The sequence below is a fragment of the Salvelinus alpinus genome, chromosome 1 (assembly GCF_045679555.1).
Source record: "Salvelinus alpinus chromosome 1, SLU_Salpinus.1, whole genome shotgun sequence".
NCBI classification, from domain to species: Eukaryota; Metazoa; Chordata; class Actinopteri; order Salmoniformes; family Salmonidae; genus Salvelinus; species Salvelinus alpinus.
In genome coordinates this window covers 53,626,125-53,687,072 of record NC_092086.1, presented here as the reverse complement: position 1 = coordinate 53,687,072, position 60,948 = coordinate 53,626,125, and the positions used below count along the sequence as shown (strand labels likewise).

The following is a 60,948-nucleotide window of genomic DNA, read 5'->3' as shown; positions in this document are numbered from 1 at the left end:
CACAGAAGTTGAGAGAAAAATTAATTTATGGAACATTTATGGGAACTTTTATTTCAGCTTCTGAAACATGGGACCAACACTTTACATGATGTTTATATTTTCATTCAGTATATATTCATTTGGGGACAGGTGGAAACACACATGAAACATTCTTGGCCATTTCGCTAGCATGCTGTTGCTAGCTAATTTGTCCTGAGAGATAGAGCCGCAGAGAGGAGGTGTCATAATAGCCATAAAACCTAGCGGTCAAACAGGGAAATGGCTCCAATCGTTTTTCTACCATTCATTTTTCCTGGAATTCAGGAATTCAGACTATTGTAAAGGAGTTAATTGTTTTTCATTGAAAACGATATGTCAGGAGGAATAACATATTTTTTTACATTATTTAGGATAACATTTCAAATAAAAAGTCGTTGGTTGCATCACACATTTTTTCAAAATTGCTGGCACAATTTAACCCAATATACAGCGTGTTTGTCTTTTTATTTAAATAGTATAAGCTACATGGCAATTATCTGCAACACGGATTGTCACGATCGTCGTAATGAGCGGACCAAGGCACAGCGTGATTGAGGTTCCACATCTTTATTACCGTGACTCTTTAAACAAAAACAATAAACCAATAACGAAACGTAAAAGTAGTGGTGCACAAACACAAAACAATATCCCACAAACACAGGTGGAAAAAATGGCTACCTAAATATAATCCCCAATTAGAGGCAACGATTACCAGCTGCCTCTAATTGGGATCCATACAAAACACCAACATGGAAATATTGAACTAGAACACCCCCTAGTCACGCCCTGACCTACTACACCATAGAGAACCAAGGGCTCTCTATGGTCAGGGCGTGACACGGATAAATAACATAAATATATAAAGGTTACAGTGCCATACTTAATAAATTAAACGAAATTACATTTTAATGCAGAATTGAACTAAAAGTAATGCTACTCTCACACGTGTTTCTTGGCGTTTTTGATTACTTGTGAAATGATGCTCCCCATTTCAGCTCTCACGACCTCCCATGAGCACGCGCTGAAACGCTGAAATGAAAAAAGTGAAAAAAACATATTTTAGGTGAAAATAATACATAATACACCATAGGTATAGGCTAAGCCCACTCCACCCCGCTCAATAGTTTAGATTTGAAACACAGCTGACAAAAACAATGCCACCTATGATATGTTTTACCTCATGTAAAAGAAAGTCATCCAGCTCTTTGAAGTAGTTCTTAATTGGAAGGTTTAGATGCACACTCATGTATCTCACCTGAAATAGTGAACAACAAACAACATTAGTATAAATATCCATGCAATTACATGAAAAATAATAATAATAATAATAATAATTGTGTAAAAAGCATCAGTAAACAAATAATAAACATAACCAAGAACGTACACATTCCGAATAGGTCCTATTTTGTCGAGCAAGAAGGTCTTGGAGGTCCCTGAGTTTGATGGAATTCCATTTCACAAGAGTTAGGTTTTGTTGGAAGAGCTCGCTGGCTAGTTGAAACGCAAGTCTCAGTGTCCAAAGCTTTTCCCCCTCCTGTAATCAGAATAACACCCCGTGTAACCATGCAATTGAACTTGACTAACACTAAAACTGTAGCCACTCATGATCTCCTGAGCATCACCTCTATTGAAAGGGTTGGACGTTGGACCCTTAACCTTTCCGCCTCTGGGATACAGCCTCCTGGTAACCTCTCCTATACCACACACAAAATACATAATATCTCAATAAAACAACTGAATATATGAATGAATCAAGCTCCAATAATCTATTTTTAAACTAGAATAAATAACTTGTGATCTCACAGTATATATGCTGCAGTCTGTGTTCAGAGTCATATTTCTAAATATGTCTGTGTCTATATAGTCAATTTGTAACAGGATAAAGAAATGATCCTACCTCGGCAAGATCATTGAGGGTCTGGCGCGTTTGAGAAAGATAATATATTTGCACTTTTCGGTCACTGCATTTAGCATACACAACCGGGTAAAAAACAATTATACACAGAAGATGTATCACAAAGGACATGTTAAGAGTTGCCATGTGTCCAGTCAAGTTGATAAATCCCTGAACACTACTTCTTAACGTTGGGCTACGTGCCCTAACTATATAGTCTCTCTCATTGAAATATCATGGATGAGGTCATATGTCATTTCCTAAGGCTATAAAAAAGGAAATTCCAAACAGGGAAACTGAAAGAGCATTGAAAATTCCATCTCTTCACCTTGCAAAGCTGCTGACGAAATGTTTCGTTCTTGTCTTCTGTATGCAGGTGTGCGCAAGAATGTTGCTCAAAGCATTTGTACCAATACATCATCAAAACAGAGAATAATATAATGGCAGGTACACAGTGCTCTTCACGCAATGCATTTTAAATACAGTAGCCTATACATTATTTGTAGTTCAATTTTACCTTTATTAAGTACGCATGATAACCTACAGTATAATAATTTATATCCATACTGTTTATATCCCCTCTCTCAAGGGATGGAACGTGTAACTAATTGCACAGCTACTCTGTTACAGAAAGAAGAACACGATGATAATAGTTGGACTCCACACAGCTGCTCCACTGCAGTTATCTTAATTTACTACATGTAGCCTACATGGCATTTCATTATTTCGGTGTAAAACAAATTGACATTGGAATATAAAAAAGGTAGTTCAAACGATTTCTTGTGGACCTTATTTTTTTATTTACAGCTAGATACAAAGCAATTAGTAACGAAGCAAGTTGGGAGAAGTAGGTTCAGTTTAGGAAGAGGGTTTAGGGTGGCAAAAAATGCTAATAAATAAATAATAGCAACCTTTGTCGCGGGGGATGATGCCATCGGTGAATACAAACCATAAATCACTTTCACTTTCGATAACAGCAGGTTTTACATACCCCTGCATTTCGTCATCTATCCCAGTAGGTAGAACGTTACACGTCACCTTTTAAGATGGTTAGCTCAATTGTCCTGCATTCTATTTGTAGCCATCTTCTCATGTGGTGTTGACCATAACCTTTATATATTTTTATGAATATATCACATGATTTCACATGATTGATTTGTGAATGTAATTATTTGTTTATTTATTTAAATGAACTGTACAATGCAATTCAGCGCTTAGCTGCCAAGCATGTACACCATGACAATAAACTAAACCTTACTATAAATACGATTCATACCTACTGGATATTTGATTGGCTATAGGCCCCAAAATTAAAAACAGTCTAAAACTGCTTTATAATCTACAATACTCACTATCTCCTAAGAAATTCGCCTGTCATATTTAAGTAAGAGTGTAATCTGATTGAGACAACCCCATATAAAACACGGTTGACATTTTCTGATCTGCTTGAAGTGATGTCAACAGGCCAGCAGGGGACATTCTTCCCCCTTAGGTGCTGTTGTGAGGACAACATTTTTTAGAGAGGATGGATGCTTAAAATTCATGTATGGGGACATATACTGTAGCAGTTAGTGCTAGACAAGACAAGATATGGATGCTTAGAATTCTTAATTTACTGAATGAATCACTTGAATGCCATTCTCAACTGTGTGCTTTAAAATATAAGTTGAATACATTTGGAGATGAAATCAAAGCAAATAAAATTGAATTAAATTGAATTTGTCACATACACAGTTTACAGGATGTATAAAAAGTGGAGTGAATCCTTACCACCGCTACACCTGGCTGTCAAAGGAGCGTTGTCCGGCAGCGAATCAGTGCTTTCAACTGACAATTGAGATGTACACATATGACATAAGGGTATAAGAAGCAGATAAGAGGCAATCTGTACTTTCGATTAAGACATTAATGAGCAAGCTAGGACAGACATAGTCAATATAACTATTTGTTTAGCACTTTTGAAATGTACAGCGACAGAATTCAGAACATGGGCCATTCTTACAGTGTTCTCCCTGTACACCAAGTCAGAAACGTAGGATAAATATTTCAATATTCAATGTTTGCATTTCTCCGAAAAAGGTTATAGGCTTCAAGTGCACCGCCAAGTCAGAACAGTAGAGGAAATTAAGAAGGGTAAATAGACCAGATTATTAGGGTGAGGCACATGGGCTACTAACAGCTTACTACACAACATGCACTTAGTATTACTTTCTTAGCTACAATATACATATCTCCCTGGCATATTACATGATTTATGCAGCAGCATACAATACATTTTTGGGCTCACCTTGTTGTGCTGTGCTCACTTGAACAGGAAGGTGGCACAGCGGTCTTTCGTGGGTAAATTTTGTCATCAAACTTTGTCATCAAAGTTTCCCATTTCTCCTTCACCCAAATCTACATAGTTGATGTTCTGAAAGAGCTGCAAAATCTGGACAACTACAAATAAGCAGGGCTAGAATATCTGGACCCTCTCTTTCTAAAAATATCAGCCCGAATTTGGTGCAACCTCTATTACTAGCCTGTTCAACCTCTCTTTCGTATCGTCTGAGATCCCCAAAGATTGGAAAGCTGCCGCAGTCATCCCCTCTTCAAAGGGGGAGACACTCTAGACCCAAACTGCTACAGACCTATATCTATCCTACCCTGCCTTTCTAAGGTCTTCGAAAGCCAAGTTAACAAACAGATTACCGACCATTTCGAATCCCACCGTACCTTCTCCGCTATGCAATCTGGTTTCCGAGCTGGTCATGGGTGCACCTCAGCCACGCTCAAGGTCCTAAACGATATCATAACCGCCATCGATAAGAGACAATACTGTGCAGCTGTATTCCTCGACCTGGCCAAGGCTTTCGACTCTGTCAATCACCACATTCTTATCGGCAGACTCAACAGCCTTGGTTTCTCAAACGACTGCCTCGCCTGGTTCACCAACTACACCATCTTCTCAGATAGAGTTCAGTGTGTCAAATCGGAGGGCCTGTTGTCTGGACTTCTGGCAGTCTCAATGGGGGTGCCACAGGGTTCAATTCTCGGGCCGACTATTTTCTCTGTATACATCAATGATGTCGCTCTTGCTGCTGGTGATTCTCTGATCCACCTCTACGCAGATGACACCATTCTGTATACTTCTGGCCCTTCTTTGGACACTGTGTTAACTAACCTCCAGACGAGCTTCAATGCCATACAACTCTCCTTCCATGGCCTCCAACTGCTCTTAAATGCAAGTAAAACTAAATGCATGCTCTTCAACCGATCGCTGCCCGCACTTGCCCGCTAGGACAACCTCAGTGCCTCTTTCCTTGACATCATGGGAAAATTAAAAGAAATCAGCCAAGACCTCAGAAAAAAAATTGTAGACCTCCACAAGTCTGGTTCATCCTTGGGAGTAATTTCCAAACGCCTGAAGGTACCACGTTCATCTGTAACAACAATAGTACGCAAGTATAAACACCATGGGACCACGCAGCCGTCATACCGCTCAGGAAGGAGACGCGTTCTGTCTCCTAGAGATGAACGTACTTTGGTGCGAAAAGTGCAAATCAATCCCAGAACATCAGCAAAGGACCTTGTGGAGATTCTGGAGGAAACAGGTAGAAAAGTATCTATATCCACAGTAAAACGAGTCCTATATATCGACATAACCTGAAAGGCCGCTCAGCAAGGAAGAAGCAAGCCACTGCTCAAAAACCACCATAAAAAAAGTATTATTGTCCTGTTAAAAAACAAATGATTGTGCCTTGAATTCTAAATAAATCAGGGACAGTGTCCCCGGCAAAGGGGTATTATTTGGTATTATCTTTGGGTTACCAGGTGCATTTTTCCAAAACGGTTTCAAATAATGTTCTACTTGTTCAAGCTATAGGGGCATTAAAGTAAAGAGTGCAAACTTATATTTCACTAATGCTTCTACTAGTGCTCTGAAAAAACCCAGTTATATTGACAGGGGCAGACTGGGACTTCAAATCAGCCCTGGCATTTCTAACACACCGGCCCCCATTAGCCAGATAATGATCATTATGCTAAAAAATCCCATATTAAAACAGGCCCATTGGGCAAAAAATTGACCAGACCATAAGGGCTGGTCCATTTTTTGCCCAGTGGGCCTGTTTTAATATGGGATTTTTTAGCAGTCAACCCCTAGATATTGGTAACACCTACTTTTAAAATCCCGTTTTACCTTAAACTTACCAGGCCTATTACAACCATCGGTGGCAATCAGATTATTGACGTCTGATCTTTCATTAAACCATCAATGATGATAGAAAGCATGTGCATGCTTGCACACGGAAAGTATTCCTCGAGTCCAACAAAATGGAATAGAAATATTGCGTCAAAAGTTTGGAATGACCCAATTTCATGTATACAACATCTAAAGACCTGCGTTACTATACTGAGAGCTTGGCCATGCTTTATCCATGCCCCCACACTGAAGAACGAGCCTGAAGAAGTATATCGCTGGTGGGGTAAGTTTCTCAAAACCAAGTGAAATCCTTCTATAGCATCCCATTTACATAAAAATAGAGATATGGTTAAAAAAAGTGAATTTGTCCTTTAACATGCAGGTGACTATAATCTCCTGTTAGTAGCCTTTTAAGAAATCCATTGCTAACGCCCAGCTACATGGTAGCCCTTTCCTGAAGTCAAATATCAAAAGCGCCCTGTTTGGCCTCATGGGTAGAATGCTATTAATATGTTTCATAATTTCATAATTCATGTTTATTTTTATTTTTTTCATGACAGATATCCTCTGTGTCTATGTCAAACAGTTTTGTTATTTTTCAGTCTTCTGTGATGTATATAAAGTGTAATATTGCGATACAAACTTAAAATGTAATACATTTCAAATCTATATCTGACATGGTACAGGTTTTACATTTTTTTAAGCCCATAACAACAAGTGTATACTTTTGCTTCAAAGTAGATTTGTTTAAGACTACCAAGAATCAATTTGTGACCCTGATTCAGCCGACTGCAGTAAAAGGTTAAGTTCTGCCCTTTGGTTGCAATTGACCCACATGCTTTCCATGGTAAACAAGTCATTATGTGGTTATGATGGACTGTGACTGCTACTTACTTAGTAAACCTGGGTCAAATACAAATGTCATACAGTACTTTGACATTTGAGCTGTGCTTCGTTTGCGTAACGGTATAGACATATTACGAATAATTGGTGACTATCTGGTAGCAAAAGTCACAGAAAGTGGTGTTTATTAAAATAATTCCGAAAGACACCAAAATATAATCATTACTCCATGTCATTTTTGTTAATGTCCATCTTACCATGTTGTTACAGTAACTTTTTACTTGAAGGGGGTATACATAAGACATCTATAACACCTGAAGGAATCAGTTATAACACTTTTATGAATATTGCAGTGTTATTGCAGTATGGGGAAGAGAGAGTAGATGAGGGTAACTCTACCGTAAAACATTTATATTGTTTATTTGTCACATTATAATAGGCAAGTTGATATACTTAACGTGTAATGTCAATTTCTTTATTTGAAACAAAAAAAGTCAGTTGATTTTTGCAGTGATGAGGAAAACAGAGTGACAATTTTTCATGATGTTTTGCATTCACCCTGTGGTCTCTACTGCTGAGTTACAAACCATCTCTTCTATCTTATGGCACAGGCCATGCTGGCCTGCAGGGTGATTAAATAGATCAACCAGGTAGTTTGGGACACTTCTACACCACATACTGAGTGGTATTGAATAAAGAGAATAGCTCTCCGAAGCCTCATGCTGATTCAAAAATTAAAACCAGTACACTGCATTTCTGTTATATTAGCACATTTTTTTTACTGCACACAATGTAAAAATGTCTGCACATTTGTGAATCCTTGCATTGGGTAACACTATTTAGATAGTCCGTAGAGCATATACAGATGGGCTATCTTGCATTATTCAAGTGTGCAACATTATGTGCGATATGGTTTGGTTGAAAAGCTCCTGTATACTTTGAATATCTTGCTTACTTTTATATACTACTATATACACTATTGTATTAATGGTATGTTGTTATCTGCACACACATGCAGAGGGAATGTGGCTTTGGCCACATTGACACCTTAGGCAATACAAAAAGATATGCAAACATATTCAGTCCGTAACTTTTTTTACTTGACACAAATACGCAGGAATGCCATTTTTCGAAGCTAATTGTGTCCTTGCATTTGTCACAAAGCCACTCTTGCGTTGCCTTGGCTGTGTGCTTAGGACCGTTGTCCCGTTGGAAGGTGAACCTTTGCCCCCAGTCTGAAGTCTTGAGCGCTCTGGAGCAGGTTTTCATCAAAGATCTCTCTGTACTTTGCTCCGTATATCTTTCCCTCGATCCTGACTAGTCTCCTAGTCCCTTCTGCTGAAAAACATCCCAACAGCATGATGCTGCCACCACCATGCTTCACCGTAAGGGCTTGGTTTTTGCTCTAATATGCACCGTCTGTCACAGTTTCTGTGTTATTTGATTGTTGTTCCCTTAGGTTACCACTGGAGGGCACCCTTATCCTGTTTTCTAGTTTCCAGGTTACCCTGATTATTACTTTTTGGATTCACCGGTGTTAAATTAAATTACCTTCTCTGTTCACCTGGTTGCCTTGTTATTTAGGTTCCTCAGTTGGCCTGTATCTTTGCTTAGGTTTCATGTTTTATTGGTGTGCTCTTGTGTGGTTGCCTTGTTTCTGTTAAGACTAAGTAAAAGTTCTGGATTTACCCATACCTCTGCTTGCTGTGTTTCTCTGTGCCTGGGTTCGAGTTCGTACTAACAGTATTGTTACACTGTCAACTGTGTGACCTTAGGGTTAGGTGCCTTTCCAAATCATGTCCAATCAATTGCATTTAATACATGTTGATGATGCTCTTGTCACTCTTTTCAAAGAACTCACGCAATCAAAGATTACGGAAAAACTTGAATAGATCTATCTGGACATCAAAGTCATTACTGTATGTAGTAGGTACAAATGATAACCCCTTATTGAGAACACCAAGGTGGGCTAGTGTCAGGCTCTTACTTGATAAGTTTAAGACATTTGGCTCCTGTTGGACTTGGGGTCCGTCCTGGATCTCAATTGGTAGGTATCGTGGGGTGGCAGTGGATTTCTTCTTCCCCCGACGTGTGTGTCAAACCATCTTACGTACTGGGGTGTTGTCCCTGACATTGTTCCCGGTGTCCCTGCCCTCTGTTGTAGAAACAACGCTCACCATTGGTAGAGGAACCATAGGTTGCGCTGTCTGTCGATCGATGGTCTGACAGAGGGACTCTGCGTATGTCAACGACTTGTCTCTTCCTGTTTTGTGGTTTATTGTGCTCAGGATCTCTGCCAGAGGTATATGAGTCTGTTGTTATTTTCTTCCAAATCGCGTTTATGCTTGTTAATTTTCTTCTCCTTCAAGTTCGGTCGTAATCTTGGTCAGCGTTACTCTTAATGAGATCATCCAGTTTGATAGGATCATTAAGCTCGTCTCGTAGAGCTTGCTGTGAATTGTCAATGGAGGTTTCGATCAGAATGAGAGTATGCCAACAGTGTGCAAAGCTGTCATCAAAGCAAAGGGTGGCTACATTGAAGAATCTCAAAGGTAAAATATATTTAGATTTGTTTAACACTTTTTTCGCCACGGTAAGCACGGAAGTTGGCTCAGGTCTATAACCTGACTCCGCCAATCTCCCCGTGTGCCCCCCAAATTTTTTTTTTGGGGGGGGCTGCCTCTCGGGCTTCCTTGCCAGCCGTGTTCCCTCGTAACGATGGGCCCCTTTACCAGCTGCCTCCGCCTTCCTGGCTGCTCCCACCTGTTCCCATGGAAGGCGATACCTTCCGGCCAGGATCTCCTCCCATGTCCAGGATCCTTTGCCGTCCAGGATGTCATCCCATGTCCAGTCCTCCTTTTTACCACGCTGCTTGGTCCTTTTTAGTTGGGAAGTTCTGTCACGGACGATGCTGGAAGAAGACCAAGGTGCAGCGTAGTGAGCGTAGCTCTTTTTATTTCAAATGTCGCCAACAAAACAACAAACGAAAAACAACCGTGAAGCTTAAGGGCTATAGTGCCACAAACAAAGACAACTTCCCACACTGAAAGGAGGGAAAAGGGCTACCTAAGTATGGTTCCCAATCAGAGACAACGATAGACAGCTGTCCCTGATTGAGAACCATACCCAGCCAAAACATAGAAATAAAGAAACATAGAAAACAAAACATAGAATGCCCACCCCAAATCACACCCTGACCAAACCAAATAGAGACATAAAAAGGCTCTCTAAGGTCAGGGCATGACAAAGAGATCGTTATTGAATATGTTTAATTGATTGATAAGACTGAACTAGATCAATGATAATTCAATAATCAATATTGTGTTACAGCTTTAACCAACAGCGTAACAAATGAACAACTCTTACAAATAAAGTAAAAAGACTTAACTTTTGATTGTCGTGATTAAGACATCTTCTATATCAAATTTCAGCCAGACCGCCAAGCTAGCCCGAGCCGCCTGCACCACTAACAGTCTAGTCAATAACTCAACTCTCTCCCCAACACAACTTCCTTCCCACGTCCCAAAGGTTTGGAAATCAAAAGTTTAATAAAAACACACATAAACCTCCTACACATTAACACACAGAAACAGTGCATCCTCCATATACTGCAGAGCTCTTTTTACTTGCACACACTGTGGCTGGGTCACCCCATCCTGTCTCTAGGGGTGCACGGCCCTGCAGCGCCCCATCACAACACACCCCACTCAGCTTTAGGAAACGTTCATTATCGGTTTCAGGTCTATTAGGCCAAGGCCAGAGTGACAACCAACAGTACGGCAGACCCACAGGGCCAGGACTGAGCAGTCCAGCAGCTAAGGATTGCCTAAATAGGTATCTCCCCTGACCTGGGCATGTTTTCAATTCAGACTCCTTTTGTCATACAGTATTCCATATAAGGAATCCAGACCTTATGAAAGTTGCACAGTGTACCCTTAATCTTGTAATACATGTAATTTAGTGATACATAACTTGACATTTCTGCCATCCATTGTGACATTGTGGGAGGAGAACCAACCTGCAAATGAATAGAAATGCATTTATTAGCCACTATAAATGCTAGGTTACACAGTTTCTTCTGATAACAGTCTCCAGTATCAACATTTCCAAGAAAACAAAAACAGGGAGAATCTGTAGACATAGTCTTTGCCAGAATTCAGCCAACCTTCACAAGACCATAACACATACAATTATGTCCCCTTTTGTGTGTTTTACAACTCCAGAAGAATACTGAAGTGCAAGATATTCAGTTTAACTAGCTTATAGTACCTTGTATGGATGGTCTTAAACTGCAGTAATTTGTCTGAGATTATATGAACAGAAGCAACACAGACAGCAGTTGCCTCTGTTCATCTCTCCCGTGCTGGCCTTCACACGCCTGTCTGCGCACTCTGTGTTGTCCGTGTGTTCCTAAATCCAGCCTCCTGCTTACCACACCCTGCTTCTGCATATGACAAAGAGGCGTGCATGAACGTGTAAATGAAGGGGTGAGGGGAAGGGAGTTATTTGGGAATCACCCAAAGAGAAGGAAAAAAGGAAAGAGCCAAAAGGAGGAAGCACAGACACAACATCAACCGCTCCCTCATTATAGGCTACACAAAATGCATACACACACACATTTTGCCTGTCCCACCAGTTTAAACTGATATCAAACATATTTTACTGGGTCCTAAATCCAGACAAGGACTGATTTACATTACTGGTGATCGATTTATCTACTGTCGTACTTGTGACCAGTATTAATAGGATCAACTAAATCCTTTTGTGACAATATTGGAGGACAAATGCGCTTTATTAAGCCATGTGTTCTGCTTGTCATTGCTGGAATATTCTTCCTTCTGGGGTATGTAAACCATTTTGACATTACTTCCAGTTTATTCCTTTTTCTGGTATTAAATGAGGGGCTTTTGTGATAGATTTTCATATTAGTTTCTAAGAGCTCTGAGATGTCATTTTTTAGATATATTTCTTGAATGTGAGTATGTTCTAATCTGTTAAGGGTTGGATGGATTTAAGAAATTAGATTTAATCAAGATTTAAGATATAACATACCTCTTAAACTACAATTACATGAATTATTTATCAATATCTGGTGTTGAAATATACTATCAGCATTGCCTAAAATGTAGTTCCCTTTTCTTTATTTTTTATTTGTGAATGTATTATAATAGTAGCAGTAACTGTAGCCAATGTATTAGGCCATTTCTTCACCCTATACAACAATAATATGATATAATTTTATTGATTTTGTGTTGTATGCACATATTATCTAATCTTGAAGGAGGTTTACATAAAACATTTCATGTCATTTTCTAATTTGATCACTCTGTTGTCACAGATCATTTTTCTGTGCTGCAGGAAATTCAAATGAGACTCGTCATTTACATCAATTCAATGAAAACAAGCAATTCTCATTCTCGCTCAAGACAACGTAGTTCAACTTAATGAAACCAGTTATAACACCTTTGTAAGTACTGTAGTATACCTTCAGAACACATGTATTCATTATCATTCATAAGTATTTTTCTAAATAAAAGCCCATCATTACAGAACTACAATAGGAGGGGACAATGTTATGTCTGTTGTTATGAGTAACTTATTCATAAGACATATTCACCATAGTGCTCCTGACAAAACCCAGTGATGTTGTTAGAGATGTGATATCTAAATTTGAAAAACAATCCAGCGGCAGGAGGATTTGATTCTAAAAATAAAAAAGTGATATATTCTAAAAGGAAATTAGTTTTGATAGGCTATAGTTTATCTTGTGTTATTAATAAGCTATATAAAACAACGACTGTTGATGTGTATGGCTGCATTTCAAATAAATGTTGGTATATTTGAATGTCGCAGTTGTTGGACCTGCAGTAATAGGACATGTATTCTGTCTGGTGCTTTAGCGCTTGAGCGAGCGAGTGTGAATGAGAACTGTGGGTTTTCATTGAATTATGTAAATTACAAGTGTAGTATAGTCATATGAACTTGTGGCACACACTTTTAGGTCCTCACTTGGTACAGGTCAGTAACTTTAAGGGTACATGTGCGCAAAATCTAGTATAATGGTACATTTTTCTTCCCAACATAGTCAATGTTTAAAACGTAGGTGGAGCAATGTTCTGGCGGGGACTCAATAGCATAATTTGGGGGCATAGTTTAAAACAAGGCTCTTCAACATGGTTCCTGGAAAGCTAATGTTTTGTAGATTTTCACTCCAAAGCTAGTATACTGTCGCACACCGGATTCTAAGAATTAGCTGGTTGATAAACTGAATCAAGTTACAACTGGGGTTAGAGTGAAAACCTACAGGACGGTAGCTCTCCAGGAACAGGGTTGGAGAGCCCTGGTCTAAAATACAGTGCCTTGCAAAAGTGTTCCTACCCTTTGGATTTCTTCAAATTTTATTGTGTTACAAAGTGGGATTAAAATCATTTTAATTCATTTGTTTTGTCAATCTACAATAAATACTCTGTAATGTCAAACTTAAAGAACACACTGAGTCAATACATGTTAGAAACACCTTTGGCTGTGATTACTTCTGTGAGTCACCTCTGTAAGAATGTCCTCTGTGTTGTCTTAGGAATTCAGCATTCTCTGTTTTGATCTTGCCAACCTCCATTGTCTCACCTCTGAGAGGCAGAGGTGACGTCATGTACTGTAAGTGATATCTGATTGGAGGTTAACTTTATAGTCACTATTGGTCACCAACTCAGATTGTGAATCCAAACAACTCAGATGCTTAGAAAAGGGTCTAAGATTCATCATTCTTTCTCATTTTTGTCCCTGCTGTGGACTTTTGGGGCTTTTGATCATGCTTAGAATAATGCTTTGTTAATGTTAGTTATGTTAGTTATGCCTTGTATGTGAATCCATTTAATAAATGTCACTTGAAAGCAGCTTTAACAAATGCAAATGCAGCTACTTTGTTGTTATTCTGCCTGCACTTTTTGACGTTAATGAAAGTTAGCGGTAGTTGACTAGCTAGCAAGCAAGGGAAAAGAACATTGCCAGCCACTATAGTAATGAAACATTTAGAACGAACGACCATAGATACAGAACAAAAAGACTGACATTTCTGGGTCGCGTCTCTCGCAACCGAACCGATAGAATGAATGACCAGCCGGCTTGGGTAGCAATCCTAGATTTGTGTCGGGACTATATCTTGTGGAAGGATGAAATAGTATAAATAAATTAATCAAAAAACGTTTTTAATAAATGTCAATCATTATTTGAATACTGTATGTTGAAAACAAACTGTAACACCGTGCCAATATATCCTCCAAACACTTTTCAGTTGAGCATACTAGCGCTACACCTGTCTACTGGAAGTTGATGCTGTTGCTATGCAATTTCTTGCTATTTAGCTAGACATCTTAAGACTTTGGGTGTGTTCGTAAATTCAATCTAGAGTACCAGAGTGCGCTCGCAGTGTGTTCGTAAATTCAGAGCGTTGTCAGATTGTCCGTTTGTTCATTCGGAGTGTTCAACGCCCACACTGGACGCTCTGTCCGAGGAGTAGGGTTGATCCGAGTGTTCTGACCTCACAACAGCAGTCAAGCACCCAAGCTAATTGGCTAACTTTGGATAGCTTGCTAGCTACTTCCAGTCACAAATGAGAGAACACCTCACTCTGACCATTTTACTCGCCCTAGTAGAGCTGGTTAGGCTGTTTTCATGTTATCCAGAGCGTTGGTGACTATAACTGTGGTGCTAGCAACAATTTAATTATGCTTTTCTGCCAATGTTTACTGACATATTCAACGGGTGTTGAGCATTCGTAAATTAATCAAGTTATTCTGCGCTCTGGCACACTCAGATGAGAGTGCTCTGAAATCAGAGTAGATAGTCAGAGCGTATTTACGAACGTACCCTAATTAACAATGTTCATTTAGAACGCACAACAACTATACCACTTAGCTAAGCTAAGAATGACGTGAATAATCAAGTCAATAAACATTGGCTAGTTAGTTAGATAGCATGTAGTTAATATACTGGCACATTCGCTGTATTAGTAGCCAACTAACGATAGGTAGCTAACATATCGGTACATACTGCTGTAAGGATATGTTATGCAGTTCGTAAGGATAGATTAGCTAACAAATTGTCAGCCAAAGTAACTTAACTTATTTGAAAAGTGAATTTGTATCTGTTCTCCTCTGACTTCGACTGCAAATCTGAAAACGTTGTAAAGTCACGCCCATTTTCTGAAGAATTTCATTATGGGTGTTAAAATAACCAAAATCGTGTCCAATGCTTGTATACTTTGTATTTTGGCTAACAGAGGTAGTAGAGTTTGTCATAGCACTCACACGTACATGCATAAATATATACAGTATTTATGCATATATTTACACTATAAACAGAAATGCAAGGAGGAAAAAGTATGTATTTCTTTCTCAAAACATTGTATTTTCATCCAGATTTCAGGATGAACAGTAACAGACAAAACAAATATAGTAGAAGATAAACAAATAGGCTTGTCCTTGTCCTCGTCCTCTTCCTCCAACATGGTCCTCGTCCGATTCCCCCTCTTACTCTCACTCCTCTTCCTCTAACTCTCTCCCTCCAAAATTGGCCTCCTGTAACGACTCCTACCGAAGGTGGCTCCCCTTCCTGTTCGGGTGGCGCTCGGTGGTCGTCGTCACCGGCCTACTAGCTGCTACTGACTTTTCCTCCACCTCCTTTTTTGTTTAGTGGTTACACCTGTTTGTGGTTAGGGTGATTAGTGGGGCTTTATTACCCAGCAGCCCGGCCTGCTGGGTGTGCGGGATTGTTTTGTGTACAGGTTGTACATGCTTGTGTGTCACGGTTCGTGTACGTTGTCTCTTGCTATTTCGTGTTCTCGTTTATGTGGTGGAGCATACACTTAGAGTGGCGTCGTGTTCACCTGTTTGTGGAATTAAATTAGAACGCTACTCTGAACTCTCTGTCTCCTGCGTCTGACTCCTTCCTCCACCCCGGGCATTACACCTCCATTGTTGTCCAAATCAAGAATGCCAACCTGAAGCCTATTTATAGTGCTCAAGCTTTGAATTCTAAGTGTAGAAAATAGCTATGTGTTTTCACACGTGAGCACTGGGTGTAGGTAAATGAGTGTGGCATTTGGAATGGCAGTGTTTTCCAAATGAAACACAAGACCTGTTAGTTTTGAATGATGTGTCTAATGTAGAGAACTGTGTTTAGTGTTTTGCAAAAAGTGTGTTTTACAAATGCAAACTGAGTGTAAAGCAGACAATGTGCTTGCTGTTTTACAGACTTGGTCTAAAGATTAGGTACATGAGATAATGGTTTCACTGAGTGTGCCTCAAGTATCACTATTAGTGTGTAAGCGAATGTAAAAAAACGAAGTAAGTTACTAGCAGTTACTGGCCATTAGGTTACTGTGCATTTTACAATAACTTACTGACAGATGGTTGTCAGTTGGGTAATGTCAAATTCACTGCAGCTTCTGTTGCTGGAGTTTAAAACCATCTAAACTATCTCATTGTAAAACAGGCCATGCAAGCCATACAGATCCTATCTGATATCACAGTAAGGAAAAACGTGGCTAGGGACTGGGCGGTGGGAGATTCAATAAATCAACTAAGTAGCTTGTGACAGTTGATTTATATCATCTCCCACGCTTGTGACACTTAGGCTTATAGGCCACATCAAAACAAATCAAGGTTTATATGCACTGGATACAGCATAAACAAACTTAACACGATTGAAGCAACTGTTTATATCAGTTTGAGTATTTCCAACATGAGGTATTTTTTATGTATAATATACTTTGCTTTTAGGGTTTCATTAACAATATATTAAGTGCAAACTACTTACAGCATCTCAAATTGGTTAGATTTAACTTAATTTGATAATTTACAGAACTGTTATTGTAAATTGGATCTCAATTTACTCTGGATAATTTACTCAAAATTAGTTGTTTGATGCAACAACACCTACATGGGAATATGCATAAAAGTAACAAACATCAGAGGACCTTTGAAACTTCACTTTCATTGCAGATTTTTTATTTTAATTGCAATGTGTTTCTGTAAGAGAAAACAACTGGCAAAATAATTACGTTTCAGTGGCAAAGTCAACATAAGGGAAATTATCACTTTTCAACCTCATTTGTCCTCTAGCAGCTTCCCAAAAATCAACATATGTGAAAACGTCATGTGTTATAGAAAAAGATACATGGTTTTAATGAAACTGAAATCTGATGTTGTAATAATGTTCATCATGTGATTTTAAGCAAATATGAGCAGGCAAATTTAGGCCCGATACCAACGCATCAACAAAAAAAAACATCCAAGATGGCGTAGCAGTCAGGCGTCTTGTGTTCGTCTAGTCGTGTCCCGTGTATATATCTTTTTACATCTTTTATCTATCTTCGCATATATTTTTTTTAAATATTTTTCTTAACCTCAACATACTCTCATGGAACCCGCCTCACCCAATGTGGTATAGATCTGCAATTTTCTTTACTTTAGAACCGGAATCCACAAAAGAAGCTAGCCAGCTAACAGCTAGCTAGTAGTCAGCTAGCCACCGCTAGCGATCATCAGCTAACCTTTAGCCCGGACAACTCCTGTCAGTCTCCACAGCGCGATTCAACCCAGAGCATATCGGACTTCTTCTATTCCATATCTCCGGACTCCTACTGCAAGCTCGGAACCTTTTCACCTGGATTATCGCAGCTAGCTTGCTGCTATCCGAGTGGCTACTCCTGGCTAACGTCGCTGTCCCGAAGCAAGCACCAATTAGCCTGGAGCTAGCCTATGCTAGCCCCATCTCCCAGCTAGATTAAGATTATCGTCACCCACTCCTTGGGCTACAATACCTATTTTGCCAATTGGCCTGGACCCCTTTTACTGCCGATACGGAGCTCCGCCGATTCATCACGACTGGACTATCGACGTAATCCGCCCGACGGTGTTTTAAAACAAGCTCCTCCGTCGCGACGTCCCCTGAATGCCCATCTGCTAGCCGCGGCCCGCTAGATGTCTAGAGCATATCGGACTGTTAGCTGAAGAGGTCCATCAGCCAATTTCTTGGGCTACTATACCTATTTTGCCATTTGGCCTGGACCCTTTTACTACACAGAGCCCTGCTGAGCCATCATGACTGGTCTGCCGACGTAACCGCACGAGGGGGATACAACAGACTTCTTCCGCTGCGACGTCCCTCTAAGGTCCTTCTGCTAGCCTACTAGCCCCGGTCCGCTAGCTGTCTGAATCATCTTGTCTCCAGCCCGCCTAGCTACCCACTGGACCTCTATGATCACTCGGCTACGCATGCCTCTCCCTAATTTCAATATGCCTTGTCCATTGCTGTTTTGGTTAGTGATTATTGCCTTATTTCACTGTAGAGCCCCAAGTCCTGCTCAATATGCCTTAGCTAACCCTTTTGTTCCACCTCCCACACATGTGGTGACCTCACCTGCTTTAAATGGTGTCTCTAGAGACAACACCTCTTTCATCGTCACTCACTGCCTAGGTTTACCTCCACTGTATTCACATCCTACCATACCTTTGTCTGTACATTATGCCTTGAATCTAATTCTACCACGCCCAGAAACCTGCTCCTTTTACTCTGTTCCGAACGTACTAGACAACCAGTTCTTATAGCCTTTAGCCATACCCTTATCCTATTCTGTTACTCTATTGATGTAGAGGTTTATCCAGGCCCTGCAGTGCCTAGATCCACTCCCATTCCCCAGGCGCTCTCATATGTTGACTTCTGTAACCGGTAAAGCCTTGGTTTCATGCATGTTAACATTAGAAGCCTCCTCCCTAAGTTTGTTTTATTCACTGGTTTAGCACACTCTGCCAACCCGGATGTCCTAGCCGTGTCTGAATCCGGGCTTAGGAAGGCCACCATAAACCCAGAAATGTCTATCTCTAACTATAACATTTTCCGACAAGATAGAACTGCCAAAGGGGGCAGAGTTGCACTCTACTGCAGAGATAGCCTACAGAGTTCTGTCTTACTATCCAGGTCTGTGCCCAAACAATTTGAGCTTCTACTTTTAAAAATCCACCTTTCCAGAAACAAGTCTCTCACCGCTGCCGCTTGCTATAGACCACCTTCTGCTCCCAGCTGTGCCCTGGACACCATATGTGAATTGATTGCCCCCCATCTATCTTCAGAGCTCGTGCTGTTAGATGAACAAAAGTGGGACATGCCTAACACCCCGGCCATCCTACAATCTAAGATTTATAGCCGCATGGCAAGCGGTACCGGAGTGCCAAGTCTAGGACAAAAAGGCTTCTCAACAGTTTTTACCCCCAAGCCATAAGACTCCTGAACAGGTAATCAAATGGCTACCCGGACTATTTGCATTGTCTGCCCCCCCAACCCCTATTTTTATGCTGCTGCTACTCTGTTTATCATATATGCATAGTCACTTTAACTATACATTCATGTACATACTACCTCAATTACCTCAAAAATAATCCCTCAATCTTGGCCAGGTCGCAGTTGCAAATGAGAACTTGTTCTCAACTAGCCTACCTGGTTAAATAAAGGTGAAATAAAAAAAATAAAAAATTGGGTTGACCAACCAGTGCTCCCGCACATTGGCTAACCGGGCTATCTGCATTGTGTTCCACCCACCACCCGCCAACCCCTCTTTTACGCGACTGCTACTCTCTGTTCATCATATATGCATAGTCCCTTTAACCATATCTACATGTACATATTTCCTCAATCAGCCTGACTAACTGGTGTCTGTATGTAGCCTCGCTACTTTTATTGCCTCACTACTGTATATAGCCTGTCTTTTTACTGTTGTTTTATTTCTTTACCGACCTATTGTTCACCTAATACATTTGTTGCACTATTGGTTAGAGCCTGTAAGTAAGCATTTCACTGTAAGGTCTACATCTGTTGTATTCAGCGCACATGACAAATAAGCTTTGATTTGATGCCCTCAATCTCACAAAAATTATCAATGAACCTACCAGGTACAACCCCAAATCCGTAAACAAGAGCACCCTCATAGATATCATCCTAACCAACCTGCCCTCCAAATACACCTCTGCTGTCTTTAACCAGGATCTCAGCGATCACTGCCTCATTACCTGCGTCTGTAATGGGTCTGCGGTCAAACGACAACCCCTCATCACTGTCAAACGATCCCTTAAACACTCCAGCGAGCAGGCCTTTCTAATAGACCTGGCCCAGGCATCCTGGAAGGATATTAACCTTATTCCATCAGTAGAGGACGCCTGGTTGTTCTTTAAAAAGTGCTTTCCTCACCATTTTAAATAAGCATGCCCCATTCAAAAAAAAAATGTAGAACCAGGAACAGATATAGCCCTTGGTTCACTCCAGACCTGACTGCACTTGACCAGCACAAAAGCATCCTGTGGCGTACTATATTGGCATCGAATAGCCCCCGCGATATGCAACTTCTCAGGGAAGTTAGGAACCAATATACACAGGCAGTTAGGAAAGCAAAGGCTAGCCTTTTCAAACAGAAATTTGCATCCTGTAGCACAAACTCCAAAACGTTCTGGGACACTATAGAAAAAGTCCATGGAGAAAAAGAGTACCTCCTCCCAGCTGCCCACTGCACTGAGGCTAGAAAACACTGTCACCACCGATAAATCCACGATGATTGAGAATTTCAATAAGCATTTTTCAACGGCTGGCCATGCTTTCCACCTGGCTACCCCGGTCAACAGCCCTGCACCCCTCACAGCAACTTGCCCAAAAGGTTTGCCCAAGCCTTTCTTCTTCACCCAAATCCAGATAGTTGATGTTCTGAAAGAGCTGCAAAATCTGGACCCCTACAAATCAGCTGGGATAGACAATCTGGGCCCTCTCTTTCTAAAATGATCCGCCGAAATTGTTGCAACCCCTATTACTAGCATGTTCAACCTCTCTTTCGTATCATCCAAGATCCCCAACGATTGGAATGCTGCCGCAGTCATCCCTCTCTTCAAAGGAGGAGACACTCTACACCCAAACTGCTACAGACCTATATCTATCCTACCCTGCCTTTCTAAGGTCTTTGAATGCCAAGTTAACAAACAGATCACCGACCATTTCGAATCCCACCGTACCTTCTCCGCTATGCAATCTGGTTTCCGAGCTGTTCATGGGTGCACCTCAGCCACACTCAAGGTCTTAAACGATATCATAACCACCATCGATAAGAGACAATACTGTGCAGCTGTATTTATCGACCTGGCCAAGGCTTTCGACTCTGTCAATCACCACATTCTTATCGTCAGACTCAACAGCCTTGGTTTCTCAAACGACTGCCTCGCCTGGTTCACCAACTACTTCTTAGACAGAGTTCAGTGTGTCAAATTGGAGGGCCTGTTGTCCAGACCTCTGGCACTCTATGGGGGTGCCACAGGGTTAAATTCTCAGGCCGACTCTTTTCTCTGTATATATCAATGATGTCGCTCTTGCTGCTGGTGATTCTCTCATCCACCTCTACGCAGACGACACCATTCTGTATACTTCTGGCCCTTCTTTGGACACTGTCTTAACTAACCTCCAGACGAGCTTCAATGCCATACAACTCTCCTTCCGTGGCCTCAACTGCTCTTAAATGCAGGTAAAACTAAATGCATGCTCTTCAACCGATCGCTGCCCGCACCTGCCCGCCCGTCCAGTATCACTACTCTGGACGGTTCTGACTTAGAATATGTGGACAACTACAAATACCTAGGTATCTGGTTAGACTCTAAACTCTCCTTCCATACTCACATTAAGCATCTCCAATCTAAAATTAAATCTAGAATCAGCTTCCTATTTCGCAACAAAGCATCCTTCACTCATGCTGCCAAACATACCCTCGTAAAACTGACTATCCTAGCAATCCTTGACTTCGGCGATGTCATTTACAAAATAGCCTCCAACACTCTACTTAGCAAATTCCGTTTTGTTACCAAAGCCCCATACACTACCCACCACTGTGACCTGTATGCTCTCGTTTGCTGGCCCTCGCTTCATATTTGTCGCCAAACCCACTGGCTCCAGGTCCCCTATAAGTCTTTGCTAGGTAAAGCCCTGCCTTATCTCAGCTCACCGGTCACCATAGCAGCACCCACTCGTAGCACGCGCTCTAGCAGGTATATTTCACTGGTCACCCCCAAAGCCATTTCCTACTTTGGCCGCCTTTCCTTCCAGTTCTCTGCTGCCAATGACTGGAACGAATTGCAAATATCACTGAAGCTGGAGACTAATTTCTCCCTCACTAAATTCAAGCACCAGCTGTCAGAGCAGCTCACAGATCACTGCACCTGTACATAGCCCATCTGTAAATAGCCCATCCAAATACCTCATCCTCATGCTGTTATTATTTATTCTATTTTTTGCTCCTTTGCACCCCAGTATCTTTTTGCACATCTATCACTCGTGTTTACTTGCTAAATTGTAATTATTTCGCCACTATGGCCTATTTATTGCCTTACCTCATTTGCACACACTGTATATATACTTTTTCAATTGTGTTATTGACTGTATGTTTGTTTATTCCATGTGTAACTCTGTGTTGTTGTTTGTGTCGCGCTGCTTTGCTTTTTCTTGGCCAGGTCGCAGTTGTAAATGAGAACTTGTTCTTAACTAGCCTACCTGGTTAAATAAAGGTGAAATATATATATTTTTTTAAATCACCCAAACTGGACACTGCACTTGTGGAGAACTGAGAAGATTGGACAGCTGTTATCAATCTGATAATTACACCTTGCCTCCCTAGGTTGTAGTTACACCATTTTGTGTATACCAACCAAATCCTCTCAGATCTTCACAAGTGCGTAGGGTTTAGGGGACGATTTGGGATAGGGCCTTTGTAGCCTTTCCTGCCCATTTGGTTCAACAACCTCCTCAAGTAGAACAGTATTGGAGTGTACTGGTTTAGCTTCTCCATGAAGGTGGATTGAAAGCAGATCAATCAATTTAATTCATTTATAAATCCCTTTTACATCAGCTGTCACAGAGTGCGATACAGAAACCCAGCCTAAAACCCCAAACAGCGGGTAATGCAGATATAGAAACATTGTAGCGAGTTTTTCCTAGCCACCAAGGCAGGAACCTAGGAAGAAACCTAGAGAGGAAACAGGCTCGGAGTGGTGGCCAGTCCTCTTCTGGTTGTGCTGGGTTGAGATTATAACAGTACATGGCCAAGATGTTCAAACGTTCATAGATGACCAGCAGGGTCAAATAATAATAATAATCACCATGGTTGTAGAGGGTGCAACAGGTCAGCACCTCAGGAGTAAATGTCAGTTGGCTTTTCATAGCTGAGCATTCAGAGTTAGAGACAGCAGGTGCGGTAGAGCGAGAGAGTCGAAATTAGCAGGTCCCGGACAAGGTAGCACGTCCGGTGAACAGGTCAGGTTTACATAGCTACAGTCAGAACGGTTGAAACTGGAGCAGCAGCACGACCAGGTGGACTGGGGACAGCAAAGAGTCATCAGGCCAGGTAGTCATGAGGCAAGTTCCCAGGACTCAGGTCCTCTGGGAGGGGAGGCAGAGAGAATTAGAGGGAACATACTTAAATTCACACAAGATATGAGATAAGACAGGAGAAATACTCCACATATAACAGACTGACCCTAGCCCCCCGACACAAACTATTGCAGCATAAATACTGGAGGCTGAGACAGGAGGGGTCGGGAGACACTGTGACCCTGTCTGACGATACCCCCGGACAGGCCCAACCACGCAGGATATAACCCCACCCACTTTGCCAAAGCACAGTCCCCACACCACTAGAGGGATATCTTCAAAGATGGTTCTGATCCTTCAAAATATTCACCCAAATTGCCAAATGATATATACAGTTGAAGTCTACATACACCTTAGCCAAATATATTAAAACTCAGTTTTTCACAATTCCTGACATTTAATCCAAGTAAATATTCCCTGTTTTAGGTCAGTTAGGATCGCCATTTTATTTTAAGAATGTGAAATGTCAGAATAATAGTAGAGAGAATTATTTATTTTAGTTTTTATTTCTTTCATCACATTCCCAGTTGGTCAGAAGTTCATATACACCCAATTAGTATGTGGTAGCATTGCCTTTAAATGGGTTAACTTGGGTCAAATGTTTTGGGTAGCCTTCTACAAGCTTCCCACAATAAGTTGGGTGAATTTTGGCCCATTCCTCCTGACTGAGCTGGTGTAACTGAGTCAGTTTGGTAGGCCTCCTTCCTCACAGACGCTTTTTCAGTTCTGCCCCTCAAATTTTCTATGGGATTGAGGTCAGGGCTTTGCGATGGCCACACCTTTGTTGTCCTTAAGCCATTTTGCAACAACTTTGGAAGTATGCTTGGGGTCATTGTCCATTTGGAAGACCCTTTTGCGACCAAGCTTTAAACTTCCTTACTGATGTCTTGAGATGTTGCTTCAATATATCAACAATTTACCTTGCTAATGATGCCAATCTATTTTGTGAAGTGCACCAGTCCCTCCTGCAGAAAAGCACCCCCACAACATGCTGCCACCCCCGTGTTTCACGGTTGGGATGGTGTTCTTCGGCTTGCAAGCCTCTCCCTTTTTCATCCAAACATAACGATGGTCATTATGGCCAAACAGTTCTATTTTTGATTCATCAGACCAGAGGACATTTCTCCAAAAAGTACGATCCTTGTCCACAAGTTCAGTTGCAAACCGTAGTCTAGCTTTTTTTAATGGCGGTTTTTGAGCAGTGGCTTCTTCCTTGCTGAGCGGCCTTTCAGGTTATGTCGATATAGGACTCGTTTTACTGTGGATATAGATACTTTTGTATCTGTTTCCTCCAGCATCTTCACAAGGTTCTTTGCTGTTGTACTGGGATGGATTTGCATTTTCCACACCAAAGTACATTCATCTCTAGGAGACAGAATGCGTCTCCTTCCTGAGTGGTATGATGGCTGCGTGGTCCCATGGTGTTTATATACTTGAGTACTATTGATTGTACAGATGAACGTGGTACCTTCAGGCGTTTGGAAATTGCTCCCAAGGATGAACCAGATTTGTGGAGGTCGACAATTTTTAATCTGAGGTCTTGGCTGATTTAATTTTCCCATGATGTGAGGCAAAGAGGCACTGAGGTTGAAGGTAGGCCTTAAAATACATCCGCAGGTACACCTCCAATTGACTCAAATGGTGTCAATTAGCCTATCAGAAGCTTCTAAAGCCATTAAATAATTTTCTGGAATTTTCCAAGCTGTTTAAAAGGCACAGTCAACTTAGTGTATATAAACCTCTGACCCACTGGAATTGTGATACAGTGAATTATAAGGGAAATAATCTGTCTGTAAACAATTGTTGGAAAAATTGCTAGTGTCATGCAAAGTAGATGTCCTAACCGACTTGCCAAAACTATAGTTTGTTAACAAGAACTTTGTGGAGTGGTTGATGAACAAGTTTTAATGATTCCAACCTAAGTGTATGTAAACTTCCGACTTCAACTGTAAATCATGAATAAGATGTCAAATAGTGGTGAGATTTGAAAAGATTAAAAAAGACAGCAGATATTGTTAAGCAGACAAATGAGGCACCACAATTACCCTCCTGCAGGAAAAGTCCTCTTAGTAAACTCAAAAGTATTTTAGATAGAGTAAACTTTGCATTAAACATACAACTTTGTAATAAGCATTGAACACTTTTCTGCTGCACAAAACATTTGAAATACTCAAGTAGTGCTGATTCAAAACAATGCACACTGACTTGACTGAGAAATATCAGTAAACGGCAAACACAGAACATCACATCTGATTAAATTCTTAGGTCACCTAGGCAAAGCACATTCAACATTTTACACTTGCCATTTAGGCCAGGGTTTCCTACAAAAAACATCCTCTCCACCTTAAAAGTATATTTCAGTTCTTTGGGATTGCTTAGTTATGCTGTGGAAAGAACAGTAACATGGACTCTTTACAACATGACTAAATGTTGTTGCTCCTTGTTTTAGCAAGTTGTTGCAGCAAAAAGGGATCATGAAATATACTCACCCGGTCAATGGCTTACCAAATCAAAAAAGGAACACACTGACTTGACTACAGAAATATCAGCAAAAGTAAACAGAGAACAGCATACTGATACAGTCTTTGATTTGAGTCGGCAGTTGCCTTGGTAAAAGCTGCACCTTCAATGTTACATCCTTGCCATTTAGGCCAGAGTTTTCCAACCACCAGAGTTTACTACTGGGCCTTGGCTTAACAAGTAAAATAAAAAATCCCCAAGCACATGGGGTGGGGTAGATGGTTTTGGGAACCCCTGATTTAGGTAAGTCATTTTAAATCAAATCCAATTTTATTTGTCTCATGCGCAAAATACAACCTTTCACCTTACAGTGAAATGCTTACTTACGAGCCCCTAATCAACAGTGCAGTTAAAAAAACTGATAAGAATAAGAGATAAAAGTAACAAGTAATTAAAGAGCAGCAGTAACAAATAACAATATATGGAGGGGGGTGCCAGTACAGAGTCAATGTGCGGGGACACCGGTTAGTTGAGGTAGTATGTACATGTAGGTAGAGTTAATTAAAGTGACCATGCATAGATGACAACAGAGAGTGGCAGTGGTGAGGAGACGGGGTGGGGGGGGGGGGGGGGGGTCAATGCAAATAGTCTGGGTAGCCATTTGACTAAATGTTCAGGAGTCTTATGGCCTGGGGGTAGAAGCTGTTTAGAAGTCTCTCGGACCTAGACTGGGCGTTCCGGTACCGCTTACCGTGCGGTAGCAGAGGGAACAGACTAGGGTGGCTGGAGTCTTTGACAATTTTTAGGGCCTTCCTCTGACGCGGCCTGGTATAGAGGTCCTGGATGGCAGGAAGTGATGTACTGGACCGTACGCACTACCCTCTGTAGTGCCTTGAGGTCGCAGGCAGAGCAGTTGCCATACCAGGCAGTGATGTAACCAGACAGGATGCTCGCGATGGTGCAGCTGTAGAACCTTTTGAGGATCTGAGGACCCCTGCCAAATCTTTTCAGTCTCCTGGGGGGGAATATGCCCGCTTCACGACTGTCTGGTGTGCTTGGACCATGTTAGTTTGTTGGTGATGTGGACACCAAGGAACTTGAAGCTCTCAACCTGCTCCACTGCAGCCCCGTCGATGAGAATGGGGACGTGCTCGGTCCTCTTTTTCCTATAGTCCACAATCATCTCCTTTGTCTTGATCACGTTGAGGGAGAGGTTGTTGTCCTGGCACCACACGGCCAGATCTCTGAACTCCTCCCTATAGGCTGTCTCATTGCTGTCGGTGATCAGGCCTACCGCTGTTGTGTCATCTGCAAATTTAATGATGGTGTTGGAGTTGTGCCTGGCCGGGCAGTCATGAGTGAACAGGGACAACAGGAGGGGGCTGAGCACACACCCATGAAGGGCACCCTGTGTTGAGGATCAGCGTGGCGGATGTGTTGTGACCTACCCTTACCACCTGGGGGCGGCCCGTCAGGAAGTTCAGGATCCAGTTGCAGAGGGAGGTGTTTAGTCCCAGGGTCCTTAGCTTATTGATGAGTTGAGGGCACTATGGTGTTGAACGCTGAGCTGTAGTCAATGAATAGCATTCTCACATAGGTGTTCCTTTTGTCTAGGTGGTAAAGGGCAGTGTGGAGTGCAATAGAGTTTGCATCATTTGTGGATCTGTTGGGGTATGCAGATTGGAGTGGGTCTAGGGTTTCTGGGATGGTGGTATTGATGTGAGCCATGTATGCAAATTGGAGTGGGTCTAGGGTTTCTGTGATGATGGTGTTGATGTGAGCCATGACCAGCTTTTCAAAGTGCTTCATTGCTACAGACGTGAGTGCTACTGGTCGGTAGCCATTTAGGCACGTTACCTTAGTGTTCTTGGGCACAGGTCTGCTTAAAACATGTTGGTATTAGACTCGAACAGGGAGAGGTTGAAAATGTCAGTGAAGACACTTGCCAGTTGTTCAGCGCATGCTCGCAGTACACATCCTGGTAATCTGTCTGTCTCTGCGGCCTTGTGAATGTTGACCTGTCTAAAGGTCTTAGTCACATCGGCTGCGGAGAGCGTGATCACAGTCTTCCGGTACAGCTGGTGCTCTCATGCATGTTTCAGTGTTATTTGCCTCAAAGCAAATATAGAAGCAGTTTAGCTCGTCTGGTAAGCTTCTGTCACTGTGCAGCTCTCGGCTGTGCTTCCCCTTGTAGTCTAATGGTTTGCAAGCCCTGCCACATCCGACGAGCATCAGAGACGGTGTAGTACGACTCGATATTAGTCCTGTATTGATGCTTAGCATTTTCTTTGGTTCGTCAGAGGGCATAGTGGGATTTCTTATAAGCTTCCGGGTTAGAGTCCCGCTCCTTGAAAGGAGCAGCTCTTTCCTTTAGCTCAGTGCGGATGCTGCCTGTAATCCATGGCTTCTGGTTGGAGATAAAATATATGTCAATTTAATGAGGCAAACACTTTTTTTCATGCAGGTTTCTCCGATCAAATAGCCTAACCTTAATGGCTCCCAATGAACAACAACAAAAATGTGCTGTTATGTTAACAAACAACATATCCTGAAAACAGTACAGGTCAAAGTAAAATGGACAATCACAACTGTTGTTCAGGAGTTTTACCCCATTGTCATGATCACCGGTTTCAAGTTTGTTTCTATCAATTTTTGACAAGCTGATCTTGGCAAAAAATAAAAAACACTTCTGCATTTCCCGCTGTGTAAACACATTGCAAATAGGCTCACGATAACTAATGATAAAGTCGGGTAGCTGATATTCAAAACTTAAATAGCCAAATTGATATGTCACAGGAATCAGGACTAATAAATCCAATGCAACTGCCTGTTTTACACATGGTGGGCCTACCGCGTGGATCGGCATTCATAAAATTCCATTGTGGACTGACATGGTAAGCTACAACCCAGTAAGCACGAGCCAACGTCTTTTGAACGTCTTTATTTGGTCCTTTCCAGACATCATATTTTTTTGTGTTTTACAAACGGTAGGCTTACAAAGTAGCTGGCCATTCATAAAATGTCCTTTCAGGCAACACTGTAGGCTACACCTCAGTAAGCATGGACCAACACCAAAGCCTTTGGACGTCTTTTCTTGGTGTGGTCCAGACCTGCCTTTATTTGGCCCAAATATAGACGTTTTTAAATTACGTATTTTAACTTTTATTCATGTTAAAATAGCGCTCATTCGTGTTAAGATAGCGCCGGTAGACAGGGCAGCTCTGCTTCTAGCTCGTAAGCAACTTTGCAGTTTTTTTGTGTGTGTTATTTCTTACATTATTAACACAGTAAGTTTTTTTATGTCATTACATACAGCCGGAAATAACATTGGGATATCAGAGCGGTGGCAACTCACCAGCATTCCAACCAGAAATAGGACTTCCCCATATTGGATCCTTTGTTCGTAGCCCACAAGGCAATTGAACTTATCCCAGAGGCTGCTCCAAGATGCCGCCGGCGTAGAAGAGGCATTCAGAGTGTACTTCCAGTCTGACGCAGGAGGCGTGCACATCATCCACTGTGTCGAGTACATTACTCGCTAATGTTCAGTCCCTGGACAATAAAGTAGATGAGCACAAGGCAAGGATCTCATTCTAGAGAGACATCAGGGACTGTAACATACTCTGTTACATGGAATCATGGCTCTCTCTCCGGATATACTGTCCCCTTCCATACAGACAGCTGGATTTTCAGTACATCGTGCAGACAGGAATAAAGAACCCCATAGGAAGAAGAAAGGCGGACAAGGCCCTCCCCCGTCTTCCTTCTGCAAATCATATCACGACTCCATTATCCTTCACCCGTCTTATAGGCAGAAACTCAAACAGGAAGTACCCGTGCTAAGGTCTATTCAATGCTGGTCTGAACAATCAGAATCCATGCTTCAAGATATATTTGATCATGCGGACTGGGATATGTTCCGGGTTACCTCTGAGAATAACATTGACGTATACACTGACACAGTGACTGAGTTCATCAGGAAGTGTATAGGGGATGTTGTTCCCTCTGACTATTCCTACCCAAATCAAAAACTGTGGACAGATAACAGCATTCGCACAAAACTGAAAGCGCAAACCACCACTTTTAACCACGGCAAGGTGACTGGGAATATGGTTGAATGCAAACAGTGCAGTTACGTCAATCAAACAGGCAAAAGGAGTCGCAATTCAACAAAATGTATCACTTACCTTTGATGATCTTTGGATACTTGCACTCACAAGACTCCATGTTACACAATAAATGTTTGTTTTGTTCGATAAAGTCCCTCTTTATGTCCAAAAACCTCAGTTTTGTTGGTGCGTTTTGTTCAGTAATCCATTGGCACAAAGCTCGGTCACACAGCAGGCAGACGAAAAATCAAAAAAGTACCATAAAAGTTCGTAGAAACATGTCAAACGATGTTTATAATCAATCTTCAGGTTGTTTTTGTCATAAATAATCGATCATATTTCAACCGGACAATAGCTTCGTCAATAGAAAAGAAAAACAAGAAAGGCACACTCCCGGTCATGCGCAGGCCACATCTCTGGAAATTTCCACTGTCCACTCATTGAAGGTGGTGTTTCTCCCTAATTTTTCAGAGTAAAAGCCCAAAACTATGCCTAAAGACTGGCCACATGTAGTGGAAGCCATAGGGATCGTGAACTGCGTCATAAGTCTTTGTATGGTGGATAGGCTTTCAATGGAAAACAGCCATTTCAAAATAATAGCATTTCCTGGATGGATTTTCCTGAGGTTTTTGCCTGCCATATCAGTTCTGTTATACTCAGACATTATTTAAACAGTTTTGGAAACTTTAGAGTGTTTTCTATCCAATACTACCATGCATATCCTATCTTCTGGGCCTGAGTAAAAGGCAGTTTACATAGGGCACATTATTAATCCAAACTACTCAATACTGCCCCCGGTCCCAGAAAGGTTAATGGAAAGTCATGTTTTTCTACAGACTCCAGGAAGAAACCAAGGGCAGTTGATGCTTTGTTGTTGGTTGCTGCACCGAGATACATGATCTATAGAATATTGTGTATTACAAAAAAATAACACATGTATACAAAAACAGCTGTGCTGTTGTATAATTCAAACCCATTATGAATAGAAAGCATTGGATTATCCACGTTGAGTCAATCAAACATGACCAACTTCAAACACCATGGGGGATCAATCGGTTACCTTTCTTGAGAAGCAGTCTATGTCACCAAATCTGTTGAAAGACCCTTTTAGACAGTTGTATATACACTTGCCAAATCAGCCATCATGCAGTGAAATATACAGAGGCAGCATTGTATGGGCTATGAGTTATAGGACTAAATGTGTACCCCTAAGCTGAAGGGGGTCTAAGCTTACCTGATCAACTTGTGGTTGGTGTCCACGTGTATGAGGGAAAGAGGACCGAGTATGTTCATCTGACAACAAATCCAAGTCATGTCATTCTTTCCTGCAGCATCGACATGATGCATTGAGTCCCACAATTGCATCCACTGGACTCGGTGACCCAGTGCTTTCAGATGTCCTCTCACCATCCTAATTGTGGTGAACTTGTCTTGAATGTGGCCACCAGATTGTCCAGCTCCTCGTCTGTATGTTCCCCTCACGCGATTCCGTATTTCTGCGTTGGACAGTTTGTGTTGAGATGCCGAGCAGCTTGGCAATGCAAGGTACAGGCAGATCCATTTCAATCAGCTGTCGAAGGTGCTGTTCTGACAATCAGTTTAGAACGTCCCATTTCACCATCAACAACAAAAATTGATGGGGCACATCTTTCTTCCATTTCAGCATTGACTAGGTTACACAGTTTGGAGAGACCCTGCAAGTCTACTTAATTTGCTAGTGAGCTGATAAATATATTCTCATTGGTGCAGACAAACTGTAAGTAATCAAGATCCAGAGCAGACGGCAGGCGTTGCATGGCTTACTGCAATCTGTATAGGAGCCTCTCCATAATGTGCCTCCCCATCGCCTGTGAGGACATATGAAAATTGTAATTTGACCAGCTGGTAGGCAAGTTAGACTCATTGTCTTCCCTTCGCTCTAAACCCTTCACGAAAAAGAAAGAAGCCAAAACTCACAATCCAAAAAACTGCCAATGAAAGCAAAGAAACAGACATCGAAAGCAAAGATATGAGTAGCGTAACCGAAAGGTAGTAAATGCAGGCAAGAGCATAGGCAAAATGGGTTAAAGAGGATTGGTTGTTGGGAAAGTTTAACTGAAAAGATTATATATTTTTTTTTCCCAATATCAATTATTTCACCCTTCCACAAAAATATGTTAACATTTTCAACTTGATTTTTCATGTTTACAATTTATTTTATTTTAAATTCAATACATATGGCGTGAAATTGTCCCCATACTACACCCCTGTCCAGTCATGTGAAATCCAAAGATTAGGACCTAAAGAGTTTATTTCAATTGACCGATTTCCTTATAATCAAATGTTATTGTTCACATATTTAGCAGATGTTATGGCAGTTGTAGCAAAATGCTTGTAACTGTTATATGAACTGTAACCCAGTAAAATCTTTGAAATTGTTGCATGTTGCTTTTATATTTTAGTTCAGTACATTTAAGAAACCAATACAATTCAAATGAATTATGCTAATTAGTTAATGCATTGGAAACACTTCTGCTCTTACAGTTGTTAAGCTGCAAGTTCAGTGAGTGAGGTGGTAAGGTACTCAGTGATACACTGCACATCAACAAAGTGAGGTAAGTATATTTATACCTCTATGACTGGCAGGAACACTAACAACGCTTAGACTAGCCAATACCTTCACCCCCCCCCAACAAAGACAGATACAGTATTGTTCCTTGCTGGCCCACAATGAGGAACTCTTCAGGGAGGCTTGTAAACGAAAACACCTTGACGCAAGGAAAATTTGGACTAAAGTGTGAAAAAGGATCCATAATAATAAGAGACTGTACACTGTAAACCATTTCCTGTTTTTTTATGGTAACTTACAGGCAGCCAGTTGCCTGTAAGTTACCATATAAGATGGTACAGTATGTTTCCATACTGTATTTTACAGTTTCCAATAATGTTACTGTAATCATTTTTATCATTGTTTTTACAGTTACACACAACTGGTAGCCTGTAAGTTATTGTAAAACAACAGTACAGTTGGTTATTGTAATCTTCTTATGGTAGTTGTAATGAATGAATTACTTTAAGGGGAGATGGGGTTTTGTATTTTAATGTAATTGCATAAGATTGGTGCAAGCAAGTTGGCTGCTAGCAAATGTGTTTACATATTTCAGAATATCATTGAATTCCAGTTTGGAAGCTTTTGTTAAGCCTCTAGAAGGGAAAGTCATATAAAATACAAAATGTTGGTCTTAAACGCTTCCAAACTGGCAGTGACTACAGTGCAAAACAGACCAAAGGACATGGCAAATACTCAACCATCAAAGGTTTGAGACTTGCTGGAACTCCATTCTATCCCATATACACATTTAACTTAGCCTCTTACAAGGCACACCTCACAATATGTGGCCTGCTGGAGGTCATTTTGCAGGGCTCTGGCAGTGCTCCTCCTTGCACAAAGGCGGAGGTAGCGGTCCTGTTGCTGGGTTGTTGCCCTCTTACGGCCTCCTCCACATCTCCTGATGTACTGGCCTGTCTCCTGGTAGCGCCTCCATGCTCTGGACACTACGTTGACAGACACAGCAAACCTTCTTGCCACAGCTCGCATTGATGTGCCATCCTGGATGAGCTACACTACCTGAGCCACTTGTGTGGGTTGTAGACTCCGTCTCATGCTACCACTAGAGTGAAAGCACCTCCAGCATTCAAAAGTGACCAAACATCAGCCAGGAAGCATAGGAACTGAGAAGTGGTCTGTCAAATTCATTTGGAATAACCAAATGAATTTGACATGTGTTCAAGTTAATGTGATAACTTTTGACAACATGTAAAATCAACATGTGATAACATACAACTACACATAAATGTGACATGGGGATGCAACATGTGACACAATAAAACTACACGTGAAAATATCTGAAAATTTTTCACATGTGAAAATGCAATTCCACATCTGAGAGTTAGATTAAAATCAGTAATCGACACAGACATGGTGGCTTAGAAGGAAGATCGGAATGCCGTGAACCAAGAGTTTGTGAGTTCCATTTCCAGATGGAACAGGTTGAATAATAACGAATGTATAAATAAACATACACAATGTAATCATGTATGTCAAATATGTAAGTGGAAAACACTGCGGCTATTTCGTGATGTTTCGGGGACATTCTATCGACTTTTTGTTTGCAGGGCATCATGTGAACATTTGAATCCACATGTGAAATGCTATGTGATCGTGTGAAATATCATATGTGGTGTTCCAAAACCACAGTTTAACATGATGTCACGTAAAATGTCACGGGTGAAATACAATTTCACATGTGTAAATCATGTGGACATATCACATGTGAAATCATGTCATTTTCCACATGTGAAATCATGTGTTTTTTTGTAAGGTGAGAATTTCTGTTTGCATCGCCGAACAATGAACAAGAAACTATTAAATCCAGTATTTAGATCCTACACCCAATACCCAAATCAATTCCAGGTTGTGTTCTCACTTTGCACTCTCACACCTGTCTTTATTTCACACACCTGTTTGTCTACCAAGTCCGAACAAAACATTGCAAACGATATTCGATTTTGATCTGGGGAGGGGGTGTAGCATATAAAAACTTAGTAGCCGTCAACCGATTATGGATGTAGCGTCAGACAGGGGGGACACATGCTGCAGGCAGGTACAGTCATTGGGTCATGACTTATCTGTCCCGCTGTCGCTATGGAATTCCCTTAGACCTTGTCTAAGTAATACATTTAATAATTAGAAAGGTGTCTAAATGTGGCCTAGTCCGAGGGAAGCACTAAACAGTCATTTAAATTCTCAAGATGCCATTAAAAAAAAAAAACTCAAACTTAGCAATTTACAAACTTAAACCACAGCTACATGGCGAATCTCCCTCTTACCCAGGGGTTATACATGGCCAACACACAGTTAAATGTCAGTCACCGTTCAATATTTTGCCACTCTGTGAGTCCCAGACCGTACCGACTACTGCCAAAAGGCAAACTGCCATACTACTCCACCCATTCTTGTATAAACAAGAACAGGTACAAACAGGTTCTTAGTTTGGGTTAAGTAGAAAAATATGGAATTCCCACACGTGTGAACGCCACAATTCTTTTCCCTCCTCCACAATAGTCAGTGCAAACTGAATGACTGAGGCTTTCTTTTCAGCCACGTCAAAAAGGAAAACAAAGGTAACACAATGATTTAACAGGCTATGTTGCAGGGTTGAGGGAAGCACTAACTAAACAGTCATTGAACTTCTCAAGATTTAATCAAACTATTCAATATAATAACTAGGTATCTTGGTACACTTCAACACCACATACCCCTCTCTGAGTGGTACTGAATAAAGACAATGGCTCTCTGAAGCTACATGCAATTAATATCAGTACAGCATTTTTGTTGTATTATCAAAAAACTACTACATACTATGGGATTAACAGTATGTTAATAGCTGAACACACACACGCAGCATGAATGTGGCTTTGGCCACACCACATCCAAGGTAATGTAAGGATAGTATAAAGCCTAATTTACACCCTACACAATAAGATATGCAAATGTATGCGGCCCGATAATGTGTAACTCCACGCAACTATGCAGTGTTGCCATTTTGCCAAGCTAATTACGTCCTTACGTGGTGTACTTGTGTAAGGGTACAAATTACGTTTAAAACAAAAGTTGAAAATCTGATGTCTAAGAAAGGCAGCGCCAGCAACACATTTTGTTCGTCTAAAAAGGCCATTAATGTTTTCATGACAGACTTGAACTGATTCTCTCCTGCTTCCCCAAAGGGATGTCTACTTCAGCTTCTTCTCTGAAAGAATCAACAGGTAAGATCAAGTTCTGTTAATCTATTACAGCCCAATGTCGCTATAGTGTGAAATGAAAGTCACAGTATTGTCTGATTCTTACTAACAGGGTTTGGTTTGAGGCTTGGATTGTATTAAGGGGAACGTTATTTTATGGTTTTATGGATTCCAACAGAGAAATGACAATTTATGAGGACCAGAAGGGCAGCAGGTTAGTTGAGAAACTGAGAATTTCCCCCCACAAGTCATGGTACTTTTTACTTTTAAAAGGTAATATGGTAGTTTTAAAGATATGATGTTAGGATTAAAGTAGTTTTGTTCTGTCACAAGATAACCCATAAAATTGTGGTAAACAGCACCACACCCGGGCAGAAAAGGGAATGTTATATTCTCAGCCAGGCCCATCTTTTCAAAGAAAACACAATTTAATTATATCTATTTGAGCAAAATAATTAGTTTTGTTGTGATCACAAGAAAATCCTAACAATTCGGGTAAAGAGCGCCACAGTCAGGCAGAAAAATCTGAATGTTCTATCATAGTAGTTTCCCTGACAGATTTGGCTGCCAGGGCATTTTTCCATGACTGGAAACATTACAATTATATATTTTATTATCACCCAAATAATCAAAATAAGCTACTTTGTCATTTACATTACAAATTAAACATCTACTTAAATGCAACCAATAGCATAGGCCAATAAAAAGTGGATTCACAGAACTTAGGCCTATAATATGAGGAAATAAGAGTCCACCAACTTTCCAGTGGCAATCACCAATTCAAACAGATTTTAACCGTAATGATATTCTGAAATGTTGCCCAAATACCTTCTAGCTGCTGCCCCCTGTTCATTGACAGCCACAACTCAACAATCAGCTGTTTTGTATTTTCCACATTGGCTGCTACTTAGAAATACTATAACAGATTAATAGATTATAAACCTGTCTTTGTCACATCCTGATCTGTTTCACCTGTCCTTGTGATTGTCTCCACCCCCTCCAGGTGTCACTAATTTTCCCTGGTGTATTTATTCCTGTGTTTCCTGTTTCTCTGTGCCAGTTCGTCTTGTATGTTTTTCAAGTCAATTAGCGTGTTTTCCCATACTCCTGCTTCTATTCTCTTTTTGCTAGTCCTCACGGTTTTGACCCTTGACTGTTTTCTGGACCCTGTACCCTCCTGCCTGCCCTGACCTCGTGCGTGCCTGCCTGCCACTCTACCTCCTGGACTTTGAACTGGTTTTGACCTTTTGCCTGTCCACGATCATTCTCTTGCCAACCTCTTTTGGATTGTTTAATAAATATCAAAGACTCAAACCATCTGCCTCTCGTGTCTACATCTGGATCTCGCCTTGTGCCCTCATAGTCTTCAAAATAATTGCATAGTTTTCACAGACCCACCACGGACCAAGTAAATCTGTGTGGAAAGGCGTCCTGTGGTCTGATTTGTCAATGAACTCAGACAAAATTCAAAGAAGTCAAAGATGAAATTAACTGCAATAGACTGGTCTCAAATATATTAGCATAACTAGGCTACACAGAACCACGGCGGAGCCATTGTAAAACTATAGGCTTTTTCTCGTATTAAAACCAGTGGTGTAAAGTACTTAAGTAAAAATACTTTAAAGTACTACTTATTTTTGGGATATCTGTACTTGACTATATATATTTTTGACTACTTTTACTTCAATACACTTCTAAAGAAAAATAATGTACTTTTTACTCCATACATTTCCCCTGACATCTATAAGTATTTGTACAAATTTGTATGCTTAACAGGCCAGGAAAATTGTCAAATTCATGCACTTATCAAGAGAACCGTCACACCCTGGCCTTAGTTATCTTTGTTTTCATTATTATTTTAGTTAGGTCAGGGTGTGACATGGGGAATGTATGTGTTTTGGTTTGTCTAGGGGTTTGTACGTTTAATGGGTCAGTGTCTTGTCTAGGTGTTTGTATGTCTATGGCTGCCTAGATTGGTTCTCAATTAGAGGCAGCTGTGGTTTATTGTCTCTGATTGAGAGCCATATTTAAGGCAGTCATAGGCATTTGGGTTTTGTGGGTAATTGTCTATGTTGAATGTTTGTTGCTTGTCTATGCACTTACGTCGTTAGCTTCACTTTTGTTTAGTTTGTATTCAGTGTTCGTTTTCGTGTTTTTTCCCTTCTCTAAATAAAAGAGAATGTATTTTGCACACGCTGCGCCTTGGTCCTCTCTCTCACCCATAGACGATCGTGACAAGAACACCCAGGTCATCCCCTCTACCTTTGGTCTGGAGGACTCACTAAACACCTGCTCATCGAATGTCATTTCAATATCTTGGGCATTAAAGTCATATTAGCTGACGTACTGTAAGTGTCTGACACATCAGTGTGGGGAGCTTTGATATATTAGGAGAACACACCTGACATTAGTGTCTGACACATCAGTGTGGGGAGGTGTAGCCTAATACACCACAGCTTGTTTCAAGGTACTTTAATTGCCAGTACCATAGTGAAGTATTGAGATCATAACATGGCTCTGGTCAGTACAACACAGTCAGGCAAGATCTTTGTTCTGTTTCTCTAGACGTACTGATGTGGTGTCAGTGACCCCGTGGTTGGCACCCATCGTCTGGGAAGGCACCTTTGACCCTGTGCTAATCGACAAGATCTACAAGCCCATGAACCTCACCATAGCAACCACTGTGTTTGCCGTTGGAAAGTGAGTACAATTTTTGACAAATATTCAAAAGGGAAGTTGAACTATCAATACTTTTTCAACAATAAGGACATAAGTACCTGATGTAACATGGCAGGTAAAATGTTATGACGCTGTCAGGATTCATGCCTTGGAACACGTAAATAATTGTTCTACTTCATGTAATTATCTAGACGGTATACTGGTCAGAAAGTGGTATATTATCCTATGAGAATGATGATGCAGTTAAGGGGATACCTAGTCAATTGCACAACTGAATGCATTCAACCAAAATGTCTTACACATTTAACCCAACCACTCAATCAGGGAGGTGCCCTGATGTTGCAATTGATGTTGGGGGTTAACTGCTTTGCTCAAGGACAGAACAGCAGATGTTTCCACCTTGGCTTGGTTCAGGGATTTGAACCAGTGACCTTTAGGTTACTGGCCCAACAATCTTAACCTCTAGGCTACCTGCCACCCCATCAGTTAGAGGTGTGCTGACATCAAATCTCAGTTGCGACCTACTGCTGTTGTGTCCTTAAGCAAGGCACTTGTTAATCCTTATGATATGTATGCCTTTAAATACTGACAGATACGTCAGATTTCTCCAAGATTTTCTGGAGACAGCAGAGAAGCACTTCATGGTCGGCTTCCACGTACGCTACTATGTTTTCACTGATCATCCCCACGATGTTCCTTCAGTGAACCTGTCTCAGGGGAGACATTTGAGTGTGATCCAGGTCCCGGGTTCCAACCGCTGGCAGGAGATATCAGCCCGGAGGATGGAGTTCATCCAGACCACCATCGAACGTCAGATCAGAAGGGAGGCCGACTACATCTTCTGTCTGGACGTAGACAGCAAGTTCCACGCTCGCTGGGGGTCCGAGTCTCTAGGAAGGCTGGTTGCTGTGATACACCCAGGCTACTACGAGCAGACGCGTGACCGCTTCCCGTACGAACGGCGTCCAGCCTCGACTGCCTACATCCCCATGGATGAGGGAGACTACTACTATGGTGGGGCTATGATCGGAGGGTTCGTGGAAGATGTGTACACACTAACAAAGGTATGTCGGACCCGGTTTGAGGAGGATGCGGGGAATTCCATCGAGGCTGCCTGGCAGGAGGAGAGCCACCTCAACAGGTACCTGCTCTACAACAAGCCCAGCAAGGTGTTGTCTCCAGAGTACCTGTGGCAGGACTTCAAGGCAAAAACCAAAGAGGTCAAAGTCATTCGCTTTTCAGGGGTCATTAAAAACTATGCTGAAGTTCGTCCCAATGTATAAAACGAGGAAGTGGCTATTCGACCGGCAGAAGAAAAAATGTATTTAGTCATAGCGGTAAAATTAATTGAGGTTAGGTTTAGGAACGAGGGCTCCTAAACCTAAACCTTAGGTATAGGTATATCCTAAACCTTAGGTATAGTTTGACTGGGGTTAAGGTTAGGGAAAGGCATAATAACAATAATTTGGAGGGTGCTTGTATATTTGTCACATGTGGGTGTTTCTTGTACAAATGTGTAATGGAAATGTGTTTCTTGCATATCACAACTTTTGAGAGTGGGGTCACGGGCCAGGGTCACCATTGTTCGTTTTTGAGTTATAAGAACATGTTTTTTTCATTTTGTATCTTATATTTCGTTCTGTATTCTGTAGCCTATCTATTTTGCATGTTGATTACTGTGAGGAGGGAATGAGTAAATAAATAAATATGTAAAAAATTTAACACAATAGCATTATTATTATATGTTATTTTCTTGAAATAAATGTTTTACCACTTTCCATAATGTTTGTGTTGTGTCACTACTTCTTATTTAAGCAAGGTCCAAAGTGATGTTTTCATTTAGAGCTTTACACTTTAGTGGGATTCAAACTAAAATGTTAAATAGTGCTTCCCTCTGGTGGACGGTTAGGGTACATGAAATACTGGGAAACGAAATGAAATGTATTCCAAAGCCTAACTAGAAACAACAGCTTTAGGGAAGTAATCATCTGTAAACCACAGCACGGTGTCAGCAGAAGGGGAAGGCCAGAGAACACATACTTGGACTAGCTAAGGAGAGCGAGTGTGTTGTCCGGGCATCCAATTTCGTTTTTGGAGACCCCTGTGTCGGGACTTATAAGTCCCTGGACATCAAATACTCCTGTGTCCAACGGCAAGAAACAATAAGCAGCATCATATGTTGGAGACTGGAGGAGGAGGAGATTGCATCTGCAATGTAGGACAGGCACCTCTGGAGGACCCATTTATCGACCCAAGACATCCAAATCCATATGGTGAGGACTTTTTAATTGGCGAAGAAAGGATGAGCTTTATTAAAATCATACTAATAAGTTATTTGAATGACTCATAATAGACAGATGAAGGACATATCAGAACAGTTTCCCTTTAAAAAAGGCAATATGGTGGATGCACTTCATTGTGTAAAAACATCCTGTCAATGTCAGAGCAAAATGCTAAATCCTTCATTACAATGAGTCCACAGACAAGTGGATGGGGGAAGGGGTTTCAGAATAGCCTGCACAATCACATTGTATTGGGTTATGTGTACTGCCCTGAAAGCAAACAGAATTGAAACCAGGTGTGTTATCTGCCATATTTGACCAAAGCATACAGTATTGTACTTTTAACCAGGTGAATGAGGAAAGATGACGTGGCCAACAGACAAGTGAATTATTACATGTTGCTTATACATGCAATAGGCATGTAATAATAATGTTGAGTGAGATAGCCTAGCATGCAAGCATTTCACTGCAACATTTATGCATGATGATTCACTGTGTGTGACAAATACAATTTGTTTTGATTTAATCTCCCAATGCATTCAACTTATATTTTAAAGCACGTAGTTGAGAATGGCATTCGAGTGATTAATACAGCAATTTACGAATTCTAAGCATCCATATCTTCTCTTGTCTAGCTCTAACTACTATAGCCTATGTCCACATACATTAATTTTAATCGTCCATCCTCTCTAAAACTCTTGTCCTCACAACAGCACCCAGTGTTGACAACATATTTTCAGGGTAAGTTGCTAGAGGCAGGTTGATTTGTTGCTAAAAGTAGCTAAATGACGTTGCGATGTCATTGCGTGATAACGTAAAACTGCGTCATTACGTAGAATACACAATAACGTTACTCAAATTGACTGGCCATCTCGTTCAGGTACAGACTCCCACTCTTTTCTGTACTTCTGGCTGTACAATTTTGATTGGGACATGTTGATTGATGTTGTAAGTTCTGTTCAAGATCAAACATTCGTGACTAACTATATTCATTGGGTTTGGCTCGTAGAACCCGTACTACTGCTGCTGCAGTCAGCCAACAATGATTTGCAATTTGTTGAAATTGCTGCTGGCCTGCTGCTGCCTGTGCACGAGCTGAGCGCCTGCTGCTGACGTCACTCACAATGCACTTTTGCAGCCAGGCACGTGTGTTGTGACTGAGTGTGTGACAGAGAAAATCGTTTTTGTGTCATTTAGAGGGGGAAATGCATGCATTTTAGCGTTTGAGTCACTTTTCAAAAGTTGCTAAAAGTTCAAAATAAAATTTCAAAAGTACCTAAATTTGTTGCTAGGTGCTGTTTGACAAAAAAGTTGCCAGGGTAGTCTGAAAATTTGCTAAATCTAGCAACAAAATTGCCAAATTGGCATCACTGAAAGCAACTAAGGGGGAAGATTGCCCCCTGCTGGCCTGTCGACATCACTTCAAGCTGAACAGAACATTTCTTTGTTCATGGGGTTGTCTCAATCAGATTACACTCTTGCTGAAATGTGACAGGTGACATTCTTAGAGAATAGCGACTATTGTAGATTTTAATGCAGCTTTAAACACTTCAATTTTTGGGGGGCCTAGAGCCAATAAAGAAAGGTTTAGTTTATTGTCATGATGTACAACATTGGCAGCTGAGCACTGAATTGCATTGTTCAGTTAATTTAAATAAATAAACAAATAATTACATAAACAAATCAATAATGTCAAATCATGATATATTCATAAAAATAAATAAGTTGTGCAAAACCATATGATAATTCACGACAATTTAGCTAACCATGTTAAAAGATGACGTTATGTTGTACCTATAGATGACGAAATGCAGTCGTACGTAAAAACGGTTGTTTTTGAAAGTGAAAGGGATTTAGGATTTTGTATTCACCAATGTCATCATCCCCGCGACAGAGGCTGTCCCACTTTCATGGCTAGAAGGGTTCCTGATTGTCAATCTATTGTAAAATGTTTAGCATTTTAGCTAACCCTCAAACTATTGTAAAATCTTTAGCATTTTAGCTAACCCTCAACCTTTTCCTAAACTTAACCTACTTTTCCTAACTTCATATGTTAATAATAACAGATCTAGCTGTTAATAAGAAATCAGCTCACAAAGAAATCGTTTGACTTACCTTTTTATATGCCAATGTAAATTTGTTTTACAACGAAATAATGAAATGCCATGTAGGCTACATGTAGTACATTAGGATAACTGCAGTGGAGCAGCTGTGTCGAGTCCAACTATTATCATCATGTTGTTCTTTCTGTAACAGAGTAGCTGTGCAATTAGTTACACGTTCCATCCCTTGAGAGAGGGGATATAAACAGTATGCATTTAAATGCTTATACTGTAGGCTATCATGCCTACTTAAAAAAACAGATAGGCTACTGTATATAAAATACATTGCTTGAAGAGCACTGTGTACCTGTCATTATATTAGTCTCTGTTTTGACTATGTATTGGTTCAAATAAGTATTTACATAGCCTATAATTTGAGCAACATTCTTGCGCACACCTGCACACAGTAGACAAAAACGCAACATTTCGTCAGCAAGGTGCAAGGTGACGCAATGGCATTTGCAATGCTTCAGTTTCCCTGCTTGAAATGTCATTACATATTACCTCATATTACCTCATCCATGGCACTTTCTTTGATTCCAAGATGGCGTTGCAGTCAGACGTCTTTGTCTTTGTCCTGTATTGTCCCTTGTATATAAGTATCTTTTTCATCGCATATCTTTTTCATTTTTTTTATCTAAACCTCAACTTCTAAATAGTCTCCTGCAACCCGCCTCACCCAATGTGGCGTGGATCTGCTTATTTCTAAAGTATTTCTATTTACTTCGGATCTGGAATCCCTCAACTGAAGCTAGCCAACTAACTACCTACCAGCTATCAGTTAGCTGGCGGTCAAACTATTGCTAGCGGTCATCAGCTAACCTTTAGCTCGGAAATTCGAACAACGTTCGAACAACGTGACTCAAACCAGAGCATAACGGACCTATTTCTCTCCATATCCCCGGATTCCCACCGCAAACTCTGAACATTTTCATCTGGATCTTCGCAACTAGCTAACCGCAATCCCGGGTGACCACTCTTGGCTAGCGTTTCCATCCCGGAGCAAGCACCAATTAGCCTGAAGCTAGCCCGGACAGGGCTCCTGTGCTACCACCGAAGCCCACTCCTGGGCTACAATATCCGGACCCCTTCTACTGCCGGTACGGGGCACGGAATCCCGCCGATCCTCTACGACTGGAATACCGACATAATCTGCCCGAGTATTCCAACAGGCCCCTCAGGTGCGACGCCCGCCGAAGGCCCATTCTGCTAACCTGCTAGGCCTGCTAGCTACCTAGAGCTACCTGGAACCCTACTAATTCCACGACTGGTCTATCGACGTCACCGCACGAAGAGGCAAAAACAGACTTACCCCCATCGCGACGTCCACCAAAGGCTAGCCCCGGTCTGCTAACTGCTAGCTTGCCTGCCCCGGTCTGCTAACTGCTAGCTTGCCTGCCCCGGTCTGCTAACTGCTAGCTTGCCTGCCCCGGTCTGCTAACTGCTAGCTTGCCTGCCCCGGTCTGCTAACTGCTAGCCCCTGCTAACTGCTTGCTTGCAAACCCGGTCTGCTAACTGCTAGCTTGCCAGCCCCGGTCTGCTAACTGCTAGCTTGTTTAGCCACGGCCTACTAACTGTTAGCTTGTTAGCATCGGCCTGCTAACTGTCTGAATCGCCGTGTCCCCAGTCAGCCCAACCACTCACTGGACCCATATGTTCACTTGGCTACGTATGCCTCTCTCTAATATCAACATGCCTCGTCCATTATTGTCCTGGTTAGTGAATACTGTCTTATTTCACTGTAGAGCCTCTAGCACTGCTCAATATAACTTAACCAACCATGTTGTTTCACCTCCTACATATGCGAAGACATCACCTGGTTTAAACATCTCTAGAGAATATATCTCTCTCATCATTACTCAATGCCTAGGTTTACCTCCAATGTACTCACATCCTACCTTACCTTTGTCTGTACACTATGCACTCATTTGTTGACTTCGGTAACCGTAAAAGCCTTGGTTTCATGCATGTTAACATAAGAAGCCTACTCCCTAAGTTTGTTTTACTCACTGCTTTAGCACATTCTGCCAACCCGGATGTCTTAGCCGTGTCTGAATCCTGGCTTAGGAAAACCAACAAAAACCCTGAAATCTCCACCGCTAACTATAACAATTTTCGCCAAGATAGAACTGCCAAAGGGGACGGTGTTGCAATCTACTGCAAAGATAGCCTGCAGAGTTCTGTATTACTATCCAAGTCTATACCCAATCAATTTGAGCTTCTACTTCTAAAAATTCACCTTTCCAGAAACAAGTCTCTCACTGTTGCCGCTTGCTATAGACCTCCCTCTTCCCCCAGCTGTGCCCTCGATACCATATGTGAATTGATTGCCCCCCATCTATCTTCTGAGCTCGTGCTACTAGGAGACCTAAACTAGGACATGCTTAACACCCCGGCCATCCTACAATCTAAGCTTGATGCCCTCAATCTCACACAAATTATCAATGAACCTACCAGGTACAACTCCAAATCCGTAAACACGGGCACCCTCATAGATGTCATCCTAACTAACTCGCTCTCCAAATACACCTCTGATGTTTCCAATCAAGATCTCAGCGATCACTGCCTCATTGCCTGCATCCGTAATGGGTCTGCGACCAAACGACCACCCCTCATCACTGTCAAACGCTCCCTAAAACACTTCTGCGAGCAGGCCTTTCTAATCGACCTGGCCGGGTTATCCTGGAATGACATTGACCTCATCCCGTCAGTAGATGACGTCTGGCTATTCTTTAAAAGTTCCTTCCTCACCATCTTAAATAAGCATGCCCCATTCAAAAAATGTAGAACTAGGAATAGATATAGTCCTTGGTTCACTCCAGACCTGTCTGCCCTTGACCAGCACAAAAACATCCTGTGGTGTTCTGTATTAGCATCGAATAGCCCCCATGATATGCAACTTTTCAGGGAAGTTAGGAACAAATATACACAGGCAGTGAGGAAAGCTAAGGCTAGCTTTTTCAAACAGAAATTTGCATCCTGTAGTACTATCTCCAAAAAGTTCTGGGACACTGTAAAGTCCATGGAGAATAAGAGCACCTCCTCCCAGCTGCCGACTGCTCTGAGGCTAGGAAACACTGTCACCACTGATAAATCCACTATAATTGACAATTTCAATAAGGATTTCTCTACGGCTGGCCATGCTTTCCACCTGGCTACCCCTACCCCGGTCAACTGCCTGGCACCCTCCACAGCAACCCGCCAAAGCCCCCACCATATCTCCTTCACCCAAATCCAGGTAGCTGATGTTCTGAAAGAGCTGCAAAATCTGGACCCCTACAAATCAGCCGGGCTAGACAATCTGGACCCTCTCTTACTAAAATTATCTGCCGAAATTGTTGCAACCCCTATAACGAGCCTGTTCAACCTCTCTTTCGTATCGTCTGAGATTCTCAAAGATTGGAAACCTGCCGCGGTCATCCCCCACTTCAAAGTGGGTGACACTCTAGACCCAAACTGCTACAGACATATACAGTATCTATCCTGCCCTGTCTTTCTAAGGTCTTCGAAAGCCAAGTTAACAAACAGATTACCGACCATTTCGAATCCCACTGTACCTTCTCCGCTATGCAATCTGGTTTCAGAGCTGGTCATGGGTGCACCTCAGCCACGCTCAAGGTCCTAAACGACATCATAACCGCCATCGATAAGAGACATTACTGTGCAGCCGTATTCATTGACCTGGCCAAGGCTTTCGACTCTGTCAATCACCACATTCTTATTGGCAGACTCGACAGCCTTGGTTTCTCAAATGATTGCCTCGCCTGGTTTACCAACTACTTCTCTGATAGAGTTCAGTGTGTCAAATCGGAGGGCCTGTTGTCCGGACCTCTGGCAGTCTCAATGGGGGTGCCACAGGGTTCAACCCTCGGGCCAACTCTCTTCTCTGTATACATCAATGATGTTGCTCTTGCTGCTGGTGATTCTCGCACCCGCTCGCCCGTCCAACATCACTACTCTGGACGGCTCTGACTTAAAATACGTGGACAACTACAAATACCTAGGTGTCTGGTTAGACTGTAAACTCTCCTTCCAGACTCATATTAAGCATCTCCAATCCAAAATTAAATCTAGAATCGGCTTCCTATATCACAACAAAGCATCCTTCACTCATGCTGCCAAACATACCCTCGTACAACTGACCATCCTACCGATCCTCGACTTCGGTGATGTCATCTATAAAATAGCCTCTAACACTTTACTCAACAAACTGGATGCAGTCTATCACAGTGCCATCTGTTTTGTCACCAAAGCCCCATACACTACCCGCCATTGCGACCTGTACGCTCTCGTTGGTTGGCACTCGCTTCATACTCATCGCCAAACCCACTGGCTACAGGTTATCTACAAGTCTCTGTTAGGTAAAGCCCCGCCTTATCTCAGCTCACTGGTCACCATAGCAGCACCCACTCGTAGCACGCTCTCCAGAAGGTATATCACACTGGTCACCCCCAAAGCCAATTCCTCCTTTGGTCGTCTTTCCTTCCAGTTCTCTGCTGCCAATGACTGGAATGAACTGCAAAAATCTCTGAAGCTGGAGACTCATATCTCCCTCACTAGCTTTAAGCACCAGCTGTCAGAGCAGCTCACAGATCACTGCACCTGTAAACAGCCCATCTATCTACCTACATCCTCCCCATACTGTATTTATTTTTTTATCTTGCTCCTTTGCACCCCAGTATCTCTATTTGCCATTCCAGTGTTTAATTGCTATATTGTAATTACTTCACCACCATGGCCTATTTTATTGCCTTAACTACCTTATCTTACCTCATTTGCACTCACTGTATATAGACTTTTTGCTTTTTTTTGTTCTACTGTATTATTGACTGTATGTTTTGTTTATTCCATGTGTAACTCTGTGTTGCTTTATGTGTCGAATTGCTATGCTTAATCTTGGCCAGGTCGCAATTGCAAATGAGAATTTGTTCTCAACTAGCCTACCTGGTTAAATAAAGGTGAAATTATTATTTATTTATTTTATTCAATGAGGGATACTATAAAGGTAGGGTACGTAGCCCACTGCTAAGAAGTCGTGTTCAGGGATTTATCAACTGACTGGCAACTCTTAACGTGTACTTTGTGGTACATCTCATGTGTATAATTGTTCTTTACCCGGTTGTGTATGCTAAATGCAGTGACCGAAAAGTGCAAATATATTATCTTTCTCAAACTCACCAGACCCTCAATGAGCTTGCCATGGTAGGCCAATTTCTTCAACCTGTTAAAAATGGACAATGTAGGCAGAGACATATTAGAAATATGGCTCTGAATACAGGCTGTAGCATATATAGTGTGAGTTCACAAGTTACATTGCATTCGGAAAGTATTCAGACCCCTTGACCTTTTCCACATTTTGTTACATTACAGCCTTATTCTAAAATGGATTCAATTGTTGTTGTTTTTCCCCTCATCAATCTACACACAATACCCCATAATGACAAAGCAAAAACAGGTTTTTAGAAATGTTTTGAAATGTATAAAATAAATGTAAACTGATATCACATTTACATAAGTATTCAGACCCTTTACTCAGTACTTTGTTGAAGCATCTTTGGAAGCAATTACAGCCTCGATTCTTCTTGGGTATGATGCTACAAGCTTGTTTCTCCCATTCTTCTCTGCAGAACCTCTCAAGCTCTGTCAGGTTGGAGGGGGCTCGTCGCTGCAAGGACATTCAGAGACTTGTCCTGAAGCCACTCCTGCATTGTCTTGGCTGTGTGGTTAGGGTTGTTGTTCTGTGGGGACTTCGCCATAGTTTGAGGCCCTATGCGCTCTGGAGCAGGTTCTCATCAAGGATCTCTCTGCACTGTTCAGATATCCCTCGATCCTGACTAGTCTCCCAGTCCCTGCCGCAGAAAAACATCCCCACAGCATGATGCTGCTACCACCATGCTTTACCATAGGGATGGTGCCAGGTTTCCTCCAGACGTGACACTTGGCATTCAGGCCAAAGAGTTCAATCTTGGATTCATCAGACCAGAGAGTTTTGTTTCTTATGGTCTGAGAGTTTAGGTGCCTTTTGGCAAACTCCAAGTGGGCTGTTATGAGCCTTTTACTGAGGAGTGGCTTCGGTCTGGCCACTCTACAATAAAGAGCTGATTGGTGGAGTGCTGCGGAGATGGTTGTCCTCTGGAAGGTTCTCCCATTTCCACAGAGGAACTCTTGAGCTCTGTCAGAGTGACCACCGAGTTCTTGGTCACCTCCCTGACCAGACTATTCTCCCCCAATTGCTCAGTTTGGCCAGGCGGCCAGCTCTCGGAAGAGTCTTGGTGGTTCCAAAATTCTTCCATTTAAGAATGATGGAGGCCACTGTGGAGGTCCTGGGCTGGCATGGTTACATGTGGTCTGTGGTTGTGAGACAGTCAAAATCTCTAAAACGACATTTGTAGAGAAATGACAATTAAATTCTCTGGCAACAGCTCTGGTGTACAATCCTGCAGTCAGCATGCCAATTGCACACTCCCTTAAAACTTGAGACGTCTGTGGCATTGTGTTGTTTGACAAAACTGTAAATTTTGGAGTGGCATCTTATTGTCCCCAGCACAAGGTGCACCTGTGTAATGATCATGCTGTTTAATCCGCTTCTTGATATTCCAAACCTGTCAGGTGGATGGATTATATTGGCAAAGGAGAAATGGTCACTAACAGGGATGTAAACAAATTGTGCACAAAAGTTGAGAGAAAAATTAATTTATGGAACATTTATGGGATCTTTTATTTCAGCTTATGAAACATGGGACCAACACTTTACATGATGTTTATATTTTCATTCAGTATATATTCATTTGGGGACAGGTGGAAACACACATGAAACATTCAGGGCCATTTAGCTAGCGTGCTGTTGCTAGCTAATTTGTCCTGAGAGATAGAGCCGCAGAGTGGAGGTGTCATAATACCCATAAAACCTAGCGGTCAAACAGGGAAATGGTTCCAATCGTTTTTCTACCATTCATTTTTCCCATAGGGGATTTTAGAAACACTTAAAATAAGGGCTGTGTTTCGTGTAGGCTTACTCTGGTATGAGGTTTTGATAACCATGTAAATCTTTCTCAGACATGGGGACTTTTTGGTGGTTTCAGTTTTTGGTGTTTGCAGCCCTGTTCCACATCTTTATATTAATGTATTAATTTATGCAAATACACCTAGTTTATATTTGCAAATTAAGCAAACACAATTGTCTTTATTTTATCACAAAGCATTTAAAAATACCTGATATACTAGGAAAATGTATATATGAGTGCAAGACTCAAGTACAATAGAAAAAGAAATTGTCTGTGTGCTATAATTCAGTCAATATCTGATGGAAAATAAAAAATCTAATAGTTTGGAGTATCTTCATCCATTGTACAGCTGTAACTTTTATTAGAATAGTTTTTACAAACTTCTAACGATTTCGATGACCAGTCCTAGACGGCGCACACCTTTTAAAAACCATACCGCCAGGGGATGAGCTCCTGGAGTGGCATCATCATTTCCCATATGACACGCTGAAATAGTTGCCATATACATTCGGGTGGAGAATGAACGGCCCTGCTCGAAAAACCCCTGTATCAACATTAAAATTACCACCAGAGGAACAATTCCTTTATTTTTGCACCAAAGCTCAAAGCCCGCCACGTAAATATATCCTCTCGTGGAGCGTGCCATTCGGGACTGTACTGTAACAATAAACCCTTGCCATCAGTTTCAGCAAACGCACGAAATTTGATGAAATGCTTTACGTACATATATGCACGAATTGAATGTGTGATTGGGTTGAAGCCTCACATGATTTTGTTGTCAGTTTATACCATTCAAAGGCCAAGCCCACAGATTCCAAATTTCTGGCTGTGGCAATTGACCTACGCAAATGACCTACGTAAATGATATACGCGAACCACTTTTTATTGTAAATAAGAATGGTAGTTTGGGCCAATGGGGAGCCACAATGATCAATGACCAGTCCTCCGGAAGCACTATCTTCAGTGTGGTTGTCACGTTCTGACCATAGTTCGTGCGTGTTTTGCTTGTTTTAGTGTTGGTCAGGACGTGAGCTGGGTGGGCATTTTATGTTGTGTGTCTAGTTTGTCTGTTTCTATGTTTGGCCTAATATGGTTCTCAATCAGAGGCAGATGTTTTGTGTTGTCTCTGATTGGGAATCATATATAGGTGGCTTGTTTTGTGTTGGGGATTTTTGGTGGTTGTTTCCTCTCTCTGTGTTTTCTCTGCACCAGATAGGGCTGTATCGGTAAGCCACGTTTGTTATTTTGTTATTTTGTATTTTGTAAGTGTTCACTGTTTAATCGTCATTATTAAATCATGTTGAACACGAGCTACGCTGCGTCTTGGTCCGATCCCTGCTACACCCCCTCTTCAGACGAAGAGGAGGAAGGCTGCCGTTACAGAACCACCCACCAATCTCGGACCAAGTAGCGTAGCAACGGGCAGCAGCGACAGCAGCAGCTGCGGCCCACTACACAGGACTCCTGGACATGGGAGGAAATTCTGGAGGGAAAAGGACACTGGGCTCACATTGGAGAATATCGCCGCTCTCGTGAAGAGATGGAGGCAGCTAAAGCCCAGGAGCGGTGGTATGAGGAGGCAGCACGGAAGCGTGGCTGGAAGCCCGAGAAGAAACACCAAACATTTATTGGGGAGGGGCTAAAGAGCAGTGTGGCGAAGTCAGGTAGGAAACCTGCGCCCACTTCCTCCTGTAGGTGTGCTTAGCCCGGTGCGGTACATTCCAGCTCCACGTATCGGCCGGGCTAGAGTGGGCATCGAGCCAGGTGCCATGAAGCCGGCTCAACACATCTGGTCTCCAGTGCGTCTCCTCGGGCCGGTGTACATGGCACCAGCCTTACGTATGGTGTCCCCGGTTCGCCAACACAGCCCAGTGCGGGTTATTCCACCTCCCCGCACTGGTCGGGCTACGGGGAGCATTCAACCAGGTAAGGTTGGGCAGGCTCGGTGCTCAAGGGAGCCAGTACGCCTGCACGGTCCGGTATATCCAGCGCCACCTCCCCGCCCCAGCCCAGTACCACCAGTGCCTACACCACGCACCAGGCTTCCAGTGCGTCTCCAGAGCCCTGTTCCTCCTCCACGCACTCTCCCTGTGGTGGGTGTCTCCAGCCCAGTACCTCCAGTTCCGGCACCACGCACCAAGCCTCCTGTGCGTCTCCAGAGCCCTGTACGCACTGTTCCTTCTCCCCGCACTCGCCCTGAGGTGCGTGCCCTCAGCCCGGTACCACCAGTGCCGGTACCACGCACCAGGCCTATAGTGCGCCTCGAGAGTCCAGTGTGACCTGTTCCTGCTCCCCGCACTAGCCTTGAGGTGTGTGTCTCCAGTCCGGTACCACCAGTTCCGGCACCACGCACCAGGCCTACTGTGCGCCTCAGCAGGTCAGAGTCGGCCGTCTGCCCAACGCCGCCTGCGCTGTCCGGCTGCCCAGCGCCGCCTGCACTGCTCGTCTGCCCAGCGCCGCCTGCACTGCCCGTCTGCCCAGCGCCGTCTGAGCTGCCTGCCTGCCCAGCGCCATCTGAGCCATCCGTCTGCCCAGCGCCATCAGAGCCATCCGTCTGCCCAGCGCCATCAGAGCCATCCGTCTGCCCAGCGCCATCAGAGCCATCCGTCTGCCCAGCGCCATCAGAGCCATCCGTCTGCCCAGCGCCTTCAGAGCCATCCGTCTGCCCAGCGCCGTCAGAGCCGCCCGTCTGTCCCGAGCCGTTAGAGCCGCCCGTCTGTCCCGAGCCGTTAGAGCCGCCCGTCTGTCCCGAGCCGTTAGAGCCGCCCGTCTGTCCCGAGCCGTTAGAGCCGCCCGTCTGTCCCGAGCCGTTAGAGCCGTCCGTCAGTCAGGAGCCGCCAGAGCCGTCCGTCAGTCAGGAGCCGCCAGAGCCGTCCGTCAGTCAGGAGCCGCCAGAGCCGTCCGTCAGTCAGGAGCCGCCAGAGCCGTCCGTCAGTCAGGAGCCGCCAGAGCCGTCCGTCAGTCAGGAGCCGCCAGAGCCGTCCGTCAGTCAGGAGCCTCCAGAGCCGTCCGTCAGTCAGGAGCCGCCAGTCAGGAGCCGCCAGAGCCGCCAGCCAGTCAGGAGCCGCCAGAGCCGCCAGCCAGTCAGGAGCCGCCAGAGCCGCCAGCCAGTCAGGAGCCGCCAGAGCCGCCAGTCAGTCAGGAGCCGCCAGAGCCGCCAGTCAGTCATGAGCCGCCCGCCAGTCATGAGCCGCCCGCCAGTCATGAGCCGCCTTCCAGTCATGAGCGGCCTTCCAGTCATGAGCTGCCTTCCAGTCATGAGCTGCCTTCCAGTCATGAGCTGCCCCTCCAGTCATGAGCTGCCCCTCCAGTCATGAGCTGCCCCTCCAGTCATGAGCTGCCCCTCCAGTCATGAGCTTCCCCTCCAGTCATGAGCTGCCCCTCAGTCCGGAGCTGCCCCTCAGTCCGGAGCTGTCCCTCAGTCCGGAGCTGCCCCTCAGTCCGGAGCTGCCATTAGTCCGGAGCTGCCCCTCTGTCCTGAGCTACCTCTCTGTCCTGAGCTACCTCTCTGTCCTGAGCTGCCCCTCTGTCTTGAGCTACCTCTCTGTCCTGAGCTGTCTCCTCAATCTAGTGGGGACCTTGGTGAAGATTCCTAGGCCAAGGTCGGGGGCGAGGGTCGCCACTCAAAGGACGCTAAGGAGGGGGACAAAGACAACAGTGGAGTGGTGGCCTCGTCCTGCGCCGGAGCCGCCACCGCGGACAAATGCCCACCCAGACCCTCCCCTTGAGTTTTAGGGGGTGCGTTCGGAGTATGCACCTCAGGAGGGGGGTACTGTCACGTTCTGACCATAGTTCTTGTGTGTTTTGCTTGTTTTAGTGTTGGTCAGGACGTGAGCTGGGTGGGCATTTTATGTTGTGTGTCTAGTTTGTCTGTTTCTATGTTTGGCCTAATATGGTTCTCAATCAGAGGCAGATGTTTTGTGTTGTCTCTGATTGGGAATCATATATAGGTGGCTTGTTTTGTGTTGGGGATTTGTGGGTGGTTGTTTCCTGTCTGTGTTTTCTCTGCACCAGATAGGGCTGTATCGGTAAGCCACGTTTGTTATTTTGTTATTTTGTATTTTGTAAGTGTTCACTGTTTAATCGTCATTATTAAATCATGTTGAACATGAGCTACGCTGCGTCTTGGTCCGATCCCTGCTACACGAAGGCTGCCGTTACAGTGGTCTGAATCACGACCATAGGGGGGAAACGCGTAAAGTAGGGTCCAATGACACTGGTGTTCGCTCTTACAGTACACAGCTATGCAAAGTTTTCACATTCTGCTGCCTTAAATTTAAAAAAAAATGTGACTCCAAAATGACACACATTAAATACATTATTAACTATTCGTATCTATTGGGCACAAAATAATCTGAAACACAACCAAAACAGCAAATGCATCCAACAAAGTTGTAGTAACACGCTTGATGTAGTCAATACGTGCTATGAATATGGGACCAAATCATTTGTACTACTTTAATAACCATAAGTGAATTTATCATAATACTTTTGTTTCCCTAAAATGTGGGGGCTATGTATAAAAGTGCTGTAATTTCTAAACAATTTAACGGATATGAATGGTAATTGTGGTTTGAGGACAACAACTGCCCATTTAAAGATACAGATCAACCTTGTATGGGTTCTAACAATTACACACTCAACATGACTTTATTTCGTTTTAGAAACAGGCAGTATAGACCTTGACAACACTGCTTAAATGGGAGTCTATATTGCGGTTGGTTTTGAATCTGGGCCTAGACTGTAGCTATGCGTGCGTAAAATAGGTCTATCACATAGATCTGTCAAAGTGTTCATAATATTATTATATTATGAATAACTATACGAATCAACAATGTTTAACATTGGTATGATGATGTCTTAAAGGGCAGGAAAGTATGGCTGGAATTCAGGAATTCAGACTATTGTAAAGGAGTTAATTGTTTTTCATTGAAGATGATATGTAATTGTCAGGAGGAATAACATATTTTTTTACATTATGTAGGATAACATTTCAAAGAGAAAGTCGTTGGTTGCATCACACATTTTTTCAAAATTGCTGGCACAATTTAACCCAATATACAGCGTGTTTGTCTTTTTATTTAAATAGTATAAGCTACATGGCAATTATCTGCAACACGGATTGTCACGATCGTCGTAATGAGCGGACCAAGGCACAGCGTGATTGAGGTTCCACATCTTTATTACCGTGACTCTTTAAACAAAAACAATAAACCAATAACGAAACGTAAAAGTAGTGGTGCACAAACACAAAACAATATCCCACAAACACAGGTGGAAAAAATGGCTACCTAAATATAATCCCCAATTAGAGGCAACGATTACCAGCTGCCTCTAATTGGGATCCATACAAAACACCAACATGGAAATATTGAACTAGAACACCCCCTAGTCACGCCCTGACCTACTACACCATAGAGAACCAAGGGCTCTCTATGGTCAGGGCGTGACACGGATAAATAACATAAATATATAAAGGTTACAGTGCCATACTTAATAAATTAAACGAAATTACATTTTAATGCAGAATTGAACTAAAAGTAATGCTACTCTCACACGTGTTTCTTGGCGTTTTTGATTACTTGTGAAATGATGCTCCCCATTTCAGCTCTCACGACCTCCCATGAGCACGCGCTGAAACGCTGAAATGAAAAAAGTGAAAAAAACATATTTTAGGTGAAAATAATACATAATACACCATAGGTATAGGCTAAGCCCACTCCACCCCGCTCAATAGTTTAGATTTGAAACACAGCTGACAAAAACAATGCCACCTATGATATGTTTTACCTCATGTAAAAGAAAGTCATCCAGCTCTTTGAAGTAGTTCTTAATTGGAAGGTTTAGATGCACACTCATGTATCTCACCTGAAATAGTGAACAACAAACAACATTAGTATAAATATCCATGCAATTACATGAAAAATAATAATAATAATAATAATAATTGTGTAAAAAGCATCAGTAAACAAATAATAAACATAACCAAGAACGTACACATTCCGAATAGGTCCTATTTTGTCGAGCAAGAAGGTCTTGGAGATCCCTGAGTTTGATGGAATTCCATTTCACAAGAGTTAGGTTTTGTTGGAAGAGCTCGCTGGCTAGTTGAAACGCAAGTCTCAGTGTCCAAAGCTTTTCCCCCTCCTGTAATCACAATAACACCCCGTGTAACCATGCAATTGAACTTGACTAACACTAAAACTGTAGACACTCATGATCTCCTGAGCATCACCTCTATTGAAAGGGTTGGACGTTGGACCCTTAACCTTTCCGCCTCTGGGATACAGCCTCTTGGTAACCTCTCCTATACCACACACAAAATACATCATATCTCAATAAAACAACTGAATATATGAATGAATCAAGCTCCAATAATCTATTTTTAAACTAGAATAAATAACTTGTGATCTCACAGTATATATGCTGCAGTCTGTGTTCAGAGTCATATTTCTAAATATGTCTGTGTCTATATAGTCAATTTGTAACAGGATAAAGAAATTATCCTACCTCGGCAAGATCATTGAGGGTCTGGCGAGTTTGAGAAAGATAATATATTTGCACTTTTCGGTCACTGCATTTAGCATACACAACCGGGTAAAAAACAATTATACACAGAAGATGTATCACAAAGGACATGTTAAGAGTTGCCATGTGTCCTGTCAAGTTGATAAATCCCTGAACACTACTTCTTAACGTTGGGCTACGTGCCCTAACTATATAGTCTCTCTCATTGAAATATCATGGATGAGGTCATATGTCATTTCCTAAGGCTATAAAAAAAGGAAATTCCAAACAGGGAAACTGAAAGAGCATTGAAAATTCCATCTCTTCACCTTGCATAGCTGCTGACGAAATGTTTCGTTCTTGTCTTCTGTATGCAGGTGTGCGCAAGAATGTTGCTCAAAGCAAGGGCTATGCAAATACTTATTTGTACCAATACATCATCAAAACAGAGAATAATATAATGGCAGGTACACAATGCTCTTCACGCAATGCATTTTTAAATACAGTAGCCTATGCATTATTTGTAGTTCAATTTTACCTTTATTAAGTACGCATGATAACCTACAGTATAAGCATTTAAAGGCATACTGTTTATATCCCCTCTCTCAAGGGATGGAACGTGTAACTAATTGCACAGCTACTCTGTTACAGAAAGAACAACATGATGATAATAGTTGGACTCCACACAGCTGCTCCACTGCAGTTATCTTAATGTACTACATGTAGCATCCATGGCATTTCATTATTTCGTTGTAAAACAAATTGACATTGAAATATAAAAAGGTAGTTCAAACGATTTCTTGTGGACCTTATTTTTTATTTACAGCTAGATACAAAGCAATTAGTAACGAAGCAAGTTGGGAGAAGTAGGTTCAGTTTAGGAAAAGGGTTTAGGGTGGCAAAAAATGCTAATAAATAAATAATAGCAACCTTTGTCGCGGGGGATGATGCCATCGGTGAATACAAACCATAAATCGCTTTCACTTTCGATAACAGCAGGTTTTACATACCCCTGCATTTCGTCATCTATCCCAGTAGGTAGAACGTTACACGTCACCTTTTAAGATGGTTAGCTCAATTGTCCTGCATTCTATTTGTAGCCATCTTCTCATATGGTGGTGAACATAACCTTTATATATTTTTATGAATATATCACATGATTGATTTGTTTATGTAATTATTTGTTTATTTATTTAAATGAACTGTACAATGCAATTCAGCGCTTAGCTGCCAAGCATGTACACCATGACAATAAACTAAACCTTACTATAAATACGATTCATACCTACTGGATATTTGATTGGCTATAGGCCCCAAAATTAAAAACAGTCTAAAACTGCATTATAATCTACAATACTCACTATCTCCTAAGAAATTCGCCTGTCATATTTAAGTAAGAGTGTAATCTGATTGAGACAACCCCATATAAAACACGGTTGACATTTTCTGATCCGCTTGAAGTGATGTCAACAGGCCAGCAGGGGACATTCTTCCCCCTTAGGTGCTGTTGTGAGAACAACGTTTTTTAGAGAGAGTGGATGCTTAAAATTCATGTATGGGGACATATACTGTAGCAGTTAGTGCTAGACAAGAGAAGATATGGATGCTTAGAATTCTTAAATTGCTCTATTAATCACTTGAATGCCATTCTCAACTGTGTGCTTTAAAATATAAGTTGAATACAATGGGAGATTAAATCAAAGCAAATTAAAATTGAATTAAATTGAATTTGTCACATACACAGTTTACAGGATGTATAAAAAGTGCAGTGAAATGCTTGCATGCTAGGATATCTCACTTAACATTATTATTATATGCCTATTGCATGTATAAGCAACATGTAATAATTCACTTGTCTGTTGGCCACGTCATCTTTCCTCATTCACCTGGTTAAAAGTACAATACTGTATGCTTTGGTCAAATATGGCAGATAACACACCTGGTTTCAATTCTGTTTGCTTTCAGAGCAGTACACGTAACCTAATACAATGTGATTGGTCAGGCTATTCTGAAACCCCTTCCCCCATCCACTTGTCTGTGGACTCATTCTATTGAAGGATTTAGCCTTTTTCCCTGACATTGGCTGGATGTTTTTACACAATGAAGTGCATCCTCCATATTGCCTTTTAAAAATGAAACTGACTCGTGTCGCAATGTCCTACATCTATCGAATATGACTCATTCAAACAACTTATTATTCATGACTATGATTAATAAAGCTCATCCTTTCTTCTACAACAATTTTTCATATATATATACATATATACAGTCCTCACCATATGGATTTGTATTTGTATTTGGATGTCTTCGGTCAACGGGATGAAATGTGGGTCCTCCAGAGCGGCCTGTCCTCCATTGCATACGCAATCCCTCTTGCTTAGGCAAGTTCACTAAACTTGTTGTTTTTAGTTATGCTCAGTGGCGATTGTAGAATGTAAATCTTGGTGGGGCAAAAATAATAATAATAATGTATTAGATGCATGCCAGCAAAGCCACTACACAAGACAACACTAAACAATACATTAATTACACTATAAAGGTGACAAATGTTGCCCATAAACTGTTAGGGCCAACATAAAGCTGTCCCAACAGCAGCGCTTTCTTTTCAGCACCATGGAGTGAATCCTTACCACTGCTACACCTGACTATCAGCGGAGCCTTGTCTGGCAGGGAAACAGTTCATTCAGCATCGTTTCTGCCTTAAAAAAAACATAGCTAATATGGCTGACTTGCTTAAACAAATGTGCTTTCAACTGACAATTGAGATGTACACATATGACATAAGGGGATAAGAAGCAGATAAGAGGCAATCTGTACTTTCGATTAAGACATGAGCAAGCTAGGACAGACATAGTCAATATAACTATTTGTTTAGCACTTTTGAAATGTACAGCGACAGAATTCAGAATTCAGAACATGGGCCATTCTTACAGTGTTCTCCCTGTACACCAAGTCAGAAACGTAGGATAAATATTTCAATATTCAATGTTTGCATTTCTCCGGAAAAGGTTATAGGCTTCAAGTGCACCGTCAAGTCAGAACAGCAAAAATCACTGAAGCTGGAGACCCATATCTCCCTCACTAACTTTAAGCACCAGCTGTCAGAGCAGCTCACAGATCACTGCACCTGTACATAGCCCATCTGTAAATAGCCCATCAAACTACCTTATCCCCAAACTGTTATTTATTTATTTATTGCTCCTTTGCACCCCAGTATCTCTACTTGCACATTCATCTTCTGCACATCTATCACTCCAGTGTTTAATTGCTAAATTGTAATTATTTCGCCACTACGGACTACTATTGCCTACCTCCCTTATCTTACCTCATTTGCACACACTATATGGTACTCTATACCATCTACTGCATCTTGCCATGCCGTTCTGTACCACCACTCATTCATATATCTTTATGTACATATTCTTCATCCCTTTACACTTGTGTGTGTGTATAAGGTAGTAGTTGTGGAATTGTTAGGTTAGATTACTTGTTGGTTATTACTGCATTGTCGGAACTAGAAGCACAAGCATTTCGCTACACTCGCATTAACATCTGTTAACCATGTGTATGTGACTAATAAAATTTGATTTGATTTGATTTGATTTGATTTATATATAGACTTTTTCTCTATTGTGTTATTGACTGTATGTTTGTTTATTCCATGTGTAACTCTGTGTTGTTGTTTGTGTCACACTGCTTTGCTTTATCTTGGCCAGGTCGCAGTTGTAAATGAGAACTTGTTCTCAACTAGCCTACCTGGTTAAATAATTGTGAAATAAAAAAATAAAGGTCTGGAATTCTCTGGATTTATGGTGCTTTCAAGACAACCGTGAACTCGAGAGAAAAAAATGGTTGAATCGTGATGACGTCAGTGATCTTCAGGTCGTAGCTCTAGAAAGAGTCATGAGTTCCAAATGTAGTATTCCGAGTTGGATGAATGTTCAAAACGTATTTTCCCAGTCGTAGCCGAGTTCCCAGTTGTCTTGAACTCTCTAACGTCAGATTTTGCAGTTCCGAGTTAACAGTTGTTTTGAGCGCGGCACAAATCATGCTTCATTGACAGCATGGCCAATGTTGAATATTTTTGAATTTTCAACTAGGAAAAGAGACCCTTAATCTTAGACTTGAAGTCACACAGCCACTCCAATGAATAGCAGGCTAGTGATTGCTTTGCAATGCTTGCAGTTAGCCACTGATTTCTTCCAAACTACTCATTGTTGAATTTGCGATTTCTAACTTGCTGTTTAATGTTTATGTCCAATGGCCGATGAGCACCTATACTTTTTATCTATTATTTCTCTTCATTATTTCTCTTCATATGACAAGGATTAAATAGGATTTGCCAGTAGATTGCCAACTTGATTCATGATGATGACTGCTAGCTAAGATTTTGAATGTATGATGTTCACATCATCAGTCCCATCAAAGCTACTGTAGATATAATGTGTTCTGATATAATTTTATCCGTGGCCAATGACCTTGAGCCTTCTTGGATGGGCACTTCTAATGTAACTCCATGGCAGCACCCAAGGGGCTTGAAATTTCAAGCTCTACCCGTAGACTTGGAGGCGAAATTAAGAAGGGTAAATAGACCAGATTATTAGGGTGAGGCACATGGGCTACTAACAGCTTATTAC

The 60,948-nt window shown here is 42.0% G+C and overlaps 1 protein-coding gene across 1 annotated transcript; it reads left to right on the top strand.

Annotated features, from left to right (window-relative positions):
• Positions 1 to 11,484: 11,484 nt before the first annotated feature.
• LOC139580528 (globoside alpha-1,3-N-acetylgalactosaminyltransferase 1-like) lies at positions 11,485 to 40,138 on the top strand. The gene is made up of 4 exons (XM_071409304.1): positions 11,485 to 11,781; positions 35,723 to 35,761; positions 38,303 to 38,437; positions 39,009 to 40,138. Exons 1-4 carry the CDS (start codon positions 11,723 to 11,725, stop codon positions 39,697 to 39,699), a joined length of 924 nt encoding a protein of 307 aa, XP_071265405.1. The 5' UTR covers positions 11,485 to 11,722; the 3' UTR covers positions 39,700 to 40,138.
• Positions 40,139 to 60,948: the final 20,810 nt, after the last annotated feature.

What these genes read in the sequence shown, in the direction of transcription:
- LOC139580528 (XM_071409304.1), top strand. Translation starts at nt 11,723, where the DNA reads ATGCGCTTTATTAAGCCATGTGTTCTGCTTGTCATTGCTGGAATATTC. An exon ending in GGAATATTCTTCCTTCTGGG is followed by an intron (nt 11,782 to 35,722) that starts GTATGTAAACCA and finishes GCTTCCCCAAAG; the next exon opens with GGATGTCTACTTCAGCTTCT. An exon ending in TTCTCTGAAAGAATCAACAG is followed by an intron (nt 35,762 to 38,302) that starts GTAAGATCAAGT and finishes CTGTTTCTCTAG; the next exon opens with ACGTACTGATGTGGTGTCAG.